Genomic DNA, 72089 nt, shown 5'->3' with positions numbered 1-72089 from the left:
AAACGTTTTTGGATCCTTGTGTTTTTCTAGATATGATGTTTTCATTTCAATAACAGATTTAGAAAAATCTTCTTTTTCTTTTTAGCTGGTTTGATAAGAACAATTACTTTAGTTGTTGATTTCTGTAATATATTTTAATGATTCGGTTCCCTTACTGAATGATCAAAGAGTAGGTATAGATTGAATTTCTTTAATTTCATGTTTGTTACTTTGTTATTGATCGATTCATTTATTCATTGAACAGACACTATTCAAAGGAAGAGAGTATTGAGGAGACTTAAGAGGATTCCAAATATGTATGTGTTAGTGGCTGTTGATGATGGATGGTGAATTGGAAAAACATTATATGTTTCAGTGATTCATGAAAATTGAATAAGAATCCCTGAAGCTCTAATTAAAGAGATGATGGGGTCCTTGTACTTAGAGAAGAAGTGGTTGTTCCCTCTCCTAATAACTTCAGCTGTTTGCATATTGTTTCTTGTTGTGACCTCAAGCTTTGGTGTTGCATCTTCAATTCACTCCCTGAATTCACTCTTTTTCTTTCTCCCGTCTCATCAAGCAAACGAAACCACCGATGTCATGGAAAGAAAGGTTGCCCCTGCTCCAGCTCCATCTGGTCCTGTGATTCCCCGGTTTGCCTATTTCATTGCGGGCTCGAAAGGCGATTTGGAGAAGATTTGGAGGACTCTTCATGCTGTTTACCATCCGCTAAACCACTATGTTCTTCATTTGGACCTCGAGTCCTCGGTAGAGGAAAGGAATGAGCTTACTTTGAGAGTTGAGAAGCAGCATATCTTCAACGAGAGGGGAAATGTTTTCGTGATTCAAAAGGCAAACATTATTACTTACACAGGACCAACCATGGTTGCTGCTACCCTTCATGCTTGTGCCATTCTTCTAAAGAGAAGCAAAGATTGGGACTGGTTTATTAATCTCAGTGCTTCAGATTACCCTCTTGTGACTCAAGATGGTTAGTTGTTCGGCTTATAGAAGAAATGTTTCTGTTGCCATTTTTAAGCTTCTTTTGCTCGATGATTATTAGACTAATATACAGGTGTATGATTCTGCAGATCTTCTATATACTTTCTTGGAGGTAGATAGAAATCTTAACTTCATTGAGCACACAAGTCGGTTACGATGGAAGGAGTAAGTTTTCCTTCTCCCTCCTTCCCCCTGACATAAACAACATTACAACCCAAGGTTATCGAAGTCCCTAGTTGATTGGGTCTCCTATCTAGTTTATGGATTTACATGTATACTCCTATGAGTTCAAGCATTCAGTTTTACGATTCTAGTTTACCAAAGTTCCACTAGTTAGGTGAACTCTCAAGTTTGATTATCTTGATTGAACCTGCTTTTATACATGATCCCGAATTGGACCACATTGTGCAGGAAAAAACGAGCGATGCCTTTGATTGTTGATCCAGGGCTTTACCAGTCAAACAAATCTGAAGTATTTTGGGTCACTCCTAATAGAAATTTGCCAACATCATTTAGACTATTCACTGGTTAGTTTTCTTTTTTCATCTTGTAATGATTGAGTTTGATCACACTTTTCTAAAGGTTCATTTATGCTAATTTGGAGGAGGATAGTCAACTAAGAGAATGAAACCAGAAATAAATTGTGTAAACTTTTTATTTTTTGTTGATGAGATGTTGGTTGCTCTTGTACTTCAATAAGTTATCTATAAGAGATAGCTTCTTAAGGCACAATTACAATGTATGCATGATCAACTTCAAAAACTTGTTCTCTTAGGTAGCGTTTGGTGGAGAGATAGATACTGAAAGACTGAGACTGAGAGACAGAGACTAAGAGGCAGAGACTGAAATAAGTTTTAGTATTCTGTTTGGTGTCAAGTGAGAGACAAAAATTGAAACAAGAATAAAATTCTAATTTAATTTGCACAAAGAATAAAATTGAAATTAATTAATTAAAATGAGAGTATTTTAGGTATAAAATGTTATTAAAGTTTCAGTCTCTGTTTCTAAAAATATCAGTCCTCTGTTTCCCTACATTTTGGAGGCACTGAAATACTGAAATTTTAGAGACAGAGACAGAAATTTTAGTACCAGTCTCTGAGCCAACAAACATGATACTGTGTCTCAGTCTCTCAGTCTCTCTCCCAATATTGCAAAACAAACGCTATCTTATAGCTTGTATTCGGTAATGTTAGCTATTTCAAGACAGAAAATACAAAGACATTGAGACAGAAACAAAACAAAAGAAATTGTGTCTCTATTCCTATCCTCGCTGTCCCAATTTTTGAGACGGTAGAAAATCAGGCAAATTTTATCTCAAGAAAGAGACATTTTGTCTATTTATATATCTTTCTCTTCCTCCAAACAACTTCTACCTCAGTATACAAATATGGCATTATAGTTTCTTCTTTCGGTCCATGAGATGCTAATTTTCAAACAGTTAACCAATGCACTATGTTTTTGACATTCTATTAGGCTTTACATGAACACATGCACACATGAATCAATATAATTTGCGCTCACATGACACATGTTTGAGATGTTCTATGAGTGTTAGCAACATGTTGGCCAAATAACTGTTGGTCACCTAGTAAGTAGGACTCTTTTTCTATTTCACTTTCCATTTTTTTATGAATTATTGTTGCTACATTTTAGGTTCAGCATGGGTGATTTTATCGCACGAATTTGTTGAATATGTTATCTGGGGATGGGATAATCTACCAAGGACCCTTCTCATGTACTACACTAATTACGTTTCTTCCCCGGAAGGCTATTTCCATACTGTTGCGTGCAACTCGCCGGAGATGGCTAAAACTGTTGTCAACAGCGACTTGCATTATATTTCTTGGGACATTCCTCCGAAGCAGCATCCCCACATCCTAACCATCAAGGACACAGACAAAATGATCGCTAGTGGTGCCGCCTTTGCAAGGAAATTCGTTAGAGATGATCCTGTTCTTGATTTGATAGACAACACATTACTACATAGGAGCCCTGGACTATTCACAATGGGAGGTTGGTGCTCAGGAAAACCAGAATGTACTGAGCTTGGGGACATATATAACCTCAAACCCGGTCCAGGAGCTGAAAGGCTTAATCGCCTTGTTTCGCAGGTGGTTTTGAATGCTAAATCCAGTAAGTTTCAGTGTATCTAGATCCTATTGGGAGCTTTCATATTGCTTGAGATGGAAGAACCAGACAAATGAAGGCGTTTTTTTATATACAAATTACATATTCCTGATTCATAATAGTCGATTTAGTCTCTTTTTTACACGTGCATAAATTAATGTTTATGAACGTATTAACAAAGGTTAAATCGACTATCCATATGGAATGGATAGAATGCCACCAAAGTAGGGACATAACTCATGAGATTGGAGTTAAGGTGTACATTATTCATAAGATAGTTGGGAAACATTTCAATCCCACATTGTGAACATTTTATGCATAACAAAAAGATTGGCATCATGATATTGCCATCTTTCTTTTTGTAGGTCCTTATTATTAATATAAAGGTTTCAAAATTCTTTTATAAGCATCATGATCATTGAAAGCAAATATTGCCATTTCTACCCATAAATATCTAGAATGTTGACAAAATTATTATTAAAAAAATAATTATTTTATACCCATAAAATATGAATTTCGTATGACAAAAATATTCAAATACCAAAAGATTATTCTAAATTTTAAAATTACTTTTATCTTCTTCACCACCACTGTCACCATTTACGCCTTCTTCTCTGACCAATCCAATTCTTTCTACCTCTTCTAAGAAACCAAGAACAAAACCTTCAAACTATTATCACTCAACAGCCAAATTTAAAACTCACCAAGCTTTCTAGTAATGCAATTGAATAATTTTGTCGTACGAAACTCATTTTTTATATAGGTAATTTTACAAGTGTTTTAAATATTCATATACAAAAATGATAGTTTTTTCAAATTGAAATTCATAAATAGACTTCGAATGATTTTTTGTTGTTTTACTTTATTTTTAGTCATTTTGGTTAGCATGCACAAAGGCATTTGGGTTGTACGATTTAATACTCTAATCTTCCATAAACTATGAAAAGGCCAATATCATTTGACAAATAGTGGCTAACATAGTTAGATTTGAGATTTCACAGGAGTCGGCTAATATTAGTGAACTAAATTATCTAAAATGAAAACAAAAACCAAGGGTCTAAATTCAATTTTCAATTTTAATTTTTAGGTTTAATTACTCCAAAATTTTATATAATTTTACTAAATTTTTAATTACATCTTTACATTTTAAAAGTTTATAAAAACTTTTAGATCCCTAGTTAATATTAAAAGTTGCTTATATTTACATCAACAATGTTAAAAAAACATAATCCAAAATTATTTTATTTAATTTAACGTTTATAATTTTAGGTATATAATATCTATAATTAACCACTTATTACATCTAATATTATTTAATGATTTCAATAATAATTAAAAAATACAAAATAAGATAAACAATAATTAAAAAAAATATAAGGATAGTAACTTTGAACTATTTTAGACTAATTTTTCATTATTTTTTAAATATTTTTTATTTACATATTCTTAGAATATTTCAGTATTTTTTTAGGTAGAATATTCTTTCTTTTTTCATAAAGGCGCACCCACTCAAATTGAATAACTTTATACAACTCTTCTAACTATGCAATTGCACTGTAACGTAAAAACATTAAAGGAATCAAAATTTGCCACACTGTAAGCTCATCAAACTAATAGACTTTCATCTATAGATATAAGTATTACACTCCATAATTGATGTAAATATAATTTATTTTTTATTTTAAAAAGACAATATATTGCGATATGTTGACATCCCATAATAATACAAAAAAGAAATTTTAAAGAGTAACAAACAAAAAGATAAAATAACAATAAAGATATTAATTAATACAATATGTGAAGCCCATTTAAATAAATTATTAATGTATGAAATTGTATTTAAAACTACTGAATTAAAACTATTTTTTTAATATATAAAGCAATTTATTAGAATCCATGTTTTTTAGTTTTAGTTTTGTTTAAAATAAAAAAGTGTCTAACTTTTTTTTCAAGATCGCTCATGTATATACAAAATGCCATACATAAAAATAAACTTATTATAATTTTTGAAAATTTATCTTGTACTAACTATTGCATAGAGTCAACAATCTAGAGCTCAAATGACATAGTTTCTCAATCTGATTTAGAAGTTGCAAATTCGAGTTTTTCCATCTTTAATAGAAAAAAATAACTATTGCATCAACAAAAGAAACAATAGACATAATATGCTTGAGAGATAGAATAAATACTTATAATTTGAGTTATTTGTTGTAAAGAGAGAATGAATATATTAAAAAAATGTACTCTTTAGTTTAGCTTATTTCATTTATTTAATTTTATAGATTTTGGATTACCTTTTAAGATTTGACCATTGTTAATTGTAAGTAAACTAGTATTTTATATATTAAAATTTGATTTTTTTATATAAATAAATTTAAACTAATACACATATTATAAATTGATAAACTAACTTACCATGTAGGAACGTTTTAAATCATTTAAAATAATTTGGTGTAGTTTTAATTCAATAAATAAAAAGCTAAACCATAATTTTTCTAAGCATATGTAGTATTGATGTATCAGAATTTTATTTAATTAAGAATTAAATTTAGAATTTTTTAATTAATATAAATTATATGTACATAGAAAAATCATTAAATTAATCCTAATGTATTTTATAAATATATGTGATGTTTTACTTATTTTTAATATATTTTAATATATAAATAAATAATTTGCCAATAAATTTTTTGTGTATATAGACGTAACATAATTAATTTAAAATTTAATATTAAATTTTAAATTATAAAAAAATATTTTAAAAATTAATTTTTTTGTATTTGGTTTTTAACTAATAATTATTATTATTTTAAAAATTCTTATATATATAATTATATAATTTTGTTAAGTAAAGATAAGTTTATATGAATTTTATAAGTATGAGTTTTAAATTATAATAATTAAAAAGATAATTTGTGGTAGTGAAAAGGAAAAAAACAAGCGTGACATACCTATTCTATTAATTTTATTAGGGTGTTAGAAAGGTATTTTTTGCTTGTATTGTTATATAGAACAAGGAAGATACATTACAATTTTGAGATAAATTGAAACTCCTAAGTATGCACTATGGATCCATTGATTTTACAGCCATGGTACATGTAATATGTTGCTGGAAACAGCAAAGAAGAAACAGTCCGTATTGATTAGCTATATGTTCCACAGTTTCGCATGGACATAGTTTCTTCCCCTCATATATATAATAATCCATATTAGTTGTCTGATATCGCTCTTCTGCATGCTGGCTTTATGTGGTTACTCATTGAAGCACCAGTGATATGCAACTAATTTTTCTGCGACGAACACTCAGATGCAGTCGACTTCACGTGAAGTTGATAATTGAGAGCTGTTGGATGGAAATTTAGTCAAATTAGTCAAATCATCTAACGGCTCTCAGTTATAAATATGCATGTGACTCGTGTAATAATTGTTGTTTCTGAATAGCAGAATTTTGAAACTGTAATAACTTCATGCTAGAATTTGGCTGAATTTGATTATCAAAATGAGTTAGTCATATAATATTATCGAAAACTTAAATATGTTAATGTATAATTATATGCCTTTTTTTATTTTTACCTCTCCCCATTATTATGTACAGGAAACTCAAGCCTAATGAATCCATTGGAGGAGTGCTGTGTGGCAAACATGGGACATGAATGTGTTGATGTGGAGGACAAAGGAGCAAAACAATATAAAGTGTGTCAAAATCCTAATCTTGCATTCTTCTGGGACATCGTTCACCCGTCACAAAATGTTTGGAACGCCATCTTCACTTTGTTTCAACCTTCTATAGCCCAATTCACTCTACCGTAAAAACTTGGTGTCACATGGAATTCTATTCTGTTTTTGCTTTTAAGTTTAGAATCCTCATCAGCAGCACTGTAAAATCCTAAACTAGAATATGATTTAGTTTCTAATTTATAATAACGTTTAAGAGACAATAAAATTTTAGATATAATAAATATGTAGTTAAGAATATTATGTATATAAAATTATGAATGTCTATATAAAATAACTTTAGCTATCCTTGTCATCACTTTCGTCATATATGGACAATGTGGTTCACAATTGAATAATGTCACACTAATATTAGTTAGTAAAATTCGTTAAGAATTCATATTAAATTTAGGAGGGAAAATAGTAAAGACCATGCTTCACTTAATTATTTTTAAAAAATTACATTATCTGTTCTGCATCTAAATTGAAAGAGAATAGAAATATCAATGAAGTTAATTATGATTTGAAAAGATGATCCTAATTAAAAAGTATTTTTATAACTAAGTCTCTAATCAAGTTCACAAGAAATTACTGTTTTTGATCCATTTTTAATTTTAATTTAATTCATATAAAATTAAATTATGTAAAAATAATACAAATTTTTTATTTTAAAACAATTTTCTTTTGAAAAAAACAACATTATAACGAAATAATACAAAAATTTTGGAAGAGAAAGAGGAAAAGGAAAAACAAATATGATATGAAAATGAAATACAGAAAGAGGGAAAAGCTTGAAACAGGAAATTTAATTAGAAATGTAGTTGAAAAAAATATTTGTTCAACTAACACTATTGATTGAGTAAAATCCCCCAGATCAAATGTCTTAGGTCAAATTCTTTAAGACCAATTCAAGTGAAGAAAACAAAGGAAATAAAATTAAAAAATGGATCTCTCCAATTCGTTCATCTTATTTGATTTTCCTATAAACATGATATTCATATAACAAATTGAACCCTACACAAATGGAGTAGCTTCCATGCAGGAATGTATAAAATCTTATATAGATATTTTTTTCCTTTTTCTTTTTTCCCCTTTCATTTTTCCAATATATAATTATCTACATGACATTTTTTCTTCTTTCCTTCATAAAATGAGATCAATCTTGACATCTCACTCTTCACTTTTTAACTTGTTCCGCTATGATCTAAAGCAAAAATTTTGTTGTGTTACAACTTACAAGGAATTTGTATACTGGTCTATATGTAGCATATACTTGTTGAACAAGTCTTGTGTTGTATCTTTCTTGCTGAGTGGATGCATAACTCAAACCATCTCCAGAATCTTGACATTCCCAGTCGAATTCGCGGCGAGTAAGGTGGAGGACTGGCCGCGCCAACATACCGAAGAGACAAACTGTGTGGCATCTTCGACTTCATGGCCAGAAAGGGGGTCGGTGTTCTGAAACTTGAATGATAATGCTGGCATGGGAAAGGCCTTGTGGTATATGAACACCTAAGTCAACACACAAGATTTAATTTCAGTAGTACCGCATAAACCAATACGAAAGAGAAATGTTTTGTGTACTTATTATGTTAGTCGAGAGGTGAAAATACAGGTACAGTCGACTTCACGTGAAGTTGATACTTGAGAGCCGTTAGATGAAAATTTAGTCAAATCAGTCAAATTATCTAACGACTCTCAGGTATCAACTTTACGTGAAGTCGACTGCACTTGAGTTTCCACCTAATCGAGAACTGTTGACTTGGTTAATACGAAAAGGGATTGAAAAGGACATATGGAATACCTCATTTGTCTCTGAACCGGTGGCTATATAACCGTCGGAAACTGATAACCCCACAAAGTTCTGCAACAAGGAAAGATACTTCAGCAAGATAACATATGAACTGAGGGAATAAAGTTAGTCTTATCAATGAACATACCTTAACATTCATATGACCGGTGAATGATTGAACAGGCGAGTCGATGACTCGAGACGCGCATGTAGACAAATCCCAAAGCTTAAGTGTGTTATCCGTGGATGCAGAGGCAAGAGTCACATTGTCTACAAACTTGATGTAGCTCACAGTCTTACTATGTCCAATCAATGTACAAAGCGGCACTTTCAAGTTGCGAAGATCATAGTAGTATATCCGGTGATCTGCCGAACCAAATGCGAGGAAGCGAGCTGAATCCAGAGGGAACTGAACGCAGCACACATTTGCCTTCGTCTTGATGGTACCGATACTAACTCCCTGCAGTAACAACAAAGGTGAGAGAAACAACTCATCATACACCCAGCATTAAATAATAAAACATGCAATAGATGATTGCAGTACGTTTAGTTTTCAAAGCTGACATTCCACCAAGTGCAAGAATGGAATTGCCTGATTGATACTCCATAGCTTGACAGAACCGTCATCGCTCCCACTTGCCAACATTGTCGGGTCTGCTGATGAGAAATCGATCGACCACACCCGCCGCTCATGCTCCCGCATTTCGGACAGTACTTGACTTCTTGTCACATCCCATAACTGAATAAGACAACAAATTCAAATATCGTTACATAAGGTATGAAATAGTGAGGGGAGTGATTATAATCATACATTATACAACATGATACGAAGGGAAGTCTTGGGGCAACAGTCGAGCTGTTTCTGTGTAACCTCAAGGTCACGGGTTCAAACCGGAGAAACAACCACTGACATAATTATCAGGTTAGGCTGCGTACATTACACCCTTTGGGTGCGGCCTTTAAAAGTTACTAAAATTTACTCCTCACTTGATCCTCTGAACCATACACGACTAAGCAATTACATTTGAGCTACCTGTACAACCCCTTCGAAGTTACTCGAAGCAATTTGACTTTTGATGTAAGTATTCCAAGATATGCTGCTCAGCTTTGACCTACTAGCCATCTCCACCACCGGATAGTGGATATCACGATCCTCATTTATGATTGCATCACATTCAAACACTTTGATTTTCTTATTCACGCCAGCAGTAGCGAAAAATTCTCCATCACGATCGAAGCTGAGTGAGCATACTAGGTTGGAAGAATGCAAAAGATCTCCTTGCTTAAGGTCAGCCTTAACCTTTAGCTTACTGAAAGATAAGTACTTGCATAAACCCTCAAGGAAAGGATTTATCCAAGCACTTGAACCCTCCCTGCATTGCTCTTTTGATGCTAAGTTGTTGACACAACTTCTTTCAGACACAACAACAGAACCTCTACCATCGTTTGCTAAAGGCAAATGTCTAGCCACTGGTCTCGCCAACGATGGTCGGCAACGTGTTAAGAAGTATGCTGATTCTAGTTTCTTAAAGTTCCTCATCAGCCGTGAGCTTTTCGAAAGATAACTTCCCTGATTTTTGTGATCATCAACTATGTTATCATCATATTCCTCCATGTTTCTAACATGCATCCCTGGTCTAAATCGTTTTCTGGTCCCCGTGCAAGCAGAATCCTCACTATCAACAACAGTCATGGATGGGAAACTTGATGTTGAATGATTATCACACCCTAGTTCGGCTCCGGTAATCTCTTTAAGTCTGCCTTGCTTCTTGGCAACTTCTTCAATATCTGAACACAGAAATGAGATAGTGTGTTGCAACTTCTCAGCTACTTCCCGTTTTCTTTGTTGAATTAACAAAAGGAATTCTAGTAACAAGTCCTGATCCTCTATTCTGTGTCGAAGTTCTATTGCCGCTTCACGTTCTTCCATGTCATCTCTCTGTTCATTGAGGAAATCGCTCTGCAGCAACTCCCTGTCACACAAGAAAACAAATGATTTAAAAATTAACTATGTTGATATTACAGAACTAAACCGATTCTTTGCTATCAAAAAAGTATGTAGCAAAGTATAGTACTTGGTCTTGTGATCCATAAATCTTAACAAAGAACTAGGCAAAAAATGAAGACAGTATGATTTTAGTAAGTAAACATTTTCCCATTGTAGGCAACTTCTTGTCCTGTCAAAATATCATTTCTATTATATCAAATGTTACAATATAGGTAGGGGTGGCAAGCGGGAAAGCCCGCCCCGCCTAACTGCGGGCTGGCGGGCTAAGCCCGCCAAAGCTCCTCTTTTTTTTATTTTATTATTAACTACTAAATAATATATATAATTTCACAACCATATTAATAAATTTAAAATTTCTAAAGGCATAAAAATTGTATTTTTTATATTCATAAACATTAAAGTCTTTGTAATTATAAATATCTAATAAACATAATTATCTACCAAGTTTTCATCCAAAACATAAGTATAAATATTCTCTCCAAAGTAAAATAAACATAATTTAAAATATAATTATAAATATTGTCTCCAGAGAAACATAAACATAATCCAAACTACTCAATTTTTATCTTCGTACTCTTGTAAGTTAGGTTGGGGGAAGTTAGGTTTTGGCCAAAAAATTGTAAAAATACCCCCTCACTAAAAAAACACTAAGCTCGGCGAAAGAAGCCCGCCCCGCCAAAGCTCGCGGTTTAAGCGGTGCGGGTTAGGCGGGATTTTGCTATTTGGTGGTCCCACTTTTCCAGTCCGGCCCGCCTTTTTGGCGGGTTACGCGGGCCGGGCCGGCGGGTTTAGGCCCGTTTGCACCCCTAAATATAGGTTTCGGCAAATGTTTTAATAATTATACTTCACCCAGAACAAAAACATAAATATCAGATACAGAGTTTCTTAACATAGCTAATATAATCCAACAAAGCAACACTATGCAAAATTTATTACATGAATCTGAGACTAATATCATATATTAAATACTGTATCAATCTGATTAGTCTATCAAACAGTTAGTTCATAACAGCCTCGGAAACCAGGGGATATGTAGACCAAAAGCCTAGCTTAAATAATCTAATAGCCAAAATGTAAAATAATATATTATATATACTTGAAAGTAAACATGCCTCTAAAGTACTAGATAATTGAGACATTTCACAAACATGTTGGATATTGATAATGTATGAGCCGTACGATGAAGATAAATTACCCCAATGTTGGACGACTGCTAGGCTCAGGATGTAGTAACAGTAAGCAAAAGGAGGCTTCTTTAGGCCACTTTAGAAGTAACTGCGGAGGAAGAACTCTGTGTCGAAGGCTAGACATGGTTCTACTCTTCTCTTCTCTTGAGCTCAGTGGACAGAATAGCTGGTCAAAATTCGGAAAATCAAGTGAGAATACATAAAAAATAAAGTTGTATAAAGTTAGCAAAATAATAATAATAAAAAGTTATACAATTTGTTATGAACCTCAAAAAGGAGAACCCCCAAGCGGTAAACATCTGAAGCACAGGAACTAGGACTGCCCGAAGCCTCTTCGGGACTAGTATACCAACTCATCTCCATCAATAGTATCTGTTTCATTGGAAATGATTGCTTCTTTCCTTCTACTTCTTCGGCCTTTCTCCTATCCTTCATTTTATTTTCTTCTGTTTCTTCTATTAACGACGCACGAGCTGCATACACTGCACTCGACAGCATGCAACTAGAATCTGACAAAGCAGTTGTTGAGGGTTTGACAGGCACAAAATCTTCACTTCCTAAACTCCGATGATGCATGTCGTGGGGGCAGAGAGACATTGGAGTTTTAACCTCAACACCTTGGCCATTCAATCCATCTCCTAAAGAATCTGATCCAGAATCCGAACAAGATGCAGATTCAATAAATGAGATGTGGTTGAAAGACGACATGACAAAGCAGGAAGGCCTGACATTATGAACTACAACTCCTTGAGAATGTGCTAAGTTAACAATTTCTACTATTTGCCTAAATATGTGCAAACATTCAAAGACATCTACGGATCGATCCGGTTTATCTAACCATTGCCTCAGGCTAATATCACCCCATTCTATAGAGCAAACAAAAGGGTCCGCCCCTACTTCGTCATCACAAAACCCAGAAAACCCACCCAGATTCTTATTGTGATCACCTTGTGCCAAAAGAACCCTGTCCCTTTCCTTCTTTGAGCTCGAATCGTGTGAAGCCTCACCAGATAAGCGATTTCTTTCAGGACAACGATGCCTTTGGTTCCTATCAGAGACTCCGGAACTATTCAACGTCCTCGAGCTATCAGATTTCTGCCAGGCAGAACCTGAAGAACCTTCCATCTTTATCCAGTTAGAGATGCATGTACACCAAGAACAACAACACATCCAACAAAAACAGTAACCCTCAAAATTCTTTTAAACTCTTGCAGCTCCACAACCACCATTTCTCAACTCAATTTCATTTCACCACTCAACATGAAACATCAAACTCTCAGCTTTTCTGCACTTAACAAACAAGATCACAACTTCATGTCAAAGCTAGCAACAAAGAATTTACCAAAATTTCCCAGCATGCAGTTTAATCCCATTTAAATCAAAAGCTTAAAATCTAATGCAAATTCTTTCTAGTAGAGAAAATAATAAAAATTCAGGAAGACCAAACAAAAATAAACTAAACCTTCTACAGAAGTATATCAACTTCAGGAGACAACTCCAACAAAATGGAAAAAAAATTAAAATTAAAAACAAACAAACATGGACCCTCCAAAAAAGTACCAAACTTTATCCAAATTGATCAGAATTATCAACCACCCATTAGAGTAACAAGACAAACAGATAGATACAGCTACCAAAAGGAAGCAGCTAGAGAGAAAGAAGAGAGAGAGAAAGAGAAGTGTACCAGTTTCTCACCATGGAAGAGGATCTTCTGTTTCAGCTTAGGCCAACCTCAGAACAGAACCACACAAACAAAAAAAGTTTCGAGTTCCATAGAGACCCACACACATTGGTTCTGGTTCTCCACAGCCTCATAAATTCTAACCAATTTTTTATTTTGTCGAAATATATCAAAATTGAAAAACATAAAAAAGCAACCCAATTAAAAAAAAATCTCAAAGAAGAGTACAAAACAAATAACACCACACCCACATATTAGCCAAAACAAATAATTAAAAAGAAAAAAAAATGCACAACTTTTTAATTAAAAACTAAACAAATTACGTCAAAATTCAAACAAAGCACAGTTTCAACATTTTTTTATACTTAGCCATAGTTTCTAAAGTTTCAACTTTCTGTATCTTATTTGGTTACTGTGTTATGTTATCTTCATGTTGTTCTAAACAAGGACGTGGCACAACCTTAGCCTCAACGAGGAAGAAAGAGAAGAGAGAGAATATAGTAAAATTAATAACTTGTGGGGCCATATTTGGCATTTTAAAAAGATTAATACCATCCATGTTGTGATTATTAAATAATAATAAAAAAAGGCATGTATTAAAATAATGGGACTCTTTCTTTATTATTATAGATAAAAAGCGTGGCATTTCCTAATGTAGAAAAGTTATATAATTTATGTGACAAAGACTAAGCCAATGTGATTATGGAAGCTAGAATGAGATCTTGTTTGATTATTAATGTAAATTTGGTCTTTGGAGATGGTAAACAACTATATTTAAATATAAGTCTAATTACTTTAATACGATCAGAACCTAAGACTTTCTATTTTGATGATGGGCATGTCCAATGTGGTGATTCAAAATTTTAATTATTAATTTCTTAATCCAGCAACGTCCATGCACGTCTCAGAGAAAAGTGCTTCTTAATTTAAGCAGCAATCATTATTGGTTAATTAGTTACTAGTTTAGAGTGTGTGGCTGTTAATCAATTGGATACCATGTTGAACAAAAACTATTCTATTATTGTTTTTATAGAGTACAAATTTTTATTTATTATTATTTAATAATTATCTTTTTATTATTATGCCTTTTCTAAATTATTTTATGATAAATTATTACACTTTGAATAATTGGAGGAAATATCTCTGTAAAGCTTTAAGCTATACCAATGTATGAACTATGAAGATGATTAGGATATTTGGGATTTTCTTCCGTTTTTTTTCTCACTCATGTTTTGCTCTCTTTTTTTATTACTATCATATTAATTATTATTTTAAACATTTATTTTTTTAAATTATAACATAAATTAAAAATGTATGAATATGTATGTCAGAAAAGTTTTAATAATAATAATAATAATAGATGAAAATTAAATTAAGTATTAGAAAGACACTAGGAAAGGTTAAGTAACAAAATATTAGATAGTATGTATAAAATTTTAGGTTTAAATTTCATTATTGTTAGTATTAAGAAAAAAGGATCACTATTATAATTTAATTAACTTAATTTCAATACTCTGTTTCTTTATTAATTAAGAGCTTTTTACCTTGAGTATATAGTAACTACATTAAAAAAAACCCATAAACTTTTAGAAATATCAAATTTTCATATTTAGAATTGCACACCAAGAATTTTCTTTCTTTATTATTATTTTTTTTACAATTAGTAGAAAAAGAGGTCCATATTGTGATTTGGACCCCAAATTTGGAATTGATGAGAAGTATTATGATTTTTATTGCAATAGTGATTTTGGCAACAAATCTATGTAAGTTCTAATAAATGCATCTGCTTGTTGTGTTTGGTTTGTTTGTTTTGTTTTGTTCATTTGTGGACACTTCCTCCCACTCCAAATATTGGGAGGACTTTAGGGTCGGTTGGTAGGACCTCAAACAATCACCCTTCCCTCATATACATATATAAATCAATTTAAATATAAAAATATATATATTATATAATAACAAAATCTCATCAAAATTATCTTCCCACAAGTGTGGCTGCTATTTCTCTGCGTTTTCATGTGCTTTTTCCTTGCAAGCTTCTACTTTGTTGGGAGAAGAATGATCACAAACAGACTGGTGGGGATTATATATCCTCAAGGATCTAGAAGTTACTAGAAGGCTGGCGATATTAAGTGTTATACCTTATTTATGTATAAGCATTTATTAATATGTAATCACTTATTCATTTTTTGTTTTTTTTAATAGATAACACATTATAACAGTAAAATACTAAAATGTACAGAATTAAATTTCTAATTAAAAGAACACACATTTAATACAACTAATAATTAAACATTTATCTTTAAACACTTTTTAGTAAGTAAAAAATATACATTCTTTTCTAATTAAACAAACTTTTTTATTTTTTATTTATTATATTTTATATTAACAACTTAAAATTAGAATTTAAAATTTACATGTTAGAGTTTAAAGCGTTGTATTCTTTATTTTTCGTAAAATATAATAATATTTGCCGCAATTAAAAGATAGACAACGTAATATTATGTGATAATATTATCATGGAAGTAGATAGTTTCATAGTTCATGACACCTGGTTGATAGTATTTGATTGTTACTAATCTCCTCATTGAAACTATTGTTACATACACTTAGAAATAGAAGCAAGGGAGGGGAGAAAAAAATGTGGAAGGGAGAGGAGAGAGAGGAGGGAAGAAGAGAGAAAAAAAGAGATAGTGTTCTAAATTGGAAAATAGGAGAAATTTATAGTGTAAAGTAAAAATATTTATAAAGAAAAAAAAGAGAAGAATATTTACAAGTGTGAAGAATTAACTAGTGTACGTACGTACAAGTAAAAAAAAGTGATAAGTGTGCATACATACACAATAGTATGTATGAACGAGTTCGAGCACGTGTCTTATTTAAGAAATCACGTGCTTCGTGTTTTAGGAGCCCTTTTGGCCCAATTTTTGATGTTCTAAAACTAAAAGGAGAAGCTTACTCAAGGGGAAACATACCATACACCATCATATTATTATTTTGGAAGTTGAAGGCTAGGTTTTCATAATTTTTCTTAAAAAGAGAAACTCTCACTTCTCTCTAGGATTTATTAGGTTTATGCAATTTACACTTTAATTTTGGAATTTAGCTTATTTCAAATGTAAGTTGTTCTTAATTTTCTCATCCTTTGCACTATACTTACTTAGATTTTCTTATAATTAAAGTTATTTTGTTAGTATATGCACTTGTGAATTCTTAAGTCTCATGTTAATAAATTTGATATTTTGAAGTTTATATATGCTTGATTGACTTGTTAGTATTGATTGTTTGCATTGTTAAGTTATAATTTTATTTAATTTTACAATTTACTATGTTATATTTCCATGTCTACCAAGTGTTTATTGAAATGCTCATGTTGAATATAGAGTAAATTTCCATTCCTTGACTTTGGGATTGAGGAACTAGGATCTTAAAGTCATTAATGTCCAACAGTAAATGGTAATTTTGGGTTATTAGTTGATCTTGTTTTCACTAACGCTAGCTTTTTACTAACTCTAATTAGTAAGTTAGTTAGGATTTGTAGATTAAGACCAATTATGCCTATTCGACTTTTTCCATTATTTAGGGGTTAAGGTTATGACAACGATAAGATTCATTAACTCTCAATTCCTAGTCGAGGCCTCTTTTATGTATTTGAATTATATTCCTCATTAGCTCATTGCTTCAATCTCCCATAGTTTGATTTAATTGTCTTTTAATATAGTGGTAGCTTAGTCATTACTTCCCATTTATGTTTGTTTAGTTAATTGTTTTGCTTGTTTATTAAGTCTAATCTTGATCATTTAATTATTTTTAGTCCATTTAACTTCTAATCTCTTTAATTTTTGTTTTTATGAGTGAAAATATCTGAGTTTACAACTAATGATGCGCACTTAATTGCTAATCTAAGGGAGAATGACTTAGGATTAACACTCTCGGTTAATTGTTTTGTAGCTTTGTGACATATTTGTTTAAACTTTGGTTTATGTCGTTTGTTAGTTTGGAGCTATACTTATAACGAATCCATCATTTCAAGTTTTTTGCGCTGTTGAAGGGAATTATACAATTGTGTGTCATATTTTTTATTGTTGTAAATATGTGAATATTGTGAATAGTTACTTCTAGCTTGTTTATTTGACACTTGTTGGTAGTTAACACCCTTATTTTGGTAGTTATTGTTAGTTACTAGTTGTTAATTCATTTCTTTAATTACTCTTGTTTTAACTTTTAATAATTGCATGATTTTCATGATTCCTCAGTTGAACGTCATAGTCGCTTCTAAACCCGAACTTAGCCCTATTTGATTATGAGATAGAAAGAACTTTAACTCATACTAGGCAAATTCGGCGCCGGTTAACATTTGCGCATAGTGAATCGGATTCTCTTGACGAGCAACCCGGTTCACCATCACCCTCTAATTATGATTCTCATTCTTCATTTGACAAGAGAACCTTATATTTTTCTGTTGGAAGTTCTGAAATTTCTGTGAGTGACTTAGGTGACATAAACATAGTGGCACCGCAGAGGATCACTCTTAAGGAAACAGGAGCTCCTGACATCACTTTGCAACAATTACAAGTTCATTACCCGAATTTGGATGCAAATTTCAAACTTAAGACTGGGTTAATCAACTTGCTTCCTAAGTATCATGGATTGCCAGGTGAAGATCTATTCAAACATTTGAAGGACTTTCAGGTAGTGTGCTCAACTGCAAGAAGATATGGATTGGATGAGATAGCTTTGCTTTCCCTTTCTTTTTAGAGAAAAAGGCAAAGGAGTGGTTTTATACTCAACCGATTGAAGTGATTACCAACTGGTACTTGTTGAGAAAGAAATTCCTAGAGAAGTTCTTTTCACCTTAAAAGACTGATCGTTTGAGGAAGAAAATTTCTTATATCATGCAAAGAGATGGAGAGACACTCTACGAATATTGGAAACGTCTTAAGAAGTTGTTTGAGTCTTACCCTCACCATTGCATTAACGACTTGGTGCTTATAAGTTGCTTTTGTCAAGGCTTAGTTCCACAAGACAAGCTCCTTATTGATGCCTCAAGTGGAGAATCTCTTACTAAGTATAAAGCTGCGGAAGAAGCATGGGAAGTTATTTCGGATTTAACGGATTCAACACAACACTTGAGGACAAGAAATCCCCAACCAAGGTCTATTGGATAGGTTTCTCTTTTCGGTGATGCTATTTTGACTAAGGCACTTGGTGAAATGACTATTTTGTTGAGACAAATCCATCAAAGTCAACAAGTACCTCCAATGCTCCTAGTTCAACCACAACCAACTTAAATTGTAGGACCCTCTCGACCATGTGGCATTTGTGCTTGTAGTAGTCATTACACTAATGAATGCCCACAACTCTAAAAGGATAATACATTGGCGGTAACTAATCCTTATCCACAAAGATCAACCTTCCATCAAAGCAACCAAGGTCCATATTAATATGGAGGAAATCAAGGTCAAGGGTAGAGAGACAACTCAAACCAAAGATGGTAATAACCCTCTCAAAGCTAACCCTTTCAATCCCAGCAAACCTACTATCGTCAACCATCTCAAAATTAACAACCCTAATTCTACCAACCACCACAATCATACCAATAACCGTACCAACCACAAAATCCACCTTACCAACAATCAAACCGATAACATCACCAACCACCTTACCAATCTCAACCTCAATCAAGGTACCAACTACCACACACTAGACAATCTACTTAAAGCAACCAAGTCTCTTCCTTCAATCAAACCCATATGGATGACACCCTTCATACCTTCATCCAAGAGCAACAAAAATTCCAAAAGAAACAAGATACCTACATAGCTACCATAGTCGAGGCTTTGTCCCGTTTGACATTACCACCATCCAACAATAACTAAAACACCTCCCAACCATCAACCTCTAGTGGCCTACCCTCTCAACCACAATGAAACCCTAAATGTGGTCTAAATGCAATCACTTTAAAGTCCAGAACAATACTTGATGAGAGAGGTCCCAAGACTAAAATTGTGACAGATGATGTTCATGATGAAGAAGTTGATGAGGTGGTAGAAATAGATGAAGATGAAAAGGAAGATGTTGGAAGGAAAGAGGAAGAACAAGTGAAGTCCAAGGAGCCAAAAAAGAAGAACATCTTAAAAGAACCAATCTCAATCCCTTTTTCACTGATAGTGAAAAAGGCCAAAAAGAGTGTTAAATTGGACCTTAATATGATGCAAATCTTCAAGAAGGTTGAGGTAACCATTCCACTATTTAACGTCATTCAACAAATTTCTAAGTATGCTAAGTTTCTCAAAGTTTTGTGCACACACAAGGATGAATTAATGAATTGGAGACCATTATTTTGGGTAGCTCTGTTTTTTCTTTAATGGAGGCTATCCCAAAAAAGTATGGTGATATGGGGCCATGTTTAGTCTCTTATGTAATTGGAGGAGTCTTATTGAAAGATTGCATGTGTGACCTTGGTGCTTGTGTAAGTATCATGTCCCTCTCCGTTTTTGACAAGCTGGATCTCTCACCATTGAAAAGATCAGCCGCTAGGTTTGTCTTAGTGGATAAAAGCATCGGTGGTAGGCATTGCGGAGGATGTGCTAGTGAGCATTAATGATTTATTCTTTCCGATTGACTTTTACATTTTGGAAATGTCTCTTAATGATCAAGGAAGACCCTCTTATATCTTACTTGAGAGACCTTTCTTGAAAACCTCATTATTCAAGTTTGATATTTTTTTCTACACCTATTCATTTGAAGTGGATGATAGAATGGTGGAATTCAATTTAGAGGAACCTATGAGACATCACTACAAGAACACTCCCTCCTTCGGTGTGATATCATCAACGAAGTAGTGGCAGAGATCCAAGATGAACTCCATAAAAATTTGAGTCTTGATAAAAGTTTAAGTGTGGGAGAAGTTAATGAAAATGATGAAAGTACCCACCACCTTCTCATGACCAAGAGGGAAGACTACCACATCAAGAAGCAAGGGAGGAATTGAAAGTTGAAACCCCTTCTACCTTATTTAAAATATGCCTTTTTTGATGAGGATCATAAAATTCCAGTAACTGTTGCAACAGAGCTTTCTAATCAAGAGGAATAAAGATTTCTTGAGGTATTACGGAAGTACAAGAAAGCAATACGGTAGATCTTGAATGACATTGTGGGGATAAGCACACAAACATGCCTTTATCACATTTTCTTGGAAGATGGTGCCAAACCAATCTGACAACCTCAGAGGTGCTTGAACTCAACAATTCTTGACGTGGTTAAAAAGGAGATCATTAGACTCTTGATAGCAGACATTATCTATCACATTTCTAATAGTGAATGGGTAAGTCCGGTTCAAGTAGTGCCTAAGAAATTTGAGGTAACCATGTGAAGGCGAATAGTGGAGAGCTAGTAGCAACTATAGTTTAGAATGCATGGAGGGTCTGTATTGATCACTGGAGACTCAATCTGGCCACAAGAAATGACCCTTTATTCTTTATTGATCAAATGTTGGATCGGTTGTCAGGTAAATTTTACTACTATTTTTTTTATGGCTATACCGGATATTTTCAGATTCACATTGCTCCTAAGGATCAGAAGAATGCCATATTCACATGTTCCTTTGGAACTTATGCTTATAAGAGAATACCTTTTGGCTTGTGTAATGCACTGACAACTTTCCAAAGATGCATAATGAGAGTGTCTTCTCCAATTTTATAGAGAATTGCATGGAGGTCTTTATGGGTGATTTTAGCATGTATGGCAATTCCTCTGATGTGTGCTTATAAAATTTAGCTAGGGTGTTAGAGAGATGTGTCAATACTAACCTTGTGTTGAATTTTGAAAAGTGTCATTTCATAGTGAAACAAGGCATAATATTAGGGCATATTATCTCTAGAGACGGAATCTTCATTGATCCGGCTAAAATTGAGGTTATTTCTAGCTTGCCTTACCCCTCCTTGGTGAGGGAGATTTGTTCTTTTCTTGGCCATGTAGATTTCTACCGAAGGTTCATTAGGGATTTCAGCAAGATCACTCTACTTCTCTCCCATTTACTCTAGAAAGATGTGAATTTTTATTTTGATGAGAATTGCAAGGAAGCTTTTGATAAGCTAAAATCTGCATTAACCATGATGCCTATTGTGTGAGGCCCATATTAGAATTGTCCATTTGAAATCATGTGTGATGCCTACAATTATGCCGGTAGAGATTGAACATAAGGCGTATTGGACGGTGAAACAATGTAACTTGGATTTGAAAGGAGCGGGTGTTGAGCACAAACTTCAGTTAGAAGAATTGGAATGTTTTAGGCTAAAAGCCTATAAAAATGTGAGGTTTTATAAGAAAAAATTTAAGGCATTCCATGACTAGAATATCCAAAGGAAGAACTTTAAGATTGGTGATGATGTGCTTGTGTACAATTTAAGACTCTGATTGATGCGAGGAAAGCTACGGTCTAAATGGGATGGACCCTTTAAGATGGTAAATGTGAGGCCGTATGGTGTAGTTGAAGTGGCTCACCCTTTTAATGAAACAACATTCAAAGTCAATGGGCATAAGGTGAAGCCTTACCGCACACAACCATTCAACAAAGAGGTGGAAGTGTTCCTCCTTGAGGATGCCCCAAAAGATAATCAGTGAATTCATGTCCGTCCAAATTAAGGACGTTAAAGAAAAGTGTTATGTGGAAGACACCCCACCATAGTAACATCTTTCTAACTTCCTCTTCTCTTTTAACAACTTTTATGATTATTGTTCTTCTTGGGTAGCTTAGTTTGGTAGATTTTTAGTGTCGATTTAGGGTATATATGTTAAAACTTGTTCCTCTCTTCTTTCTTTCTCTCTTCTCCAACCACCATCTGTGAGTACTCCTTCATCTTCTGTGTCAGGCATTGGAGCTCAACCAGCTCTCAACTTTCGATGACCTACATTGTTGCCACACCTCTGCCAGTGGCAACAACATAGTGCCATTGCATCCTTCCCCTCTTTCTCTACTTCAACAACCTTTATTCTACACCTCAAGTTCATTCCCATGTTTTCTTTAATATTATTGCTTTGATAATTAGTTAATTAGTTAGTTAATATCATTTACATATTGTTAGTGAATTTAAGTTGTTAAGGTAGGCTATGATTAGTTTCTTAGATTTTGTTAGGTTGCAAGTGTTGGATAATGACTGTGTTGGATTTAGTGTTGAAACTTGGTTAATTATGCTTAATTTTGTGCATTGTGCATCACTTGTTTGATTAAATGCATGTGTGATGCTTTGAGTTTGGTTCATATGTTGTAGCTACTATATGCATTAAACTATATTTTGTTTGGCAATTTATTCATGAATGATACACTTTTAGCTATGCCTGGGTTGTGGACTTTTAAACACCTTTGTTTGTAATAGTTTTAAGTACAATTTCAGTTCTCTTTTTTGGGAGCTTGTTTAATTGCATGTTTATTTTCTATTACTTCATTATTCTAAGTTACTTTATCTTACTGCTTATATAATATAGATCGCGATTTATTTTTGCAATTTTGATTACAGCTCGTATTGCTTATACAACTCGTACATTCCTGACTCAGGCCTCGTCGCATTATTGTGCCGACCATATGAAGTTGGTCACATCATTTGTAGTTTTTTTAGTATGAGTGGGTGTGATTAGGAAATGAAAGAGAAAGAATAGTTAAATAACTTTGCTTTATTTATTGATGAAGCGATTTACAAGGTATGCACTAGTTGCTACTAAGAGTTTTACAAGTTTTCATTCATAACCCTTGCTTTGATACCCTGTTAAAACACCTTTTAGTAAAACCCATGAGAAAAATCATAAAGTCGGGAAAAAGAGTACACCAAGGAGTAAGGTTTTCTATCTAGCTATAGTATCTTCTAAGATTTAAAGTATGCCATGATCTTGGAAATTCGTTCCCTTGTAGATCGAAGATTTGTAGTATCCTTTCCCAAGAACCTGTATGACTTTGTAGGGACCTCTCCAATTAGCTGCAAGCTTTCCTTCTCTTGGAGTTGGTGCTCAGATATCATTTTGGATTAGGATGAAGTCGTTCTCATTAAAACTTCTTTTGATAACTTGTTTGTTGTACCTGATTGCCACTCTTTGTTTCATGACTTTCTCTTTAATCCGAGCTCCTTCTCGCACCTCGGGTAATAAATTGAGCTCTTCTTTACAAGCCTTAATGTTTCTGACCTCATCATAAAATCGAACACATGGACTTTCTTCATTTACCTTACTGGAATCATGACCTCTATACTGTATGCAAGTCAGAAAAATGATTCTCTAATAGTTGATTGAGGTACTGTGCGATATGCCCATAGAACATATGGTAGATGTTCGACTCAAATCTTTTTATTGTATCTAGCCTTCTTGTTAATCCTACAAGTATGACTTTATTTGCTGCCTACGTTTACCCATTGGCTTAAGGATGTTCCACACTCGGGAATTGATGTTTGATTTTGAGATCGAACACCAATTTTCTAAAAGTCATATCTATGAATTGGGTTTTGTTGTCTATTGTAATAGAGGTTAGAATACCAAACGTGGTGATAATGTTTCTGACAAAGAACCTTTTACTCTGTTGAGCGGTGATAAAAACTAAGGGTTCTACTTCTATCCACTTTGTGAAGTAGGCCACAACCACGATTAAATATTTCACCTGCCCAAGGGCTTCGAAAAATAGTCCGAGTAAATTCATTTTCCATTTTGCGAAGGGTCAAGGTGAGGTGATGCTGATAAGCTCTTCAGATTGTGCTACATGAAAATTGGCATGGAACTGACAAGTCAGACATTTCTACACATAATTAATGGCTTATTTTTTTGTAAAGTAGACTAGTAAAACACCAGCTCGGAGTATTTTTTGACTAATGACCGAGCTCTGAGATTATTTTCACAGATTCCAACATGAATTTCTTCTAGTACTTTCTCAATTTTGGATGTTGGGACACACTTGAGTAATGATATAGAAATTTCCCTTTTGTATAGGGTTTCCCGTATCAATGTGTAGTATTGGACTTCTCAGACAAATTTTTTGGCTTCTTTCTTATCAGATGGGAAGATGTCAAACTTGAGCTATTCCAAAGCAGGATCCTTCCAACCCATGTCCAATTTTTTTACTATAAGTACTATTGTATCCGACTTGTTGATAATAGAGGGAACTTGGAGGTTTTCTTGTATTAAGCTTTTGTTATTCCCTCCTAGCTTTATCCTTGCAAGCTTTAATAGAGCCTTAGCTCGACTATTTTCCTCCCTTGCTACGTGTTGGACTTCAGCTACATGGAACTCAAAAAGCAACTTCAAAGTCTTCTGCAAGTACTACTTCATGTTGAGATCTTTTGCTTGATAACCTTTATTTATTTGTGAAGTGACAACCTGTGAGTCACTGAAGACAAGTACATTGCCCCTACTTCTCATGTAAATCATAATGCTACTAATATTGCCTGAAATTCTGCTCAGTTATTGGATGTTGTGATGTTGAATTTCAAAAGTAGCTCTATTGAGGTGCCTTCTTCATTTTCTAGAATTACTCATGTCCCGTTGTTGAAGTTGTTGGAAGATCCATCAACGTAAAATTTTCAAGTTGTTGGCGCCAATTTAGGTTCTTTCCCAGCATATTCTGCGACAAAGCCGGCAAGATATTGCAATTGTATGCCAACTTAGGTTCATACTTCAGCTCATCTCGGTCTTTTGGTTTTGTTAAGATTGGAAGCTGTATGAAGTATTCTTTAAATTCCTGAAATGTCTTCTCGCATTCTTTAGTCCATTTGAAATCGGTGATTTTCTTCAAAAGGGAGAACAATGGTAACAACCTAAGGGTTGATCTTGCAAGAAATCAAGAAAGAGCCGCCAATCTTCCATTCAGTTGCTATACTTCTTTGAGGCGGGTCAGACTTGGTATGTTTAATATAGCAGAACATCTGACCGAGTTGGCCTCTATCCCTCTTTGAGTAAGGATGAACCCGAAGAACTTCCCTGCTCCTATTGCAAATGCACATTTGGTTGGGTTAACTCTCACGTTATGCTTTCTGATCGTATAGAATACCTTCTCAAGATTTGGCACAAAATATACTTCCTCCTTATTCTTGACAAGCATGTCATCTATATACACTTTCATCGAAGACCCGAGGTATATGTAGAAGACCTTGTTCATTAGCCTTTGATAAATAGTCCTTGTAATTTTTAATCTGAATGACATTACTACATAGCAATAATTTGCCTTTAGAGTGATGAATTAGGTAATTTCTTGGTCTGGGACATGCATGGGTATTTGATTATACCTTAAGTAAGTATCCATAAATAATAAAAATCAGTATCCCGAAGCCACATCCACCAGGGTGTCATTGTTGGGAAGGGATAGGGATCTTTGAGCCATGCTTTATTCGAGTTGGTGTAATCGACGCACATCCTTAACTTCTCGTTTTATTTATTAACCAGTATTACATTAGACAACCAAAGCGGGTATTCAACTTCCCTAATAAACCCGGCTTCCAAGAGGTGGATCAACTTCAACCAATGACTTTATCACTTTCACAATCATATTTGATTTCAACTTGGCATGATATGAGAAATGGCAGTTCTAGTGTATGTGTGATTACCTATGATGCACGGACACTGACACTAATACGAACACGGGACACGACACGGGACATGTCGACACGCGAATTTTAAAATGTTATAAGACATGGAGACACGCATACATATAAAATATAAAGTATTTTTTAGATAAATTGTAAAAGTATTTTGATATTTTAATACTTGATTATCAATATATTGACAAAATACACTCTTAAATTTCTCATATGTTATTGCAAAAGTAACAACAACATTACCTAAATTTTCACATATAAAACTCACATCCTCGAATATTTGAAGTAAAATCTGACCATTATAATATGAGTATGTACTCAAATAGGTTCTTAAGGAATTTCACATCAAACTTTTTTGTCTCAAACAAAATTATTACATTGAGATCCTTGAACTTTACAAAAAAAGATTTAATGGTTTATAAAAGAAAAAAAAAAGATTTGGCGGGTTTAGTCCGCCAACCCGCCATTAAGCAGAACAAAAAAGAAATTCAAAATTGTCTCACTAAGCAAAATAGAATGAACCAACTTGCTAAATGACAGACTTTTGATTGAATGGAACTGACTTCCTCATTTGCCACCTCTACCCAAAAGGTCACGAAAAAAGAGTTTTGTTGGAAAAAAATTTTTGAACTCAAACATCTTGAAAGTTAACAACTGCATTTTGTTCTAATCCAGAAAAGTACAAATGATATGGCAGATTGGTTGGCCAAAAAAGGTGTTCGTGGAGATTATGAAGCAGTAAATTAATTACAGTCGCACGCTCCTCTGCTTCGTCTTCTTTAGGATGACTTAGATTAGAGGATTTCTTTTCATCCTTGTATTCTTTTCTTTTTGTTTTCTTTTTAGCTACTGTCCAAAAATAAAAAAACGTAACCCTATATGTATGTTTGTCAAACTCTTGTCCAGATTCATCCACGCTGAAAGTCCTTGAGCCAAAAAGAAGCGATGATACTCTTTCTATACCGTTATGTCTTCATAAAAAAAAAATAAAAGATTTTTTTAATGTCTAAATACAATTATGTATATTAGTGTGCACAAGTTTATTTATTATTTATAATTTTAAATTAATTTAGAAATAATTTGAGTATTGATTATTAACAAAAAATCATCTAAAATAATTTATAGAATTAAAATATAAAAAATATTTTATCTAAACTATATATATTGTGTCGTATATTTAACAAAAAGTTAAAATTAATATACTTATGTGTCCTCCTAAGTCCTATCTATGTGGGTCTCTATGCTCTATGCCAATAATTCTTCTTTAGTTGGACAAGATTTTTCACCAATCAAGATCTATGTGAATCACGGGACATATTTGGTAAGACGTAACAAGAAGAAATACAGAAAAACTAGTCTAATTTGACGTGTCTGTTAATAATTTGACTAATCTCCTTTTATGTCAGTAATTTCACTAATTTCCTTTTACGTCAATATGAAATCCTTCTATATTTGCAAGACGTAACGTAACATCTTTTACTTTTACTATTTTCTTGGTGCAGTTTTTCCCTTAACAAATATGAACCTAGAGTCACACATTAGACATCATAGGCTGTGCTTAAATTATATAAAATTTATTAATTTGTGCCTTTTGAAATGGGGCATTTGATTGCCAAACCGTATCAGACTACCAGTTCAACTGGCTCACCATTTTTTTACCAATTCATAATAACAGAAATCTTTTTTTGGTCATATATCAGACCAGCCAAGTTGACTGATTTTTTTTTTTTTGTTACCCACGGTATCTCCTAACCCGACAGGTTAAGACTAATTCATCGCGGATTTGAGTTCCATTTAAGGGTCTGCTGCTGGCCAATGAACAAGAGACTGATTTTTAATTAATCCAATTAAACCAAGTAACCACGAGTTCAATACTGAAAAATACTATTCTCTCTGATAGTTCAGTCAAATCCAATTCGATTTTCGTGTTTCTACTAACAAAACCCGAATATCATGAGTTCAATCGACACAAACAAACAAACAGAAAAGTAGAAAAATGAAAGAAAAAACAAACTAGTATGTAAATAGAGTCATCTTTACACTCTAAATCTTCACCAGCAGATACACCCTAAGGCACATAATGATACACCTTTAGGGCCCTAAGGCAATGCTTACTACATACAAAGAATTCATGGTTACTCCATACAAAGAATTTTATTATGCAACTGAAGTCTAATTGAAATGGCACATTAACATGTCTCTTAAAATGCTGCACCCGAATTCGAACTTCGATAAGACCAAATGATGGATGAGAACTCCTTAAGAATGTTGGGTGTTAGTGTATAGCGTAAGTGAACTTGTGATGTAATTACCTGGAATTAAGAACTGTTTAATTCATCTGACTAAAAAGAAAAATAGAATTTTATTATGTGACTCCATTTTTGGCAACAATACCACTCAAATCACAATTTCATGCTGATGCACCTAAAGACTAAAATTCAACTATTTCCATAAGTGATGAAATAGTGAAGCGTCTTAATAGTGTGACAAGAGAATGCACAGAGATCATCATCATCATCATCATCATCTTCCCAGTGATAATTACTGTATCATCATAAAGTTAACAAGAGGAAGGAAAATGTTCTTCCCAGTATTCTAACAGCTTAAGGCTGATAATATAAGCTTCATCATAAGAATGACATATATTAGAAATTACAGTTGTAAGTGGCAACAAAATACATGTGATGATGATCTCTTAAAGTTGAGGGGGGGAGATAAGATTCCTAAGCTATTCAGTTACCTAACACGGCGACAGCCGACAGGTGGCATTTTGCGAGGGGTCGCTGTACAGGCAAAATAGAGAGGGAAAAAAAGAGAAAAAAGAAAGAATCAAATATTCTTAAATGATGCTGTTGCGGCATCAAGCTCTACAACTCTCAACGCCCAGAAACGAATAATGAATTGGTTATCTGGTTGCCTTCAGCTTGGAGTCTCCTCATCTTCGCCTTGTCTAAGCGAGCTCGTCTAACCGCCTCTTGAATTTGGCGGTCGTGGTCTTTCAACATCTGGTCCATGTTGCTTGATGGAACTAGCAATGGACCAGAATAATGAATTTTAGGACCCTTGGAGCCATAACCAACCTGCGGTTGAAAAGGGGAGAGGAGGGGAGAGGAGATAGACCAAAATTGCATTTTAGGTCGAAGTCCATAGAACATCGAAATACAGAAAGAATGAGAAACTCAAGGTGCGTTTGGTTTGCACTTTTATTTTTTCTTTTAATTTTCAGTGTTTTCTCCTTTCTGGATTTTGTGAAAGAAAAAAGTACACAGTGAAAATAATAAAATCTTGTTTTCTATTTTCACATTTTTTTTCTTTTTTCTTCACAATTCTAAAAACAGAAAACGCTGAAAATGAAACGCAAACCAAACGCACTCTAGGATCTGTTTGTTTTCTGTTTTCGTTTCTTGTTCTCAGTTTTAGTTTGACAAATGTTACCCCTTTGTTTTTACAATCTTATTCCTTTTTTGGGATTTTGGAAGGAACTAATTAAAAAATTATTTTTCTTGTTTTTACTGATTCCTTCACCAAATCCTAGAAACAAAGTGGTTGAAAACAAGGTGACATTTTTATTATTAATACTTAAAAACAAGAAATTAAAACAAAACAAAAAAAAACATTCTGAACAACTTACAAGAACTGGGTCTTTGTTGTTGACTCTCCCTTCTTCCTTTTGAGGAGCATGTGCATGATGCTTCTGATCCTGCTGCATCAATGATTCAGAGGGCTCTTTGAAGGATCCTGGGAACCTGGTTATTATTTTTGGAGCTTCCACTTGCGACGATCCAGACCTTTCTCTCCGATCATCGGACAACATACTTCTTCTAGCCGCAACTAAGCCAGATATTGTTGATAAGTCGCCACCACCCCCCATTGAAATCTTCGGAGCATCATCCTGGTTCTTCCCGGCTTTAGCCCACGCAGCACGGTGAGTCAGCGGACCTGAATGGGAGGCTCTTTTATGCTGATGAACCTGGGGATCCGCACTTACTTCTGCAGTTTGTGATGGCCTAGGAGGATCAATGGGAAATCCAGAAGCAACTTCTTCTGGGTGAGGGTTAAACTTCTCACTTCTGCTTTGAGAATTGGCATAACTTTGTCTCTTCTGTAAACAGTTATTTACATTTCGATAGAACAAATACAGAGGTCAACAAAACGAAGGAGACTATCGAACATAATTTACAGAGATTAAAGATTCAGCAGAAGAGTAAAAAAATAAAAAATAACAATTTCAAAAGATGTGGTAGTACTAGGTAGAAGAGCGTCTAGTAGTGTATCACCTTGTTCATTGTTGACTATTGCATGGATTTAGCAAGTTTAAGGTATTCCAAGTTGCTTCAAAGATACTTTCGTTATGAGTTAAATTATAAACGCCCAAGAAAATCTTAATCTATCTTTTTTCGTTTTTCCCCCTAGTTTTACTCCTAAGATGACATTCAATTGATGGCACAACAGCAAAATACATTCCTTTACAGCAAAGTATAACGGATGTCGGCGAATGGAATATCATTAAGCACACAGCATCGACTAGTCCCTGTTACTTGGTGGTTAAGAATTATCATTAGTTATGAGCATACCTGCATTGAAGAGACAAGTTCAGCATTGGCATCTGGTGCAGGTACGGCTCGTGATTCTCTTGCACCTCTTCTCTCATGGTCATGTTTCTGGCCCTTGTTTCCTGCTGCTCCTTGCCTGGAAACACCGTAATTGAAACCATGAATGAAATTCTAACACTAAATTAATAATTAGATATACAGCACACTTATGATGAACAAAACATAAGACAGGTATGTTGGAAAGAAAGAACCGACATAGTGACAAAGATGCAACAATAACTATAGTTTTTGTTTAACTAGTTGATTTAAAATATCTTTGAAATCTACACCCAAACAATAACACACCCTGCAAAACATACATTTACTGAAATGGAAGCATACCTTCTAGCTTCTTCATCCCTTACTTTAGCATCAAACTCTTTGCTAGGCGGATACTTTGGTAAGATTGAAGGATCACAAGGAAGAGGTTTCGTTGAGAAGAACTGAATTGAAAGTATACCAAAAGGAGAGTGTCATAAGCTACAACATTTAAGTTTGAAAACAGTAGTTTACTGCATAAAGTAGATTAATTTGCAGTGTATAAATTAATTCTGCCATATCAATGTCGTTGACGAAATATTAATGTATACTTAGAATAATATGCATGAATATATAACTAATGCATGAGCATGGACTTCTTTATTAGAACTTTTTGGACAAGAAAAAGAAACTTATGGAAGATAAGATATCCACACTGGAAAAAAAATAATAAAAAGAAAGAAGAAAATCTCCAAAATCTCCAAGGTTGCAGCTTTTAGGGGAACCTTCAACCAAAGTTTGAAAAATAAACACCAATATCTACTTGTATGCACTAACAGAGCAGCAGTGCATTTAATTGTTGAAAACGTAAAAGGAGACAAGAACTTCACACCTCACTCCTTAAAGCAGATGCTGCAGTTCCACGATCAGCAGGATCTATGGATAAAAGGGTCTCTATCAGTTGTATTGCAGGTGCAGGAAAGTCCTTGAATGTTTCAGAAACACAACGCCTATAGGGCTGTTGAGGCTTAAATATTGTCGCATGAGGTAACTTTGACTTTCTCCAATAATCCTCAGATGGTGAACCGCACAGTTTAAAAATTTTATGTAATTGCTCCACCTACAAGACAGAAAATTGAGGTTTCTAATAATCTTGTTTCACCATCAAGCTTCTTGATCCTAAGAGTTATTTTTCATCTGCTTGCTACCAATATATAATTGGTGTTTAATAAGTTTCGAAAACACATCACATGAAACACAAGATGAAAAGCAGAAAAATACCAGAGATGCTGCATTTAAATTTTGAACCGAAACATTTAAGCATGCATACCTCAGTTCTTCCAGGCATTATTGGCTTGCCGGCATACAGCTCGGCAAGTATGCAACCCGTGCTCCATAAGTCTACAGCGGTGCCATAGTAAGTGGCTCCAAGTAAAAGCTCAGGCGGTCTATACCAAAGCGTGACAACTCGGCTTGTCAATGGTTGAATTTGATTGGGATCAAAAAAGCTTGCTAAACCAAAGTCTGCAATCTTCAAGATTCCATTATTGTCAATCAAAAGATTGGAACCCTTAATGTCGCGGTGGAGCACTCCACAGTTGTGGCAGTGATCAAGTCCACGTAGAAGTTGCTGCATGTAACATTTAACCTGCCAATTTCAAACTCAAAATTAAATCTTCTTGATTATCTTTATGGAAATCTAATACCATGAATGAATTCTCTTCTAAGTCTTAATAGGTTCTTTTTCCAAACCCAATGACATGATTAAAACTTGGTGATATTTTTTAGTTATTTATTAAATCACTAAATCTTAATCTAGAGAGAGAGAGAAGCTTCCAAAATTACCTGTGCTTCTGTAAACTTCAGTCCTGGATGTGATGCGAGCCCAGCCAAGTCATGTTCCATGTACTCAAAAACAAGGTATAAGCTGCATGACATCCTAGATGTAACCAAGCCTTCCAATTTTATGACATTTGGATGATCAAGCCTACGCAGAATGTGAATTTCCCTTGCCATGAAGCGAACACTCTCAGGCTCAAGATTATCAAACCTCACTTTTTTCAGAGCAACAATCTTTCTTTGTTCAAGATCACGAGCTCTATAAACATTACTATAAGTTCCTTGGCCAATCTACACAAAAAAGGGTGAAAAGTTAGTCATGGCAGAAAAGTATCAAGAAGGTAATATTGATATCTTAAAGGTTTTCTTGTTCCAACTCCAATTTCAGCTAAAATGAACCATAGCATGAATTCAATAATGCATATAAAGGAAACAAAATCTGCTGCCGAGGTTGCTGGCCTTGTCCTTACCAACATGAAGCAGAAAAAAACCAATCATACCTTCATTAGCACTTCACAATCAATCATCAATAAAATTCCAGAAATTTGTGCAAAATATTGTACAATGAGATCATGGAGATCAAATATCATGTTAACAAGAAACCTTGAAACACATAAGAAAACAGCAAGGAGGGTTGGAACTTGGAAGACAGGGTTAAATCCTACTAGAGATAGTTTCTCTACCAATAGTTATACATTACCTAAATTGAGCATGAAAATAACAGAAATATGTCAATTCACTATCTGAAGTTAGTAGAAACTAGACAATTATGTTAGAGAAGTCAACCTAGCATCATGGCAACTTTACATACTCAAAAAATAATAAGGAAATGGGGAGCTGGTTTCTCATTTTCAAAAAATAACAAAATAGGGGGCACAAAGATCAGGGGAAAAATACTCAGAAATATATTTGAAAACATTAAAATTCAAATCAATAGTCTACAAGGTAAAAACACATTATCCACATATAAAGAAAGCTTGGTCAATATGCAATAAGCTAGGTAGCCAGATCAAGGAAAGAAGCAATACTTTATCCAACTTCTCAAAAGAATCTGCACGCCGAGGCAACCATCCTTTGATAGCCTCTCCAGCCACTGCAGCCAGCCATGAGGGCCATCCAGCTGCAACATGCTCTCCTTCCATGGCCTTGGGAACAGTCCCAATTGCCGGATGTGGAGCTACAACATATTCCATTTTCTCCCTCTTCCTCTCAAAATTATCAGCTTGCACACGAACGGCGCCATTCCCTTGCTTATCAATCAATCCAACCCTCGGATCATTGCTATCGTACCTATCCTTCACTCGATATGATTCCTCCCTCCTCGATGAAGCTCCCCTAGCTACACGCAAATCCGACACAGTCTTGCCCGATAAACGCTCCCTCGGACTCTCCTTACTGTCCTCAATGGCAGAGGGCTTGCAACACATGCCCCCCATTATGCACACCAAACACCCTCTCCCCTAAAAACCAATCTCCAAATCTCAATGTTTCTTCAACAGCATTTCCAATATTCTACCCTAGCATCGTTCTCTTCTAATAACCATAACCACCCAAAAAAAATCCACAAACCCTTCCCCAAATGTCACACCACAAAGCTAAAATGCAATATTAACAACACATAGCAAGCCAGTACTCTTTACCAACCCAAAATTTAGTCACAAATCAGCAAGCACAATATACCCAACAAATCCAAATACACCCGATAAAATAAACAATCTATCTAGCAGTAAAAGCCCTCAATTTCAACAAATCAAGCCTCACAAATCTAAAAATTACAACTTTACTGTACCCCAGTTGAAGCAAAACCATCAAAACTTCAAAATAAGGGTTATTCTGCACAGCAAAACCAAATTTCCAAGTGAAAACCTAAAATTTTCTGATCCAGGAGATAGAAAAGCTTGCAAATTTACAAACATCAAAACAGATCCTCAGAACCTTCTGAAAGTGAGCTCCCAAGGCATGGTTATGGAGCCTCTGAAGGATTTGCAAGAACCCAGAGAAAGAGAAATAAAAAAAAAGGGTATGATTGAAAAGTCAGGAATGGATGGAGAGAAAAAGCAAGGAAGCCATGGATCTAGGGCATAACACAACACAGATTTGAGAGAATGATGGTAGAGTGTGTCTCGGAAGATGAAGAAAGCGAACAAACATGGTAAAAAAAAAAAAGATTCAATAATAATAATAATAATAATAAGATTTATATTTAAATATTTGCATTATTTTATTATAAGTATAAGTACTAATAAGTAAATGCGTGACATCAATATATGAAAAAGTTTAGTTAGGAAAATAATAAATAATAAATAATTAAATGTTGTCGCGGCGCATATTTATGTTGCAAAGAGGGAGTGTCCCCTGCACTGCAGCTTTGTGTGAAGAGAGAGAGAGAGAAACTCTGTCAAATACACAGTGCATGAAGACATTCCTCGTCTTCTTCATATACCGCCACGCGCCCACACAATTTTACTGCTATGGCAAAATAAATATATATCAAATTTAATTTTAATATATTAAAAATATAAAATATTTTTATATAATTATTTAATTTTTCTTATTCATACAATATTATTTAATTATATACACGTACAAAATTATTTTATATTAATAATAATATATTGAAATTATATTCTAATATATAATAAAATAATATTTTCTAAAAAATTTAATCGGTCGAATTAAGATAAGCATTCTTGATCATGAACAAAACGTATATGTTCAACTCTTGTAAGAAAACATAATTAATTGTTTGACTCTGATTCTCCATTCAATATAGTGTATTATTGCATAAAAATAATTTTTTTGTTATGTTTACATCTATTAATTTTTTGTTTCTGTTATATTTATTATTTACTGTTTATAACAAAAAATAATTTAATTGAATAATATATAAATAATTTATGTTATTAATATATGAAATTTACACTTATGATCTTTTTCCAAATTTGAAATAATTGTTTAATAGGTATATAAATTGTTAGTGATACAAGTTTTTATATATTAGGGTAAAGTATTAAATTAGTCCTTAAGTTTAGATGTAATCTTGTTTTGATCTTTAAAATTTAAAGTTTTTATTTGAATTCAAAAAAGTTTTATTTAACTTCAATATAATTTCACCATAAGATCAAAATTAAATAACTAACGAAATGTTCTACATAATAGGAATACAAGAACAAAGTAGATACTTTGGAGAACAAATACAAATTCTAGAAGAACAAAATTAACTATAGATACATCAATACAAAATCAATCGTATACGTATTGATGCATCTATGGTTGATTTTGTGCCTCTAGAATTTGTACTTATTCTCTAAGTTATTGAATTTATTCTTGTACTTATGTTATGTAGGACATTTAGTTAATTATTTAATTTTGACCTCATAGTAGGACTACATTAAAATTAAATAATTTTTTTTAATTCAAATAAAATATTTTAAATTTTAAAATTCAAAACAGAATTATACCCAAAGCACCAATCTTTACCCCTATATCTAGAATCATTTGATTATATATAATTATACGATCAAAAACATTTTTTCCTACAATCAAAATCATTTGATTCTCATTAAAGTTATCTCAAAATCTTATCAAAATAATTTTAGGCATGATTAATTAATAATATAAAGTATTTCATATCCATAATATATTAAAATAGTCTTACTGTATATCTAAATTTTTTAGTGATTAAATTTGTCTAATTTTAATAAAAATTAATTTTATTAATGAGGATATGAATACATGCTCCACTCATTCCTATTAACATAAATATTCACATTTTTTTGTGTTTTTTTTATCGTTGTTGTTGTTAATTGTTGTATTTTTTTCTTTCTCCTTTTTCTGATTAATTTTACAAAGAATGAAGAAGAAGATAATGATGATAATGAAGAGTTTTAAATTTGACAAAAAAAAAATTAATACTAATATTGAATCTTTCTAAAATTATTACAGATTCAATGAATTGAATGCTTAACTCATATATAAAATAATACATAAAATTCTAAAAAATAACACTGAAATATCTTAATTCTAACACCGAATTTTTAACCAAATAATTATAATGTGATTCAACTAAGAATTTATTTTATGAAGACTTGAATTATAAATTCACAAATTTTAAATAGAAAAGAAAATAAGTGAAAAAACATGTAGATAACACGAAATTAAGCAACACAAGTGCAAAAATTCAAAAAAAAAATAACCAGTAGCATTTACGTATAAGAAGACGACGACATATTTGATATATAACATAATACATAAATTTAAAAAAAAATAACACTAAAATGTCTTCACTTTAATATTGAAATATTCAACTATAATATCGATAACAACGATGATGATGATAACAATAACGATGATGATAATGATGGTAATGATAATGAAGGAGCATGAGAAAAAATAAATAAATCAAATAAAAACAAAAGAGAAAAAGGAGAAGGTAGTGATGACGACGGCAATAATGAAAAGAAAAAGAAGAAGCGTGTTTGAAGATGAAAAAATCGTGTGACCAATAAATAACGCGTAATGTAAAAAATGGTTATAACAAATTGAATACAATATGCCTATAGAATTTTTTTATATTAAAATTAGTCTTTCTCAAAAATTAAATACAATATGCTTTGAATAAAAATTTAAGTGAATTGATTTCATTTTAATACTTATATTCATGTCAAATTACTTTTAAGTTCTTTCCAAATGCATAAGCCAATAAGATTTCTTCAAAGTTCATTTAAATTTTCAAATACTTGTTTTTGAAAGATATATTTAAAAAAAGTTGAACTAATTCTAGAAATAACATTTCAATTTTCCTTTTATCATAAACAGTTTTATTAAATAAGTGTATGCATACTAATTAATCTTATTATTAAAAATGGGATAATGATAATTAAGTTAAAGAAAAGAAATAATGGATGCGTGGAATGTAGATGCTTAAAAGGAGCGTGGATATGGATGCACACAATTTTTTAACATAAGAAAGTGAATGTAAGGAGTAAGGGTTGTTTGGGTCATTCAAAGTCATTGGCTTTTCCACTGCACTAAGTAGTAATCAGTAATCACTTCATTTTCATAAACTTTCTTAATTGCATTTCTATGGGGTTGACGCACTTCTCCCACAGTCACAATGTAAGAAGTTAAGAACCCAAAACTATTCCTGCTGGGCCCCACTTATTCCTCTTTTCACGGCCCACCCTTCGATTATTCTTCCATCATCTAACGGTAGATAACTACATATATATTCCATCATCTAATTATTCTTTGCTCCTTTGTCGTTTCAATATGCTATAAATAAATCAATAACCTAATACTAGTTATATACCAAAATGAATAGTATAAAATATTTAAAATAATTTATCTTATTATATTAATTTTTTATGAAAATTCATGGTATATATATATATATATATATATATATATATATAATATTGTATAAAAATAAATATTGACATTTTTATTTTAATAATATTATTTTTTTATAAATTTATATAAAATATAATATAACATAAATTATGTATGATTATGTTTGGAGTGACATTATCAAAAATAAAAATGAATATATAATTTTCTATGAACATATAAGATGTATGTGTAAAATATTTTTACATAGACAAAAACTTAAAATTATATAAATTTAATTTTCATACATTATCATTTATCAGTATAAAAAAAATGAACATAGATATGATTTTTAATTAAAAAAATTTACTGGTTTAAAAGTCCTTCTAAATGCAAAAATATAATTGAATGATTATATAAACTATTTATATCAAAATTAAATTTAAATTAAATTCTCATACATCCTATTAAATTAAATTTAATTATTCTTCTAGCTTTAAAATAATAAAAATTAAATTTTTTGTATTTTAAAAAATTACTAGATGCACTTAATTAAAGGCTTTATATAAGTCAAGAAGATCATCAAAACAATGTTTTAAGATAATATGTTATTCCTTATCATAAAAATTGTACTCTATCATCCAATATATTCATTTAATATTTTTGTAAATTTTTTTATTTAAACCCAAAAATTCTATGTAAAAACTAAAAAAAAAAATACTCTTCGGCCGTTTGGGCTTCACAATTCCTGTTGACAAGTCGTTTTCAATTTCGTAAACCACGCCCAACCAACGTAACCTGCTTCCCATTTTTACCATTTCTTTTGTTTTCTTTTTCATGCATGCCAAAAATGTTTGATTTAACAAAATGACAGTCGGTTTATAAATAAACAAACTTGTTAAAAGTTTCAACCGTCGTTATTTTCATTTTTTATATTTAATATTGGGTTGATAATAGTATTTTTTTTAATTATAATTATTAAAATATTATTCTCAAATATAATACTATTTAATTTGAAATAAAAATTAGACTGTCCGATTTTTATTTTTAAGTGATTAAAAAATTTAATCTAATTTATATAACTTTTATAATTTTAAAGAAATTTAAAAATTATAAAATTTTAATATATCACTAATCTAACTTTTATAGAAGAAAAAAAAATCAGCATTTTTCTTGTCCATTTACATGTCCAAAACGGCATGCTAATTGCTAGGCGTCTACATATCACTTAAAATATAAATAAAAAATTCAACCTTGCAGAATTCCAAAATTAGATATTACAATTAAAGTGAACAAAAGTGATAATATAACTTGAATAAAAATAAAAAAAATATTTAATATTTTCTCTACATATTCATTACATTAATATGACATTAGAAAGTTTAGAGTATTTGTCAAATATTTTTATTTTTTTGTCAATTTAAAATTTTTGTTTATATATAATTCTAAATTTCTAACAATTAAAAGACTACAATTATATCCTAAAAATTAAAATATCTAATAATTGGCACAATTGATTTTTGAAATCTTTTCTGCTAACTAAAACAAGGACTCTCTCATTTGGATGTGTCTTTGCAAGGCTTGGGAAGTGTTGAAGGATGGGTTTGCTTGGTGTATTGGAGATTTGAACCAGAATTTTTGGTTTTCTAGCTGGAGGAGAGAAGGACGGTTATCTAATGAGATGGATTATGTTAACATTTCTGATTCGAATCTCCGGATACAAGATATTTGGTCGGTTGGTAGGTGGCATTTGGATACTCTTTATTCTCCTTTATCTCAAAATCTGAAAGGTAATATTCTCTCTTACAATCCAGATGAACAAGCAGGTCCGGAAGTGGGTTGGTATTGGAGTGGGTCTGCTGCCAAAGTCTATAACTCACGCAATGGTTACTTGTGGTTGTGTAAGCAACTGTTTGGTTGGGAGGAGCGGGAGAATTGGCTTTGGCTTTGGCGTCAGCTTGTTCCGGAAAAGCATAAGTTTTTGGCTTGGTTGTGTCTTAAGGAGGCTCTTCCTACTGCAAGTTTTCGCTTTAGAAGAGGGATGTCGTCATCGGATAGGTGTCCAAGATGTCTTTCTAGCCAGGAATCGGTTTTACATTGTATTTGAGATTGTCCAAAAGCTCAGCTTGTCTGGCATAGGTTGGATATTTCTTGTCATCCTTTGGATTTGAAGAACTGGTTCTTGTATCATAGCAGAGAGCATCCGTTCAAGTTCTTTTCGGGACTTTGGTGGATATGACGAGCAAGGAATAATGACATATTTAATCCCCATGAAACTTGGCCTCCGGAAAAAGTGATTTGTCTGGCATTAACTTCAGAAAAGGAGCTTAGGAATATTTTTGCATTACAACGTATGTCCATTTCCTCTACTCTAAATGGTTTTTGGAATCTCCCATCTATTGGTACTTTTAAGATTAATTGTGATGCTAGTTATTTTGATTCGGGTGATAGTGTTGGTTTTGCTTGTGTTATTAGAGATTGTAATGAGAGTTGGCAAAGGGGGTATTTGGAAATGATTGAGAGTAATAGTATTCTTCAAGGAGAATTATTTGCTATTTGGAGGGGATATCTCTTAACTTGGGATGTGGGTCAACGAGATGTTATTTGTGAGACGGATTGTGTGGAAGCATTTAATCTTGTTACTCAAGATGGTTTTGGGTTTATTGATCCATTGGTGCTCAAAATAAGAGATATGAATTGGCGTGTTGACTTTCGTTTGATTATGAGAGATGCAAACATGGTGGCAGATATTATGGCAAATATAGCGATGAAGTTACAACTTTCGCATATGAAGCTTCTTTTACCTTGAGAAGAGTTTAAGAGTAGTCTTAAACAGGACTGCCCCTCTATTTAAGCAGTTCCTTGTTTTATTTATTTATTTTTCTTTATTTAATTTAATTTAGTCACCAAAAAAATCCTTTCTGCTAGTTTTTATCGAAGACTTGTTCCTAACGGATGAAACTTGTTTTAATTCAATAACATCAGTAACCGCTTTTAAAAATGATTTTTTCAATGCTTTGATTATCGACGTCTATTATATTTTTATGTAAAATTGATAATTAAAAATTATTTTAATAATTTTATATAAAATAATTACATCTAAATTTTGACTGTATTTTATAACTTGTTGACGATACTACAAAAGTTTAGAATACCAGCAACTCATCGTGATTGATTGATTATTAAAGGCCAAATGGTGGATAAAATATAGAACCGTCGATAATACAGTTAAAAATGATAATATGGATTTAGATTTTAATTTTGATCTACTAGTATTTTATATAGTCGTAGAATTATATTTATTTTTTAATAATTATTTATGTAATTAATATAAAATATAATTAATTTTATGATGTGACATAATTAAATATACGTATAAAATTAATCGTATATTAAAACTAAATTCATTTGTTAGAAAAAAAAAACAGTTTTCGAACGTTATAGGTTTTTGTTTTTAACTCCTGAGTCATTTTATCAAAGTCTAAATTTTAAATAATAAAATAATCATATGGATATATTATTTTTATCGAACTAATTCAATTTTTAAGGATATTGAATTAGTTTATTATCTTATGATTGATGAAAATCGGCATTTAAATTTCATCTTTAAAATTAATAGTTTATTCTTATAGTATATTATTAAAAAGAGTGCACACTGTAGAGTGCTTATTTCGCTGTAATCAAAGGTTAAAGATAATGTCTCAAACTAACAAGATTCAGTTGACTTTTATAATATGCAAATAAATAAAACTACGTTTATAAAGATAGGACACAGTTGTATGTACTCAAATGTAAAAAAATAAAAAATATGTATAATATTAAATTATGGACTGTTCACTAATAACTTCTATTGACCAATACAATATTATATTGCAATTTTAGTAAAGATATCTCATGTATAGACAAAAGAGAATATTAAATTTTAGAATATTAAAGATAACAACATTAAAATTAAAGAATCAGACTGCATGTTAATTGTAACTAGTATTAAGAATCTAAATTTTAGAATTATTGACGTAGAATATTTATTCTATAACGAATTACAATCTAGCACCAAGAATATTAAAATGGCACATTCTAATGTTAATATATATTTTTTTATTTTTAACTTATTTTAAAATATATCTTTTATAATTATATAAAAATAATATTTAATAAATAATTATACTAATTATCTATTATTTTAATTATAAATTACTCTAATTTTCAATCATTATATAACTTTGTTATATAATTATCAACTACTATAATTATCAATCACTCTAATATAATTATCAATCATATATAATTAATATTTAATTATTTATATGATATTTATGTTTATAACTTTATTATACATGCACGAATGTATTAATAACATATATATTGGCTAAACATTTTTATAATAATTCAACATTATTATATAATTTGATAATAATTTAAAGTAAAACTGATTTTGATGTAAAAAAACGTATTAAATTATTAATTATTGATCTTTTTTAAATAGCTAAAGATCTTTTGCATTTAATAAGAGGTCTTTCGTTCAACATTCACTTGAAAGATATTTTTATATAAGTATATAACATATGGAAAAGTATATGGAATTAAGAGGTTACCAGCCAAAAACTAAACAAAACTACATTAATTTATAATAATAATTAATTTTAAATTTTTTAAATTCAAAATTTAAAAAATTTAAAATTGATTAAGTAAACATAATTAAAACCTATAAAAACTTTCCTCTTCTCTCTCACATTAACCTACCCACTTCCAACAATCACACACAGATCTTTCTCTCACCGTCAGGCCCTCTCCGCCTCCCCACCGCGACCCACTCCTCTTCTATTACCGACATCTAGCTCGTCAGATTCGCCACCGTCGACAAGAACCATTTCCCTTTCGTGAACCAAATGTGTTATCGGAGCCGCCGTTGCAATTGGGGTTGAACTTGAGTTCGATCCTGTGCCATATTTGTGGCTCCCGCAAACGAAAAAGCTGCTTTAGCTAGCTGCACGCCGCCGTACACTGGCTGCTCACGGTATCCATCAGAACTCATACGTTGCACAGCGTAGTAACCTTGAGTGACCGGCGCCGCTAACGGACGCACAACTGGAGCATGATAGAACATGCCCGGTGCCGGAACAACGTAAAACTGTTGGTCTCCACCTCCGGGAACCGTCGAAATTGCCATTGGGAAACTTTCGCCAGAAAATTACTTCTCCAGCCAGTAATTCCCGGGGTGCGGCAGGTGAATTCGACATCGGAACCTTCTCTGACATTTTCTAAATGTAATAATAGCCGCCCCCAGCAACGCCATAACCTCTAGCGAAGCCATCCTTGCTTCTCCTGCGGTACACAGACTGATCAGCCTCCGCGATCTGCAACCACTGTAGCTCTTGCTGCAACTGCCTTTGAACGTCAATCGGGTTCACAGTGGGGTCCGATCTAATAGCTCAATCGTTCACAGAAATATAAAAAAACATTCATTTTGTAAGACCTTGAATTTTTGAAAATTAAATAAATTAGCTATTTATGAGTAGCTAATATATTATATTGAGATGTAGTTTTAAGAAAATTATTTTTAACCAAAATAATTAAATAGTAGATTTACTTGTGATTCCTGTTATTTTTATAGAGTTCCCTCGCCCTTATTGCTTTAAGTTTTATTTTATCCAGAGGGATAGGTATTGTATTTGAGTTTTATATTGAATTCATTTGTATAGCATTTATTATTATTAATAATTGTGTGATTTGAATTACTACAAATAATTTTCTGGTATTTTCTTATAAACTGAAACGCGATATCGACCTAAAGGCTCAATATTAAATAGTAAATAAGGAGAACATGTTAGTAACTCCTTACTTTTGGTACGATCATGACGTGCTAAAAGTTAGGGTGTTACATTATGGTATCAGAGCAGTTCGTTCCCGTTAGAGCCTTGGAAATGGACTGACTATGCTTCACTGCGTACTCTGAGTGTCTGTCGTGCATTAGGACTTGTCTTAATGACAAGAGTTTGAATTTCAGATGCATGATTGTCTATTGATTAATGCTGTTAGTTGACTGTTGCATTTCTCATGGTATTAAGTCTGGCCAACTTAATATTAATGACTCATGTATATGGAAACACTAATGGATTATCATAGATGAAATCGAAATAATAGATTACGCAAATCACGAGGTTTGTGGACTTTAGAGGTTACTTTTGAGGGTTTATGCCATTTCAAAGTATGATCTTTGTTCATGCGGCGTAACTCAGTGTTCTATTTTCCTCTTTTATCATTTGCATTGGAGTTTCTTGCTTCAGATTTTTCTTTTGATATATGATTCGACTATATTTCATTCTTTATCGCTCTTGCATATCTCTGCTCGATTGAAATTTCCACTATTCACTTGATATATTCATCCTTGATATTGCTCATATTCCTCTTTATGAACCATGTATTCTTTGATTTGGCTTGAACTTGGTTTCTATTAATAATGATTCTTAAGTATTTAAAGACGTTAGATGTTCTTCTTTGATTAGTTTGTACCAAAATATGTACTCTTATCGTGCCACATGATAGGCATACTGTTTATTCATTTATTTGTCATCTCTTCCCCCCTGTTTCAAATCAGATTTGATAATCCATCTTTATCATTATTTGTACACTTCTTCATAAATTCTGACCTTTCAATCTGACATTGAATTTGTTTTAATTCAACACATAATCCTTAATTCTTAACTGATTTAGAGTTACGATTCGTAGCAAGCTAGTTATGCGATTGATTCTTCTGCTTCGCATCCTGAAACTTATGTGCTTGCTGCTCAGATTACAACCCTTGACTTTGTGTTCCCTTAAATGAATGAGATAATCTCTCCATAAAAATTTCGAACTTGTTTCGATACGATAAACCATCTCTAGTACTTTTTTCGAAAGTTCTTATTTTGGAATCTTCTTTGAAGAGAGCTTTGTTTTGATTCTTTTCCTATCTGATCCTATCTGTTCACTTGAATCCTTTCGAGTGTTCATTCTTGACATTGCTTGTACTTTTCTCATGAATTTAGTCTCCTTTTTGTAGAGTTCAAACTTATTTTAATGTATCAATTTTCGAGGACGAAAATTTTTATAAGTGGAGTAGGATGTAAGACCTTGAATTTTTAAAAATTAAATAAATTAGCTATTTATAAGCAGCTAATATATTATATTGAGATGTAGTTTTAAGAAAATTATTTTTAACCAAAATAATTAAATAGTAGATTTACTTGTGATTCCTGTTATTTTTATAGAGTTTCCTCGCCCTTGTTGTTTTAAGTTTTATTTTATCCAGAGACATAGGTATTGTATTTGAGTTTTATATTGAATTCATTTGTATAGCATTTATTATTATTAATAATTGTGTGATTTGAATTACTACAAATAATTTTCTGGTATTTTCTTATAAACTGAAACGCGATATCGACCTAAAGGCTCAATATTAAATAGTAAATAAGGAGAACAGGTTAGTAACTCCTTACTTTTGGTACGATCATGACGTGCTAAAAGTTAGGGTGTTACACATTTAATATGAAAAAAAATATCATAATACTTAACAAAAGAAATATCCAGTTATATTTTAACAAAAATAATTAAATATCTATAAAATTTAAAAAAATGAAATTTTTAGAGAAATAGAGACATTCACATTTACAATACAAAAAAATTCGAAAAATATATAAAAGAACATCCATTTAGTTTGAAAAAGAGACATTCTGATACTTAGTAGAAGAAACATCCATATATATTAACTCGTAGAGATTTTGAATTCACCTAAAGATATTTTGGTTGATTTTTTGCTAATACCCTTTTTGGTTCCTTAGCATTGTTCATAATATATACATATATAGGTTGTGGATTGATCGGATAGGATTGAGACTCAACTTGCATCTTATTTAACCCACACAAAAACCTTACCCACACCTTACTTTATTTACTATGGATTAGATTGACAATTCTATCCGACTAAGTTAGATTGGATTGGTTATCTGCAGATTGGATGTATGTTGCCACTACTGCTTAAAAGGACTATTGACATATAGTATATGTATATAAGGTTATAATGTGTCATTAAGTGTAATCAGGTGGCAATATCTGATTAGTTAATTCCATAATGGTTGAGATTAGTTAGACTTCTTAATTTAAGTTAAGAAGATAGATATAAAATAAGAAGTTAGTTATTGTATTAAAATAAAATTTTTGGCTCAATCAATGATAAATTTTCTTTGTTTTCTCTCCAGATTTTCTTTTATCTCCTAGCTTTTTTTTCTTTGCAGCTTAGAATAAAGTTTTACAGAAAAAAAAGTATATTATTACGTATATTAGAAGAAATATAATATCTTAATTTATTACTAATTACATGCATTAAATATGATTTATATAAATTGTACTACAATCATACATAATTTAAAATTAAAGAATTAAATGATTATATAATAATTCCCATAACTACTAAGTGATGTTTTTACATTAATTTTAATATATTGTTAAATAGAATATTATCTAAAATTTTTACATATTTTTTGTTATTTTATTTTTTGTGGAATTATAATTTTATTAGAAATGTCAAAGTAATATTCAAGTATAAAATTTAAAAATTTAAAGTTAGAGTATTTTGATGGTAGAGTGTGGAGTGTAAAATAATTTAAAATACGTACACAAAAAATTCCAAATCAAAATAATTCTAATTGATGAAGAAGTAATTGTAATTTATATATCAATAATAAATCAATTATATATTTTATATAATTTTTAATTAATTCTTTATTTTGATATTATTTTATAAGAGTGTCCTATATCCTATATATATATATATATATATATATATATAGTGCACAATTGAAAATTTAAATATATCTCTATTTGAGAAAAAAGATATCTTAAAAAAGAGTTTATGATATGATTAACTTTGATGTTGTCAAAAATAAAATTAGATTCGAATCGAATAGGTAGAAATATAAATTTATTTTAAGAAAGATACCATTTTGTACTCAATTGAAGATTCTCTAATTTCAAAAAATTCTTTTTATTTTGAACCAAACAAAAAATACCCAAAAAATAAGAGTTGATTCATATTTAATTGGTAAGGTTATATAAAGTTATACAATTTATATTCAAATTAGTTGATTTAAATATATTTTGATGAATTTTTTAAAAATAAAATTTTGTGCTTTTAATTTATAAATATGATAGAATTCGTAATTGAAAAAAATTTAAAAGTCTTAGTGTAATATTTTTATTATGCTAGAATTTGATGAGTTTCAATAAATTGATATAATATTTTTATTATGCTAAAATTAATTTACTATAATCTTATTTTATACTTCTTTTAGTATATATTTTTTATATTATATAGTATTTTTTTTAATATCTTATTGTACAATGTGTAATTAGCCATTTGATTCGAAATGTGAGTAATTCGAATCAATTTGATTCGAACTACCCTAGGCCACGTGCTCTAAGTAATTCGAGTTAATATAACTCGAACTATGCATGCGGAATTCGATACAATTTGATTCGAACTACGTTCGAATATTGTTTGGGAGTAATTCGATGTGATTCAATTCGAATTACGTGTAAATATAATTCGAATTTTATTGATTCGAATTATATAAAAGTCATATTTGATGGAATGGTGTATCAAAATTCATTTTGGCTGAATTGCGTAAATTGTTTCCTCCCATGGCTTAATAACGATTTTTACCCTATTATAAAATTAGATCTAAGTTAAAATTTATATTATGTAAAAATTTTACAAAATAATTTATTTAAGTATATTTATAATCACATAATAAAAAATATATTAAATAAGTTAAATATATTTTAAATATAAATATAAAAAAATAAATATCTTTTATGCATGGCACAATAGCACAAATACATACACCTATGTGTGTGTGAAAGGATTAAAAAGTTTTATAATTCTTATCCTTTTGCAAGAATCATTGTATTGTCTTTTTCTTTCCTTCACGCTTTTGTTCATTGACCACCGCCTAGACTCCTTGGACAGGCCAAAAGATAAGAATAAACCCCAAGTAACCTTTTCTTTCATCCAAAGGGTTAAAAAAGGTGTGAAATTATTATGATAGTTTCATAATTTGTATAATTTTGAACAAGTCATCAGCCTTAAAAATGATAACTAACAAAAATTCAAACGAATCAATTGGGATATATCCTATCAAATAATAAAGTATTGTGATATTAAGCATGATCATTTAAAATGTTTAGGATTTGTTTTGGTGTGGTAGAGTTTGTCCATTTGCAAAAATGAGTGTTGTTAAAATAGAAAGAATTTTGATATTCTATACGGTATATATGTCTTTTCCTAAAATCACATGTATCATCCTCCTAAAACAATGATGAAATGTTTGAGGTTTCTATCAATGCAAGTTGTTATAGATAGATGAGGGTCTGTGTTTTTTAACCATCTTTTTTAAATTTGATACTGATTGAAGAATAAAAATGAAATTTGCTTATTTGAAAAGGTGCTCATTTTGTGTACCTCTGAAGTACCCAACAAATTAATCATTAAACTTCCAAGCCTGATAAATAACCTGATGCAAATAAAAAATGTTTGAGGTTTTTATTTAGAAAATGAAAAGCATACCTAAAACATGAACTTGAGTTACACTTAATTACACATTATTATAAATAGCAACCCTAAATAAACAATTGCAATATAATTACCAAACCACATTTTTTTTAAATATTTACTGTAAATTGTGATAATTAATTTTTCCACAATAAATCATCTACTTAACCACAAATGAATGACTATTGTACGTTTTTTATGTCTAAAATAAGATTTAAATTTCCGACTTCATGGTTAAAAAATTAGGTAATGAACAATTAAACCACACCTACATGATTACTGAAAACACTCGTTTAGTATGTAGAGAGAATTAGGATTGAGTTGAATAAAAAACTAATTAAAAAAATTTAATAATTATTTTGAATTGTTTAATTAACATTAGTGATTATTAAAAAATTCTACCAAATATGATTTTAAGATTTAAACACTGAGACTACAAAAGAAGAATCTATATATTATTCAGTCAACTTAATATCAACAAATTTGAAATTACCAATTAAGAAAAAATATCCATCCCTCTACTCCATGTGCGCTAATAATAAAATTGGAAGATATATATGTATCAAACTTAGAACTAAAGAGACAACAAAATCAAAGAGAAGTGACTAAACAATAAAAATAGTCCAAATTGAAGAGAATCCAACAATGACATTTTGGGGTTGAGAGAAGAAAGAAAAAAATAATGCTATAAAATAATTTTTTCGGTTAATATAAGTTAATTTTTAAAACTTTTTTGTTTATTTTAAATTATAAATTATTAATCCAAAAATTTAAATTATAAATCTAAACTTTAAAATTAATTAATATTAATTAATTAAAAGTTGATTTTATATTTTTTTTTTTACTCATAATAATCCTCCCCAAGAAAGCAACAAAAGAAAAATTAGGGAGGAAAAAGAAAAGTTGATGAAGGACAGGAGATTCCAATTAGGCATGACCCTACCCTCAAACCAGCTGTCTAAGGGGCATTTAATATTTCAACAGTTATCCAAAATAATCATTCATGGCTGAAATTTATGTCTTTGCCTTGTGCCATTGAGACATGCAACGAGTATAGTGGGGTCCTTTCTTTGATCATAAGTTAATATATGGGGGCATTGCCATTGGTGGGTCCATTGTTACACTCTTGTGTCTTTATAGGGGCATAACATTGGAGTGAACTTTTCAAGATCATGAATCCCTCTTCACATTTTGTAAATTATATAATGGACAATCCCCACTTTGATTTTAATAATGGCTACACAAAGTCAAATACTAATCAGATAGTCACACCCCATACGAGAGCTGGGACATGCTTGCCTCTTACCTTCGTTTTTTTTTTCTTCTGAGGTACCAATTCAATACCACCATATATATCAGATAAGTGTGACCTAATATAAATGGGTCAAGTAATGGGCGGAGGTAAAATGGGCTTGAATCAAATTAAAGTCCTGTTGTGGCTAAATAAATTAGTTTGGATTACAACCAAGTTGAGTTGGTTTAGTGGTTAGCTCACTAGTCCGCTTAAACAAGTGTTGGGGGTTTGAATCCCGCCTTGTGTATGCAGTAATTTATTGGCTAACGACAAATCCTTAAATACTCACTGGAGGATGGGAAGAAGTAGAACAGAAACTGAAGCTGAACCAGAATCCACGACCACCACCCCCATCCAATCACCATCTGCATTACCTCACCAAGAATTCAGAAAATCATCATCATCGTTATCATTATAAAAACTCAGAACTCAAAAAAACAAGAATCCAGAACTCAGAACTCAGAAAAACAAGAAAATAATATCATCATCGTCAAAACTCAAAACCATTAACAAAACTCAAAACTAAAATTCTTCTCCTTTCATTAACAAAACTTAGATGCAATTACATTAATAAAAAATCTCCAAATTCATCTTCAATTACAAGAACAAAAAATCTATAAATATAAGGCAAGGAGGAGGTGCGGCGAGACAAGGGCAACGGTGAAGGCCAGGAGGAGGAGGAGTAGAAATGGCTCGCAGCGTGCAACGTCTATCCTCACGATGAGATCCAATGGCGAAGACTAAACGACGAGGAGTAGGAGCAGGAGTAGCGACAGCGAGGAGCAGCGGCGGTGACCCTTTCCCTTCCCTTTCCTTCTCCCTCTTTTCCCTGAACCAAAACCCCACTCCCTCCAGTTGATACCCTTCTTCTTTTCTTTTAACCCGTGTTTTTTTAGTTAATGATATTTTTAGAATAAAAATTAAAAATTTAGTAAAAATGATAATTTTAAATTAAATTAAATATTTGTGATATTTTTATAATAAAAAAATAAAAAATGAAATAAATTTTTAACTCTTATTTTAAAGATCAAAATCGTACTTAATCCAAATTCAGGAATTGACGAGGAAAAAAAAAGCATGGCAAGTAAAATAGGAGGATAATAGAAATGAGGCGGTATACGTGTAGTGATAATGCGGCTATGCTGTTGAAAACGTGAAGGGGTTGGAAAAAAATCAGATGTCTTATTAAGTGATTAGTAAGCAAAATGTAGATCTTCAATGAGTTTATGTCAAATTTGTTGAAGGAGGATGTGAATTGACAGGTAGAAAGGGTAATATTTGCGCTTTTGACTAGAGTTTAGACACAATTACTTTAATAGTTACCTAATTCGATTAGTATTAATAATAATTATAGACATATTTACTTTGAGATTTTCAAATAATTATACACATTTACTTTAATAAATTACTTAATTGGATTAGTATTAGTAATAAAAATTGAATTAATATTTTCATAAGATATAAATTTGCTTATTATCATTTGTGTCAACTTCTAAATATATAATTTAGTCCCTAAATCTTTTAGGTTAGAATTAAGTTGACCTGAAAAAATCTTTTGAATCAAATAATCAATACAATAATAATACTCTATTTTTTTAGATCAACTTGCTCTTTGATTTGTATTATCTATGTTATTAAAGTTTTTAATTTTTTTGGATTAAAATATTATTTTAGTTTCTAATATTTGAGTTAAATCTTAATTTTGTTCCTAATGTTTAAATATTTTATTTTTATCTCAAATATTTTATTTTGTTCTATTTTAATTTTTTGGTCAATTTTTTAAATATTCTTTTTTTCAATATGATTTTTTTTAGATAATGACAAAAATCATAAATATAATAATAATTGTTGTGATTTGAAAGTAAAAATAACAGAATAATAATAGACAAAAAGAATATTTTTAGAAAAAAAATTAGTTTTGATCATAAAATTAAATACAATAAAATAAAATATTTAATAAAATATTTTAAATATTAAGAATAAAATTAAAATTTAATTCAAATATCAAATACTAAAATAATATTTTATCGAACTTTCTTTTACTATTTCCATATTATATGGGTATACATCTATTGATGTCATTTTTTTAGTTTCTTCAACCCCACATTATTAATTCAATTTTTTGTGATTTTTTCTGTTATATACTTTTACTTAATATTTGCATGAATAATAAATAATAAATTTAATTTAATTTAAAATTAAATATATTAAAGAACATTTTTTTATTAAAAATATTTTAGATATAAATAAAAAATTAAATATTTTTCGTGCATAGCAAGAAGACATATATTAGTATATATATTTAAGCCAAATTAGTTACGAGTATAAATAAATAAACAAAATTTACTAAGTACTTTATATGTAAACTTAAATACGCTATTATAGAGGACCAATTTCAATTGCTACTTCTAGTGCAGTAGCCGCTAACCTATGTCATCTCTATGCTGTTATAGTAGCCCAGCCAACTTGCATATGCAAAATAAAATATGTTTGGTAACAAAATAAAAAATTACAACTGCAAAAAAAAAATTCGATAACATAAAGTCATAACTTGTAGCCAATGAAAAATTCATTACGTCCCTATCCTAAATGAACCAATATTAAAACTTGTGGTAAATCCAAAAAATCATAAGTGGAATGCATCCGACTAAGTCACCCACCTCTGTATTAATAACCATGCACAGAGTGGTAAGTCCAGGCGAGCACAATAGAACTTCACAAGTATTGCCTGCATCTCTCGAAATCAGCAATCAATGGTCCATCTAATATGTACCGTGGCGCTAGATTTATCTATCATCAGTATTCCATCGATCAATTTGATAATGTAACAACGTGCATATCGGCAGAATACATCTGCTATAGCATTAGCAGGCATTTGTCTCAGGTGAGCCTTCAACCACTTATCTTAATGGTGAAAGACTCGGCCTGTTGTGGCTCCTGGCGTGGTGGCAATACTCTAATTTGCTCCTCAACCATCTTCCATGTGTCACGATTGTAATAAGTTTGAAAATCATGGCTGTCGCCCCCTATTGGATCCCCATGCATCTGCAAGCCAAGGTGATAAGTAACATCCTGAAAGGTGATAATGGTATACTCATCCCACAGCATGTGGAACGAATGGGTCTCTAGATGCCATCTCTCGACAAAGGCCAAAAAAAGTAAATTGTCGAAGTAAAAAATCTCTAACTCAAGCTACGTAGGCAAAATCAGCCTCCTCCAAATAAGGCAACAATGCATTAAAAGTATTACCTAACTAGCTAACAAATATAGTTTAAATAAACAAAAAAATTTCAAGTTCTAACTAGTCATCAATGTGGTCCACGATATGTGTGTCATTCAAATAGTTGATGTCATTACTCCGAGTCATCGCACCAACACTTTCTTTTTTGTCTACTCTTTCTTTTTCTCTTTCTTTCCTTCTTTCCCTCTCTCCGATATCTCTCTATTCAACTTAGTAAAAAACTTTTCAAATTGATTCAGTGAAACGTGCAAGGGCTGTTTGCGTTGTTATATAGTGGTCCCAGCTATTTTACAGGCAACACCTGTACTATTGTGCGAGATCTGTTTTGCTTCTATTGTGTTGGCAGCGAGTGCGTTATAGTGCTCTTCCTCTTTCGCATAGTCATTGACTGCAAAATAGTTCCTGAATGTAAAATAAAGAAACAATGCCTAAAGCGGTAAAAAAATTTGATTTAAGCAAGAGGATAAATATATTTTTTTTATTTAAAAAAAACCCACATTAAAACCTCTTCTGTAATCTTTTTTCCATCAGAATAGTTGCGATTCAGCCCTATTAGGAAAATAAAAAATTTTAGTTGAAGAAGATCAAATAATCAAACTCTTTCAATCATATTCACGAATTTAAGTACTATTTTGTTTTCATGTATTTCTTTCTTAATGATTTAATATAGATTATCTTAGACTCAAAAAATCCTTAAATTCCAACAAAGTAACATTGTGTCTAAATTGAGGATGTTTAATTTTGAGTAAAAGATTGGATGATATAAATAATGAGTTATATTAAAAATTTATTATATATAGTAAAATTGGTTATAAAATTAACGAAATTAAGTTATAAAAATAAAATAATAAATATAAAATTTAAATCTAATATATACATATATAAAATCAAATTCTATATCTAAATTTATAACATGATAAACTTATTTATTCTTTATCATAAATTATATTACAAAGAGATGTTGAGAGATTTTTAATTCAACCATGTTAGGTAACTAATTAGTGTATCAACTAACTACAATTAATTCTCTCTCTCTCTCTCTCTCTCTCTCTCTCTCTCTCTCTCTCTCTCTCTCTCTCTCTCTCTCTCTCTCTCTCTCTCTCTGCGAAAAAGAATAACCGAAAGTCTCACTCTTCTCTTCTCTCTCACCGTTTCTTCCCCAATGACAACACTCCTTCGCACGTTTACTTTTGCCACCGCACTACAATCGAACCGCCGCCATTATCGTTCACTGTCCCATTGAAAATCTATGTCGTTCACCCTCACTCGTTTGCGTCATTTGTCACATCGCGCTGGAAGAACGTCGCTGCAGTGGTGACTTCTGTCAAAGCGTCACCGTTAACAATGGTGTATTATATTTGTGGGTGATTTTTTGTTATGATTTGGATTTTTTGTATTAGGTTTTGGATGGTTTTTTCTTTAGGTTTTTTATTTTTTTAGATTTTTGATATTTTATTTTGATATAGTTTTGGATTTTTTTACAATAATTTTGGATGTTTCTTTTTTTTAGATTTTGAATGTTTCTTTTTGTCAGATTTTGAATGTTATTTTTCAATTATTTTGGTTTTTTTATTAGGTTTTGGATGTTTCTTCTGTTTTTCATCTAGCATTGTTGTTCTTCATCCAACGTTGTCGTTTTTTGCCGTAGCGCAAGAAACACCCCTTGCTGTCAAATATGCTGTTCTCGCCTCCAACCACAGTTTCTCGTAGATTTAAATGTTTTTTTTTCAATGATTTTAAATTTTTTGTTAGGTTTTGGATGTTTATTTTTATTAGGTATTAAATGTTTCTTTTTCTTAAGTTTTGGATGTTCTTTTTCAATGATTTTGAATGTTTCTTTTTGTTATAAAATTTGTTGGTTTATTAAAAAGTTAACTAGAGAGGGTGTTGGCTACCAACTAGACTTCTTCTTTTTAATTGTTATATGTAATTCTTACTAGTGTTAAACATGTGCGATGCACGGACTTAAATTTAATTTGACATGGTAAATTAAAAATAATATTTTATAATCATAATTTTTCGAGTTTAGTATAATATTATCATCGTCATGATATAATAAACGTATCGAATATGCCGTTTTATCTTTATTCAAAGTAAAATGCAAATAGAACAGTTTGGAGTCTATAATATTCTTGAACCATAAGAGACTTAAAAAAATAAGAACATATATAACTGTAATAGTAGCATGTCAATTTTATACTAAACTTTATATCAAAAAGCTAATGAAAATTTATCGACAATCTAGTATTTCACTAAACTCATTAGAAAAGCAATTGGCATATGATGTTGTGGTCTCTGTTATATATTTCATTTTAAGTCTGAAAGTAGAGTTATAAATAAATTAATTATATCTACAGTATATATTTATACAAAAGTGTAAATCATATTGTTATCAAAATGAAAATACTATTTGTCTTACCTAAATATTATTAAAAATTTCTTTAAACACGACATTTGTTGTTGATGACTTTGGATTGACATTTTCGTCCAAATTATAATCTTGAGGCCACTGCAATTCTTAACTCTTGACAAAGCAACGTAAAGTTGTCCATAGATAAACACTAATTTTGGCAAATAAAACCTTACATGTGATAATGATTGGCTCTGACTTATTGATAGCTATTGCAAAGTACACTATTAATAAAAATTGTCTCTGTTGGAACTTATTAAATGAAAATCCTGAATCTAAAAAGATCAAGTTCATTCTTGGAATAATGTACATTTTATCACTAATATTTTTATTGGTCACTATTGTTGCTCTAATTACGTTGTTGTCAAATTCGTTAACTATTAATCTTGTTCCATTATATAATCTTAAAGTCTGGTCTATGTTTTATAATAGTATTACAGCGACTTCTGACTTCAAAATTAACTTGTGGTTGAATAATCCTGGTCTATATAAGTATCACACGTACATATAGACAAAAACAATCAAGTTATTAACCAAAGACAACAATGCTTATTAAGGGAAATAAAATCTGAGAAATACTACGAAGTGAAAAACGTTGCTTTCATCATACTAAGTATTAACAAATATATATGTACTAACACCAACAGTATAACTGTCGCTAGTATACAAAGCGTAAAAGCAAAACGGGCCACTTGCAATTACAATTATAGAGAAAAACGAATTAGAAAATAATTTAATTAGTTTGGTCTTAGAATAGCATCATTAGCTTCAGAGGCATTAGGAATTTTGAGCGATTTTTTCTACGTGGAAATAATTATGACAACGACGTTGAATAATTCTTGTAGTGTAAGCTTTTACATTTGGGAATGGTGAAGTTGGAAGAAAAAGGGTTGTTTAGTGGATAAGTGAATAGTGATAGATCAACCATTAGAGTTGGAAATTAAACCTTATAGCATGTGTTTCAACTAAGCTTATGATTGCATGCAGCTTAATCAATCTAATTGGTCCTTTTTACTTGACCATCATTAAAACCTAACATATTATTATTATTATTATTATTATTATTATTATTATTATTATTATTATTATTATTATGAGAAAAAGAAAGTGCTCAGTCTTTTCTCCCTCTAGTCATGCCCAAATGATTTCCACCCCCATCTAAATATTTTTATCAAGTTTGGCTGAAAGTTATCTTTCTTGGTTAGGACATAAAGTTGTCTTAACTTTTTCTTTGTCAAAAGACGCACCAACTACTTTAGGGTATTAAGATACTCTATATTTATAGATTATAAGGGAAAATTACATATTTACATTCATGAGATTTAGTGAAACTACTGTTTATTTAAAAAGTTAGTGCATATTTCTTAAAAAAAAAGTTAAGTTTTGATTAATTCCAGAAATAGTTCATCAGTTGTAAATTTAGTAATTAAATATGATATTTAAAAGGAGTGTGTGTTTGGCATCCATGGTAATTTTGTTGAATGGGTCTTCAATAATGAAATCTTTTAAGATGGAGAGAGACAAGGAGACTTTCTGTCATCCTTTTGTTTTGTCTTCGTAGTTAATGTTCTATATAGAATAATAAAAGAGGTAGTGAAAAATGGATGTACAATTCTATTATTGGTTAGGAGAGACAATATAGAATTATCTCATTTTCAATTTGTAGATGGCACTATATTATTCTGCTCTTAAAAGAGAAGACTATTCAAGATTATAAAAGACTGCTTTGGTATTTTGAGCTGACGTCTAGTTTGAGTATCAATTTTGATAAATCCAACTTTATTATGATGAATTGTAATACATAATAATAGGTGCATCGGATGTGTGGTCTAGTGGGGTGTAAGGTGGCAATGTTACTAGTGAAATATCCTGGGATATACTTAGGAGCTAATCTCCGTCTAGTGAAAACTTGAAAACCAGTAATTGAGAAGGTAGAAGAGAAGTTGAATAAGGCTAGTAAGCTGGTGCTTATAAAGTCGATTCTCAATAGCTTACCAATTTACTATATGAGTTTATATAAGATGTCAAAGGTTGTCGCAGAGAAGCTAATTGCTCTATAACAAAAGGTTTTCTGGGGTATTGAGGATGGGAGACCTGAGATTGCTTTGGTTAGATGGGACATATTTCAGGCTCCTAAGAAGTTTAGAGGTTTGAGACGGGTGATGCAGTGATTCGAAATATTGCCCTCTTGTTTAAGTTGTAATGGAGGTTCTCTAAGGAGGAGTGTCTGTTATGAAAAAAGGTTGTATGTTCATGTAATAACCTGAATCCTAAGGAAATGTTATTGACTTAGACGCTTCCTGTTAGAGGTGGTCTATTGAAAGACATTTGTCGACTTCAGATTAAGAGTAGCAGGGTGAGGGAAAAGATGATCAATGAGTTGTCAATGAAACTTGGAGATGGGGGTGTACTAGATTCTGAGAGGATATGTGGTTACATGGTGATATGTTGAAGAACTCTTTTTTAAGACTTTTCTCAATTTTAAACCAAAAATAAGAAAATGTGGATTTTGAGATGAAATAGAGTGAGTTTGGAGCTTCTAATAGATAAGAGAGCTATACTAATGAGAGTTAAAACTATTAAATTAATTTCATCGTGTCTTACAATTAACAAAGTTAATAAGAGAACGAAAGAGAGGACACTATAGTGTGAAAATATAATAAAAACTATATATTTATTATTAATTCTTTTGTGCAAGTGTTGCAGACAGACACATTTTAAAAAATATATCTAATTATAATTTTATTAAAGATGTATAGAAAAGATTAATTTCACCAAGAATTGAATTATATATATTTATTTGGTTTGCCTTAATTAACATAGTTAATACTAAAAAAATTGAATAGACTGCGTATTATTGAGCCAACTAATATTATCTATGTATTCTGTAATAAGGATATTAAAGCTTAAAAGTGTGCACCACTTATTTGCTGCTGATGTGTTCTCCTAGAAAGTATAGTAGTGTACTTAGATATCTGATATAGGCGTTTTTGGACATACCAGAAACAATAAAAGAGCACTTAAAAAGTTGGATTACTGTGCTATTGAGCAAGAATCACCAAAAGAAATGGTTGATTAAAATTTTCTCTACCATTTGGTGTATATGGTTGAAAAGAAATTATTGGATTTTGCAGAACAAGATTATAGATATTGCAAAAATTGTAGCTAAATCCTTTGACTGCTATTAGAAATGGAATTGTCTAAATTTCTTTCATTGTTAATGACAATGATAAAGATAACGAAAGAATAGAAGTTATATTGTTGCTACTAATTCTTTATTTTTCTTTCTTTTTGTTCTTTGCTACATCATATTAAGTTGAACTTTTGTACCTAAAAAAACATAGTGATACTTGCCCTCCTACCTAATGTAATTTTTCCTTTTCATAATATTTTGAAAGAAGTGTATATTTTCTTCAGTAATTGAATTTAGAGTCCTTTATTATACTACATAAACACTAACATATATGATCAAATAACACTGGTGATAATTTAAGTATACGTCACACTTTAAAAAAAATAATTGGTTTAAAAGCTTATATATATGTTATAATTTATTTTTAGAAGATTTTATGTCAATTAAAATTGTTTGCTATACTTTTTAAATAATTGATAATCAACTTAATATTTTTGTTTAAACAACTATATTATGTATAAATAAAAAATCAACCATCAATTAGCTATTGCGTATAGAAATTAGAAAGGTATTTGACACCTCATATCTAAAAAAATTTATTAATAGGAGACAAAATATACATAATATGACAATATATAATATTTATTATTTATTCCTTAAAAAAAATATCGCGGATTTTATCAACCAAAACAACAAACAGTTCATCTCCAATACCTTGGATTATAGCTTTTGTTTTTTCACTTATAGTAGCTTTTACAACGTTCTTCTGAATTTAGGGTATCACTGATTAAAGATTTTCACAAAAATTTTTGAAAGCACGACCAATCTCTTTATTATATTGTACAAGAAAATTTAGAAATTCTATTTTTTTTATTAACTGAACCATCTAATTCATCATTACTGCGAAAGGCCAATTCTTGTCACAAGAGAAATCTAATGTAATTATTGTCGTCGAGTAAATTTGATAATTCCTTCTAATTTGCGTGGATTGCTTTCCAATAGCATCACTAATGTGTTGCTTCGACTTCATAAGTGCTTCACATGCTTTCCAAACTTGATTATGAGCACTATCATGACTCTCAATATGAGTTTGTAGTCTCCTTTTTTTTCAATTTGAAAAACTATTAGTTACAAAAGCATCACACCCTCCGCCTCAGGTTTTATAAGGTCATAATAAAGACAAAACAATAGCATATTTTGATATATTATACTCCTACCACACTACAAAAAATGCGCTTGATATCTTCGAATTTAGCGATCGAGTTACCGACGGATTTTCCAACGATTACAAGTGAAAAATCATCACTCGAATAATTTATCGTCGAATTCAAAATTTCATAACTAAATCTGATGATAAATAGTGGCGTCGAAAATTAATTTTATTAGTGCCAAATTTAGTGTCAAATTTTCTATAAAAATTTTTTGACAGTAACACAAATTAATGAAATGCGGCGTTTAGGCAACAACCAACACTTTATTGTCATATTTTCCATCGAAAGAAATCCAACGATACAATTACCCTAAATTCAAAATCAGAAACCTTCCCCTCACTTCTGCAACTTCTTTCCTTCTCCTCGCTCTTTCTCTCTCGTAGTTTCCACTGCGGCCACTATTCTTGTCCTCGTAGCAATGTCTCCTCTCTACAGCATAAGAGTCCCTCTCCTGCATTGTCCTGACCGAGCCACAAGAAGTCCAAACGTTGCTACCAGGGTCTGTTTGTAACATCTTAATATTCAAATCCTTTTGCTCGAGTCATAAGTTAATGATAATAAGGTGGTACGACTCTCAAGGTGGATTATAATACATATTTAAGGAAAGGATCTGCGTGGGCATTGGTGGACAAAACAGAAGCAAAAATGTCGGCTTGAGTCATGCAAATGTTAGTGAGAATCCAATACCTCGAAAACCTAAGGATTCCACCACAAGGATTGTCTACGGAGGGTGAATCAAGGCCTAAGATCAGGCCAAAAGGCGTAGTTGATGGACAATAGGTGAATATTCCTATACTACCCTTTGTTGGTCCTGAAGGATAAAGGAGGCTAGGTTAGCTGAAAGATAATTATCGGTTCAAGGACGCAAGGTGCCCCTGCTTTTTCAGGATAAGAAGGGGTAGAGAAAATGCCTCGAGCCAATGTTCGAGTACCAAGCGCTACAGCGCTGAAGTAACCCCTGCCATACTCTTAGGAAAAGCTCGAACAACCTTCAACAAAATGATACTTATACACAAAATCGACACCGGTGGGTAGGTAGAGAATATATAGGAGCACGAGACAATTGACAACTCTCTCTAAGGAACTCGGCAAAATATCTCCATAACTTTAGGAAAAGTGGTGCCTCCTCACAAAAGGGGTGCAATGACTAGGCCTGGGTGACTATTTATAAAAAACACAGGTCTCTGCATCATGTATGGGAAATGATCCCTGTTAAGTGCCAAAAGATCCAAGAAGTTAGTGACCTAGTGACAAGGGAGCCAACGACGTCGGAAACTGTAACAACCACCCCTTCTAGAAACAAAATTGAATTCGAAATTTGAAAATCATTTAGGAGATAGGTTTAGAATTTTGAATTTATGGATAGGAACCTAGTAACCACCCTCCGTTTGAAATTTAAAATATCCCAACCACCCTATCCCCAATTGTATATAAATAGGGGAGCACCCATAGGTAGAAAATCACTCCTCTCAAATACTAATCTTCTCTCTTCTCTCCCTACAAAGAAATAATATTCTGTGAGCAAACACAAGAGGCAAGCTCGAAGAAGCGTTAGGAAAAAGAGTAGGAAATTATGCCTTTCTTACTTATGTTGGCATGTAGTATGATACTCTATTCTATTTTCCTTCCATCCATGCATGATTACCATCCTTCATGTGTTACATGACATTGAATACCTTGTTCTCATCCCTTATCCATATTGACCATGTTTATCTATTTTGTCATTCATGACCTCTTGATTCATTAGTATATACCTTTTTATCATGTTTGATTTAATTATCTAATATACCCTAATTTTACTATGTGCATTTACATGACTTTTTCATATCATTGTATTATTAATGTTCCTTTAATGTTGATAGTACATGTCCCTTATAACGTTTTATTAATTATTTAACATGTCCTAATTTTACTATGTGCCCTTACATGACTTTGATAGCGTTACATTATTATTATCCCTTTAATGTTGAGAGTACATGCTCTTTTTTGTGTCTTGTTCAAGGTACCCTATTCTATTATGTGTAACTAAATGACCTCTTATATCATTATATTATTATTACTCCTTTAATTTAAAGATCAAGGGTACATGCTTCTTATAATATCTAATCCAAGTATTTCAAATACTCCCTTTCTTACTACATGCACTTAGATTATATTTTATACATTATATCATTAATATCTTTTTAGGGTCAAGAGTACATGTTTCCTTATAAGTATTTTATTTCAACTAATTAATATCCCCATTTTATTACATGAAATTATATTGACTTTTATACCATTAGATTAATATTAATATTTCCTTGAGTTAAAATGTACATGCTCTCTTATAACTATTTTATTCAACTATTTAAAATATCCTATTTTTTTATAATGTACATTTATTTTATATTATTAATACCCCTCTAGGGATGAGAGTACCTACTTTCGTATAAAATCTTATTCAAACATGCTTATTTTATCATGATATATGTCTCTCCTCTTGCATGATCCATTATTGTATATGCCTAAATAATCCTACTTGTTAAAGAACTGAGGGAATGATCATTCGGTAAGGGAAGGTGACCCCCAAAGACAAGATAATCGAGATGATCCTTAAGGTGATCGAATCGAGATGATCCTTCGATAAGGGAAGGTGATCGGTAAACTTTTGGGAACCTTCGGTAAGGGAAATGGACTCCCATCAATTTTATATAATAAGATATCTTTGTTGATATAACTCTTTTCTTGTGTATGTCTAAATAACCTTGATTGTAAATTGAACTGAGAGAATGATCCTTCGGTAAGGGAAGGTGACCCTCAAAGACAAGATATCGAGATGATCCCTCGGTAAGGGAGGGTGATCGATCGAGATGATCCTTCGGTAAGGGAAGGTGATCGCCAAGACATTCGAGATAAGAACCTTCGGTAAGGGAAGGGGACTCTTATTTATACCGGTTTGAGCTCAATACTTTTCATAAAAGTTACAAGTTAATGAAAAGAGAAAGTATAAGGCAAAGTTTGATCATGATGATGTTTTATTTATGAACATGTCGACGTTTCGTATGTTACTATTTTTCCTATGTGTTTTCCCTTTTTAAGAAAGAATCATATTACATGCTATATCATACGCCCCTTTTTAAAAATCCCGCACGTGGGCTGGAGATGGATATGGAGGTGTTGCATAGCACTCCTACTGAGACATTAGGTTCTCACCCCCTTTCTTTTTCCATACTGTCTTCAGAGGAACATGGAACATCGGATAGAGACGACGCAGTGCCCCCGAAGATAACTTCTGAGTATGACCCCTCAAAACATGCGTGGGTAGTTGCGACCACTACTATCGTGCTCCAAACTATCTACTTAGGTCGAGAGTTCGTGGAAGAAGAACCCCAGCTGCCCGTCGTAACCTTCCTAGATAGGAACGCTTCAGCATCTAGGAAGCGGTCATCTAAGGTGGTACACCTCAAGTCCGACTCCGAGACCGAGAAAGAAGAATCCGTCAACCCTGGCCAGAAGGAAGACACCATGGAGGAGGATCCAGAGGAGGCGTTGGACCCTTACAGAAGTCCAAAGGTGGAATACATGCCCTCTTCCCCCACTTCGGCACCCCGTCGAGTTTTGGGTTCACCCCACCCAACAGAACCGGATCTTCACTGCGCGAAAAGGTGTTGGAGGGAGACCCTGGTACCTCGATTCGTGAATAACTAAAGGGTCCTGATCAAGGACAGGATAGGACACAAGTGTGGGAGCTTCTTCGACGAGATTAGTTTATGACGTAATTAATTTCTTTCCTGTTTATAACTTTCTCTAAGTATTTCATTTTAAACCGTACTCATGGTTAAGATATTATTTCACATTTACTCAAATTTCAACGTTTTAGTGCTATTCATTTTCCGCTCTGCGTGCACTTTCTCCTTCCTTGCATAACGATTAAGTCATTCTTTTTCTTTTTTGTCGAGTGTGGCACCTTATTTTAAAAACCTTCACGATAGGATAGAACTTAGGGTGTTACAGAAACCCCGATGAACGATGGTCGTAACTATAATGGTCCAAAGGTAGAAAAATTTTTTGTCAAATAAGTTTTAACCCGCATGAAAGGCGTAACGATTTGGGCCGGAGAGAGAGGTTCAGTAAAATAGATATTTCTGTAAAGATGTGGACTATCTCCACCTGAACAGAAAAATCCTATAAAACTTCACTATTTTTTGGGATTGGGTTTGGGCTTTTCCTGCGTTGGTTAGTAGGAGGGCTTAAAAACAGCAACATATACCATAGTCCTTACTTGAGTATTGCAATTGCGCCAGTGTAACATATATTCAATCTCTAATCATGTATCAATCAGCTACAATAATTTTAAGACGTGGGTTTTTAGAATATTTGAATTATGAGTAATTTAAAATAATTTAAAATAAAAATAAAAATAAACTAAAATTAAATATAATAATTAGTAATTACTTTTCTTTAAAATAGGAGATTAGTTTTTTTTTAAATTAATTAAGTTAATTAATTAAATATAAAGGGTGAATGAAAGATGAAAAATTAAGGACAATCTACCTAATTAAATAAATTGAGTGAATCATTTGTTTATATACACAAAACAGAAACTTCTTACGTGCATGTGCATTTTTATGTTTATGTAAACCGTGGGAGCCAACCACGATTTCAATTTAATACGTAATGGAATGTATCATAAACCGTGGCAAGCTACCACGGTTTACTAAGAAAGGCAAATGCGCATAAAACATGGTATGCAGCAACGGTTTATGAAGGAGTTTCAGTAGGCATAAATCTTTGTTAGCTGCAACGATTTATGAGAAGAGAAATTCGATATATATGTGAGTGAGATTCAAGCTGGTGAAGAGATTATTGTCACAATAGAAATAACAACAATACCAACAGGAATAATTCTACAAACAATAACAATCTATAACAATATATAAAGTGAATAGGAGAGTTTAATGTCCAATTTCCATTTTTTCATCTTAATCTTATTGATAAATAGTGTTTAATATAATTGTCGTCTTAAAATTTGGTCAAAAATGTAATTATTAGTTATTTTTTTCTTTGTACAGTTACTTTTTTATTCTACACATAACTTCTACTCATGTTGTCTTTTTCTCTGTTCTTAATTAAAAAAATGATAAATATGTGTATGGAGAATAATAAAAAATAATCAAAATGAAAATGAAAATTTTTTAAAAAATAATGGAACAAAATATGATTTAACATATTAAATATAAAATTTAAAAAATTAGCAATTAAAATTATGCAAGAAAAATAGTTCTTTAAATTTAAATTTTTATATCTGCTTTAAATTAAATAAGATTAAAAAAATAAATAAATTTATAAATATTTATAAATTTTTATCTTAATTGTTACGTATAATAACAACATAATAATTTTAGTATCATACTTAAATTAATTTAAATTTTATTATTCTATACATTAAAAAATAAATAACTTATAAAATTTTTAATTTTATTTTTATTTATTAATAATTTATTATTTATTAAAATTTTTATTTTTTATCTCAAATTTATAATTTAAAAAACATAAAAATTAATTTCCTAAAAATATTAGAAAAAATAAAAAATATAAAATTACAAATTTGTTTTGAAATTAAATAAAATTTTAAGAAAATCTTAATAATTTTATTAGTTAGAGACATAGAAGTTGACATATTAGATCTAGAAAAATATTAAGAATTATTACAAATAAGTGTTAAGAATAGGAAAGATATTCAATAATAATATAATATTTTTATATTCAATTGTACAAGTTAATAGTAGCTAAAATAGTAGTGTCTATATAATATTACTCTTTTAAGAAGATATAAAATATTTGATATTATTTTTTTATAATTGTTGGTAAATTTTATAATTTGATTAACAAAAAATCTGAATATTTGATATCTTAAATTTTGTCTAAAAGTAATAAAATATGACTTAACAAGTAAGTCTAAAAAATAATAAGGATCTATATAATAGGTATACATCTAGATATCTAAATCAAAGAAAAAAAAAATTCTTTTAGCAAATTTTTAATAACTCAAAAGTTAACACAATGGTAGTTATGGATCAAAGTGATAAACAACAATGAGAGTTGGAATAATGATTTACGTTCAAAGCCTCTTCTTCATAATGCCTAAGTTTTTTTCTTTCTAATCCGTGGCTATCAATCTCTTCCAACTATAAACCCTCCTAACCTCCAACAGTTTACGTTGAAACTAGAAATCGTGATTAGCTCCTACGGTTTATATAAAAATAAAATTGCACATGCACGTAAAAAATTATTATTTTGTATATACAAATAAATGATTCACACAATTTATTTAATTAGATAAATTACCCAAAAATTAATGGATGAGTAATATTTCTCGAAAAATTATATGGTGCTGATAGTAAAAGTAAGAACGTGATGTTGTTACTATGTATCAAGAGAGAACAACACAATGAAAATAAGAATGGTATTTATATTTTTTAATAATAAATATGCTATTCAATTGTTATATGGTAAAAAGATTTCGGCTAAATTGTTTTATATTATTTTAATTTTATATTTATTTATTCTTAAATTAATTATATTTTTTAATTATGAATAATTATTATTATAAATATAAATTTAGTTCAAGAGTTAATGTGAATTATGATTATAAATTTTAGGATTCAATTTGAATTTATTAAAATTTTAAGGATCAAATTGAATTCGATTTTAAATTTTAGAGATAAATTGAATATTAACTCTAATAATAGTAGTGGTAGCATGAAAATTATATTATTTTTTTATGTTAAATTATATGAGTAATAATTTAATTTGTTACCAAAGGAGTTGAATAGATATTTTTATTTACTTATTTTTATTTATTTTGGTCATGATAATACTTTTATTTACTTTGACTAGTTTATTACTAATTATGAAAGGCCCAACCACTGCAGCCCACCAGCACCAAATCTCCAGTTTGATCCAAAAACCTTTTAATTAACAACATAATTATATCTAATTAACCTTAGTGTAAAAAGAAAAAAAAAATCATATCTAATTAACCTTACTGTAAAGAACGAAAACGGGACTCCGTGATAGTCATATCATAAAGCCTGACTGCCTGAGTGCCTGACCCAGGTAGTAGAGTTTACCAGCCACGTGTTGCTCTTCCAAGTTGACACACAAGGACAAGATCCCATATTTATTTTTGTTATCAGCACCATAGAATTTTTCATGTAAAATTATTGAATTTTTGAATATCAAGGAAGCTTATGATGATTTATTGAGATATAGGCCATCAATAAAATTTAAGTCTGATATTATTATGAAAATTTTATAATTGTTTTTATATAAAGATTTTTTTTATTGTTAGATAATAAATTATAGTATTTAATTTTAATATATTAAAAATATTATCTTTTTTAAAAATATGATTAAATAAATAAAATATATTTTTAATATAAAATTTTTTATAAATCTTTTTTAAATATTTTTATTTAAATAAATGCCTAAAATTTATTGGATGATTTTAAGTACTATATTTGATCGATTGAAACCTCTAGTCCTAAACACACTAACTTAACTATTTATACAATTGGAAAGACCTTGGTCTTTATTGGACGTTCTTCAATAATAGCATAGCTGCAGGGTGGTAAAGCACAAGGTTTTTTTACTCTCACAAAAATTACCAATTCAGCTATTCTTTAAAAATGTAGGTAAAAATAGAAAAAATTATCTTTGGTAAAGACTATACTAATTTAGTTTTGAAAATATTGTAGTAAAAGATATTTATTCGAGCGTTATCTATTTTCAAAGATTATATTTTTTGTTTTAAAAATTACACTTTTAGTGTTTAGAATAGGTTGTACTTTTTAAGTAATATGCTTGAGAACTAAAAACAACACGTTTGAGAATCAAAGATTATGTTTTTCAATGCACAACCTTAAAAATGTAACATCATTATATATTTATAGCTATTCTATATAAGCATAACCTTATGTCTCTCACTTTTTTTTTAATTCTTATATATATATATATATATATTCTAATAATATTTTTTTAAATTTAATATTTAGTAATATGATTATATATAATCCTATTTTTTAATTAAATTAGTCAAATATTATAAAACAAAAATAAATACATAATAATATAATACAATATTTTTTAAATAATAAAAATTATTTTTAAACAAAATATATTTATAATAAATCGTTGCTTAAGTTTTGCTCTGAAATTAGGGTTTGTTGAGTACTTTGTTAGGGTTTAAGAGAAATCCTAATTTTGTGAGTAATTCATTAGGTCTATCTGGACAACAATGGCAGCGCCTGCTACCTCTTTTTCTTTAAGTTTGTCTAATCCTAGTTTGCCAGGAGGTGAGAAAGATACAGTAGTGAGATTTGACAACGAAGATATACAAAAAAAGGTATACAAAATGTTTGAAAAGTCTGGTTGGTAGATTGTTGACAGACAGAAGGTTCAATTTTGAAACTCTGGAAGCAGCTCTTACAGCCATCTGGAGACAACTAGATGGATTTAAAGTTTTGAATCACGAGGGCAATGTATTCCAATTATTCTTTGATAAAGAGATAGATTTTATTAGAGTCGAAAAGGGAGCACCTTGACTCTTTAAAACCATATTTTGAACCTGAGAAGATGGGAAGAAGACCTGCAGATTAAGGAAGAAGAGTTCATTCACGTCCCTATCTGGGTACAATTGTGAGGAGTCCCAGAGCATTACAAAACAAAAATTTTGGAAAAGAAGGTGGGTGAGGCGTTAGGAAGGGTCTTAGATGCTGATTTGTTCATGATGCGAGGGAAAGACGAGAGAATTCTCAAGATTCAGATTTTGCTGGATATCACAAAACCCTTGAGAAGATGTCTCAAAATTGCATGCAGCAATAATAAAGTGACTGAATTAAAACTATGGTACGGGAGGATTGAAAATTTTTGTCACTACTGCGGATATATTGGTCATGAAATTAGAACATGCAGCAATTACCTGGAAGACTTAGTAGCTGGTGAAAATAGAGAGGAGATGTGGAGGGCATGGCTTCGGGCTGAGCAGATTGGGTGGAGAGTGGATAAAAAAAGGAGAACCAAAACTCAAACTCTGCTATAAAAACAAAGGAGAAAAAGCACAAGACCAAAAAACCAACTCTTATTAGTCTAATAAGAGGTTTTGCTAGTCTATTAGTTCAAGATGGAAACTCTCAAATTAGAGAAATAGAGAGTGTTCTAAGAAGGGAAGAAACTTAGGAGGAAGAAAGAGGAGAAAAGAAGGATGGAGCGGATAGTATGGAAAGATTCGAGAAAAGAGGTAAAGAAGGTACTACTGATGCAGAAAATTCAATCTAGCTCAATTCAGAAGAATGTAGTGTTTTGAGTGGTAAAACTAATACTACAAAAGGTAAGAAGACAATAAGAAGACATAACTTGAAATACCTGGCAAGGAAGGATATAGTTAGTTCAGTGTTGGAGTCTAAAGAAGATCAGAGGAAGAAGGAAATAATGCAAGTAGTAAAAAGTTGTGCCAAGAAGTCAGTACACCATCTGAAATGGGAGAGGATGCCACTCAACATATGGTATCCCAGGAGATATGAAAATGATGATGTGAAACTGTCAAGGTTTGGAGAAATTCCTGACAGTTCACAACATACAAGGGATCATTAGGTCTCATTCTCCCGATATACTATTTTTATGTGAAACAAAAAATAGTATGTCGAAAGTCGAAGGAGTTATGAGGAAGATTGGGTTTCCCTCTTTCTACACAGTGGAACCAATAGGATTGTCAGGTGGATTAGTGGTGGCATGGAAGGAAGAAGTGGAGGTGCAAATCCTAAATCGTGACAACTTCTATATCCATTTTAAGTGCAGAAGCTAGCAACAAGAACAGATAAGGGAAGTTTTTGGTGTGTATTTGGACACTGATAAAGCAAAAAGAAGAGATAAGTTCAATCAAATAAACCAGTTAATTGGCATAAGTAGCAACAAAATGACAATTATGGGGGACTTTAATGCAATCATAACTCACCATGAAAAAGAAGACGGTATACCCAAATCAAATACATCTATGCAGGACTTTAATGACTTCATTAATTATGGAAATCTAATGGATCTGAGATATGAAGGAGAAAAATTTGCATGCTGCAATAGGCAATTTGGAGGGAACCTAATTAGGGAGAGGTTGGACCGGGTGTTAGTTAGTAGTAGCTGGAGAGAAGAATTTCCAAATGCATATGTCACTCACTTGAAAGATTTTGGCTCGGACCACATGCCTTTATTACTGTGTGAGGAAAGACAAATGAGGACAAATAAGAGGAGGTTCAGATTTTAAGAAAGGTGGTGTGAGAATGAAGACGTAGTTAACCTAATCAAGCGAGCTTGAAAGCAAGAAATTGATGGTTCCCCTATGTTCAAGCTTGTTGGAAAATTGAAGCACTGCAGACACCAGTTAGTAGAATGGTAGAAAAATTTCTCATTGAATTCACTAATAAGAATCCAAAGCATAAAACCAGACTTGCTGCAGAATCTAATAAAGGAATTATGGCTGAGCTGATTGATATTCGAATATTAGAAGCAGAGCTGGAGGATGAGTTGGTAAGAGAAAAACGGTTCTAGAGAGAAAAATTGAGGGTTCATTAGCTAAAGTGGGGAGATAAAAATACAAAATTCTTCCATTCCAAATATAAAGCAAAGAATAGAAAAAATAAGATTCACCACTTGGAAGATGAAGAGGGTAGCATAATAGAAGATGGAGAAGAAATTGCAAATATGGCTCAACTCTATTTTATTGAACTTTTTACCTTAAGTAATCCGCGAGATCCATAAGGGGAAATTGAGGGCATTCCAGAAAAAAATTATTGCTGCCACTAATAGAATGCTTGTCAGGCCTATCTCAGATGATGAAATCAAGAATGCTGCGTTCTCTATCAACCCGTTCTCTACTCCGAGAAATGATGGATTCACAGCAAAATTTTTTCAATTTTTCTGGGAGATTATACAAAAGGACATGATTCTAGTAGTAAGAAGCTTCTTTTCGGGAGGTAAAATCCTAAATGCATTCAATCATATTCATATTTGTCTTATTCCAAAGTTGATAATGCTAGGTTTATGAATCAAATTCGTCCTATAAATCTTAGTAGCGTCTTCTACAAAATCATATCTAAGATACTAGTACATAGATTGCAACTGGTTATGAATAAGGTGATAAGCGATTCTCAGATTGTTTTTGTTAAAGGCAGACTAATCAGTAACAACATCTTAATAGCGCACGAATTAATGCATTTCTTGAAAAATAAGACGTACGGAGAATGTGATTTTGCCCTGAAACTAGATATGAGTAAGGCCTATGACAGAGTGGAATGATCTTTTGTGTGGGCTGTGATGAAGAAATTGGGGTTTTGCGACAAATGGTTGACTTGGATCAAAGAATGTGTGATGGCGGTATGGACAACCTCATGGTTTTTTCAAACCATGCAGAGGGCTACGTCAAGGTGACCCTCTTTTCCCCTACTTTTTCTTATTTTGTGCAGAGGGTTTATCCTATCTGATCCATCGAAGAAGACAGAGACAGAAAATTACTGGGCTGAAACTCAATCACATATGTCCTAGAGTGAGTCACCTATTTTTTATAGATGATTCGATTCTTTTCAGCAAAGCTTCAAAAGAAGATTGCCAGAGTTTAATCCAGATTTTACACACACACGAAGAAGTTAGTGGTCAAATAGTTAATCTGAACAAATCGTCAGTGTTTTTCAGCAAGAACACATCTATTCCACTACGAGATCACTTAGCCAACATCCTTCAAGTTTCTCATGTGGGTAATCAGAATAAGTACTTAGGCTTGCCATCGGTGATACAGAGATCTAAAAGGGTGACTTTCAACTACATAAAAGATAAGGTTAATAAAAAACTTCAACATTGGAAGAGGGGTTTACTATCCACTAGTGATAGAGAGATCCGTATTAAAGCAATGGCATCGGCGGTTCCTATCTATACTCTAAGCTATTTTAAACTTTCAGAATCACTCTTGAAAGAACTACAAAAGGCCATGCTATAGTTTTGGTGGGGTCAAAAAGCCTCTGAAAAGCGGATGCACTGGATTGGTTGGCAGATTTCATGTAGGCCAAGGAGTCATGGATGACTAAATTTCAAGGATCTCAAAGCCTTCAACCTTGCAATGCTAGCCAAGCAAAGTTGGAGACTCTTGACGCGTCCAAACTCTTTGATTGCCAAAGTTTATAAGGCTAAATATCACAGATTCTCAACATTCCTAGAAATGCAGGTAGGCCATAACCCATCCTGTGGTTGGAGAAGTGTGTTGGAAGGAAGGGAAAATACTGAAAAAATGTATTCTCTAGAGAGTAGAAGGGGGTCAACTGATACGGATAAAAGAAAATTTATGGGTTAAGGACTTTCTAGCAATTTCTCCAATTACTAATACAGATTCAAGTTA

General features: G+C 31.6%; 4 protein-coding genes across 13 annotated transcripts in view; 2 read left to right on the top strand and 2 right to left on the bottom strand.

Moving 5' to 3' along the window:
* LOC112707415 (beta-glucuronosyltransferase GlcAT14A) overlaps nucleotides 1-3514 on the top strand; it is a 3968-nt gene extending 454 nt beyond the window's left edge. For both annotated transcript variants that reach the window (XM_025759149.3, XM_025759150.3), the window contains exons 2-5: nucleotides 245-970; nucleotides 1071-1146; nucleotides 1393-1508; nucleotides 2635-3514. In XM_025759149.3, coding sequence (XP_025614934.1) covers nucleotides 403-970; nucleotides 1071-1146; nucleotides 1393-1508; nucleotides 2635-3134 — 1260 coding nt within the window. In that variant the 5' untranslated portion in view covers nucleotides 245-402 and the 3' untranslated portion in view covers nucleotides 3135-3514. The remainder of the gene's footprint in view (nucleotides 1-244; nucleotides 971-1070; nucleotides 1147-1392; nucleotides 1509-2634) is intronic.
* A 4239-nt stretch (nucleotides 3515-7753) lies between these two features.
* LOC112707413 (protein SPA1-RELATED 3) lies at nucleotides 7754-14194 on the bottom strand. Of its 8 annotated transcripts, none has more exons than XR_011864836.1 (8): nucleotides 13505-14194; nucleotides 12077-13094; nucleotides 11818-11975; nucleotides 9648-10587; nucleotides 9159-9353; nucleotides 8763-9074; nucleotides 8627-8686; nucleotides 7754-8334 (listed from the first exon to the last, which is right to left on the bottom strand). XR_011864836.1 is itself a non-coding variant. In XM_025759145.3 (8 exons), the coding sequence occupies exons 2-8, from the start codon at nucleotides 12977-12979 to the stop codon at nucleotides 8146-8148; spliced, it is 2709 nt and encodes a 902-aa protein (XP_025614930.1). In that variant the 5' UTR covers nucleotides 12980-13094; nucleotides 13505-14194; the 3' UTR covers nucleotides 7754-8145. The 8 variants fall into 8 exon arrangements, 4 of the variants coding, with proteins under 4 accessions (XP_025614930.1, XP_025614929.1, XP_025614931.1 ...); XR_011864835.1 differs by having other exon boundaries at nucleotides 13494-14023; XR_011864837.1 differs by having other exon boundaries at nucleotides 12077-13099; nucleotides 13494-13885.
* A 7474-nt stretch (nucleotides 14195-21668) lies between these two features.
* Nucleotides 21669-22112, top strand: LOC112705364 (uncharacterized). The gene is made up of 2 exons (XM_025756200.1): nucleotides 21669-21800; nucleotides 21921-22112. The coding sequence occupies exons 1-2, from the start codon at nucleotides 21669-21671 to the stop codon at nucleotides 22110-22112; spliced, it is 324 nt and encodes a 107-aa protein (XP_025611985.1).
* A 6452-nt stretch (nucleotides 22113-28564) lies between these two features.
* LOC112707412 (probable serine/threonine-protein kinase At1g54610) lies at nucleotides 28565-34921 on the bottom strand. 2 transcript variants are annotated; one of them, XM_025759143.3, is made up of 9 exons: nucleotides 34402-34921; nucleotides 33495-34299; nucleotides 32473-32757; nucleotides 31958-32275; nucleotides 31520-31747; nucleotides 30991-31091; nucleotides 30631-30745; nucleotides 29688-30158; nucleotides 28565-29136 (listed from the first exon to the last, which is right to left on the bottom strand). In XM_025759143.3, the coding sequence occupies exons 2-9, from the start codon at nucleotides 33900-33902 to the stop codon at nucleotides 28933-28935; spliced, it is 2130 nt and encodes a 709-aa protein (XP_025614928.1). In that variant the 5' UTR covers nucleotides 33903-34299; nucleotides 34402-34921; the 3' UTR covers nucleotides 28565-28932. The 2 variants fall into 2 exon arrangements, with proteins under 2 accessions (XP_025614928.1, XP_025614927.1); XM_025759142.3 differs by having other exon boundaries at nucleotides 33495-34877.
* Nucleotides 34922-72089: the final 37168 nt, after the last annotated feature.

The sequence above is a fragment of the Arachis hypogaea genome, chromosome 8 (assembly GCF_003086295.3).
Source record: "Arachis hypogaea cultivar Tifrunner chromosome 8, arahy.Tifrunner.gnm2.J5K5, whole genome shotgun sequence".
In the NCBI taxonomy this organism is placed as follows: Eukaryota; Viridiplantae; Streptophyta; class Magnoliopsida; order Fabales; family Fabaceae; genus Arachis; species Arachis hypogaea.
The sequence above is the reverse complement of the archived record's forward strand: the minus strand, read 5'-3'. Positions and strand labels throughout refer to the sequence as shown.

Excerpts from the sequence above, each read along its gene's own strand:
- LOC112707412 (XM_025759143.3), bottom strand. The coding sequence starts at position 33,902 with ATGGGGGGCATGTGTTGCAAGCCCTCTGCCATTGAGGACAGTAAGGAG. Across the intron at positions 31,748-31,957 it reads TAATGCCTGGAAGAACTGAG|GTGGAGCAATTACATAAAAT; the intron begins GTATGCATGCTT and ends TCTGTCTTGTAG. Across the intron at positions 31,092-31,519 it reads CATCTGCTTTAAGGAGTGAG|TTCTTCTCAACGAAACCTCT; the intron begins GTGTGAAGTTCT and ends CTTTCAATTCAG.
- LOC112707413 (XM_025759145.3), bottom strand. The coding sequence starts at position 12,979 with ATGTGTTGTTGTTCTTGGTGTACATGCATCTCTAACTGGATAAAGATG. Across the intron at positions 11,976-12,076 it reads TGGGGGTTCTCCTTTTTGAG|CTATTCTGTCCACTGAGCTC; the intron begins GTTCATAACAAA and ends AATTTTGACCAG. Across the intron at positions 8,687-8,762 it reads CCGGTCATATGAATGTTAAG|AACTTTGTGGGGTTATCAGT; the intron begins GTATGTTCATTG and ends TCCTTGTTGCAG.
- LOC112705364 (XM_025756200.1), top strand. The coding sequence starts at position 21,669 with ATGCCGGTAGAGATTGAACATAAGGCGTATTGGACGGTGAAACAATGT. Across the intron at positions 21,801-21,920 it reads GGCTAAAAGCCTATAAAAAT|CTACGGTCTAAATGGGATGG; the intron begins GTGAGGTTTTAT and ends ATGCGAGGAAAG.